At 46.5% G+C, this 70,058-nt stretch overlaps 4 protein-coding genes across 10 annotated transcripts; 2 read left to right on the top strand and 2 right to left on the bottom strand.

Moving 5' to 3' along the window:
• Positions 1 to 14,330: 14,330 nt before the first annotated feature.
• Positions 14,331 to 16,554, bottom strand: LOC101608389 (GTPase IMAP family member 5). Its single transcript, XM_012952103.2, has 2 exons — positions 16,512 to 16,554; positions 14,331 to 15,202 (listed from the first exon to the last, which is right to left on the bottom strand). The coding sequence occupies exons 1-2, from the start codon at positions 16,552 to 16,554 to the stop codon at positions 14,331 to 14,333; spliced, it is 915 nt and encodes a 304-aa protein (XP_012807557.2).
• A 6,927-nt stretch (positions 16,555 to 23,481) lies between these two features.
• LOC123463939 (GTPase IMAP family member 1-like) lies at positions 23,482 to 28,389 on the bottom strand. Of its 5 annotated transcripts, none has more exons than XM_045159959.1 (3): positions 28,302 to 28,389; positions 25,603 to 25,651; positions 23,482 to 24,745 (listed from the first exon to the last, which is right to left on the bottom strand). In XM_045159959.1, exons 1-3 carry the CDS (start codon positions 28,365 to 28,367, stop codon positions 23,850 to 23,852), a joined length of 1,011 nt encoding a protein of 336 aa, XP_045015894.1. In that variant the 5' UTR covers positions 28,368 to 28,389; the 3' UTR covers positions 23,482 to 23,849. The 5 variants fall into 5 exon arrangements, with proteins under 5 accessions (XP_045015894.1, XP_045015895.1, XP_045015896.1 ...); XM_045159960.1 differs by having other exon boundaries at positions 25,603 to 26,986; positions 28,302 to 28,383; XM_045159961.1 differs by having other exon boundaries at positions 25,603 to 25,694; positions 28,302 to 28,381.
• A 10,219-nt stretch (positions 28,390 to 38,608) lies between these two features.
• Positions 38,609 to 43,015, top strand: LOC123464043 (GTPase IMAP family member 4-like). 2 transcript variants are annotated; one of them, XM_045160562.1, is made up of 4 exons: positions 38,609 to 38,728; positions 38,822 to 38,870; positions 39,950 to 40,021; positions 41,317 to 43,015. In XM_045160562.1, exons 3-4 carry the CDS (start codon positions 39,964 to 39,966, stop codon positions 42,243 to 42,245), a joined length of 987 nt encoding a protein of 328 aa, XP_045016497.1. In that variant the 5' UTR covers positions 38,609 to 38,728; positions 38,822 to 38,870; positions 39,950 to 39,963; the 3' UTR covers positions 42,246 to 43,015. The 2 variants fall into 2 exon arrangements, with proteins under 2 accessions (XP_045016497.1, XP_045016498.1); XM_045160563.1 differs by having other exon boundaries at positions 38,609 to 38,870.
• Positions 43,016 to 48,986: 5,971 nt separating this feature from the next.
• Positions 48,987 to 55,599, top strand: LOC123453241 (GTPase IMAP family member 9-like). 2 transcript variants are annotated; one of them, XM_045160854.1, is made up of 3 exons: positions 49,006 to 49,034; positions 53,825 to 53,946; positions 54,562 to 55,599. In XM_045160854.1, the coding sequence occupies exon 3, from the start codon at positions 54,629 to 54,631 to the stop codon at positions 55,505 to 55,507; it is 879 nt and encodes a 292-aa protein (XP_045016789.1). In that variant the 5' UTR covers positions 49,006 to 49,034; positions 53,825 to 53,946; positions 54,562 to 54,628; the 3' UTR covers positions 55,508 to 55,599. The 2 variants fall into 2 exon arrangements, with proteins under 2 accessions (XP_045016790.1, XP_045016789.1); XM_045160855.1 differs by lacking the exon at positions 53,825 to 53,946 and having other exon boundaries at positions 48,987 to 49,034.
• The last annotated feature ends 14,459 nt before the right edge of the window (positions 55,600 to 70,058 follow it).

Below are 70,058 nucleotides of genomic sequence, written 5' to 3'. Positions count from 1 at the left end.
TACCATAATGACCAAGCTAGAGAAAATCAAGACTGAATTCTGGAACTTAAAATCTGAGGAGTAAGAGTATAGTTCATAGTCTGGTCTCAGCATCCAGTAAACACATACCAGTGACGCAGTGGTAAAGAACATCCTAGAATGTAGCAGAACGGCTGACAGAGGGCCCCTGATATGATGCACTTAGAAGACTCACTATCACTTTAATGATGTCCATGAGAACAGTGATGATTTGAAATTTAACCAAAAGATGATATATAATAAGTTCTACACATTCTATAAAATACGTGGCCAGTAGATTAAAAATGAAAAATAAAGAATAGTGACTAAGGAGATAAAACAACTGAATGCATTTTATGACTTTGTATTTTCCATAAATGACATAATGTAGAAAATAAGGTCTAACTGAGGTTGTATATTAGAGGAGATCAGCAAACATGGCATACTCCACATCACCTACTTTCAAAATCAGTATGCACTGAACATGGCTACATCCTCATTTACACCAGACTCTGAACTTAATGTTGTAACAAAGACATGAAAAGCCTAAAGTAATTAGTATCACTCTTCACAGAATAAGTCAATCACAAAGGTAAAAGATAAAGTTATATAGAGATTAAATTTTTACACTGATCATTGTACTATGATTCCATACAGTTATTTCCTGTTTATAGGAAATTTATGCTACAATTTAGTTGGATTAGGGGTTAAGAAATATCCTATAGGGCTGGTGAGATGGCTTAGCAGTTAAGCGCTTGCCTGTGAAGCCTAAGGACCCCAGTCGAGGCTTGATTCCCCAGGATCCACGTTAGCCAGATGCACAAGGGGGCGCACGCGTCTGGAGTTCGTTTGCAGTGGCTGGAAGCCCTGGCGCGCCCATTCAACCCCCCCCCCACCGCTCTCTCTCTCTGCCTCTCTGTGTCTGTCACTCTCAAATAAATAATAAAATTAAAATAAAAAAAAAGAAATATCCTATAGGGACATATACTATATATGTGATATATATATATATATATATATAGCAAATATGAACCCATATTATATATATATTTAAGGTATTTCTCTCTATATAGATATATTTTACATGCATATTTACCTCTAAGAAAGCAAGTAGCAAAATGGAAAGATTAGAAAAATGAAAAGGAAAATTAAGTAGACAGTTTTTGTAAAAGCCATGGTCTAGCATAAATATTTTGGCAATCTGAAAAATGCATGTCTGAGAGTTCTTTGTATTATTTTTTTCCATATTTTCATAGTTTTCTAAAATATGAAAGCTGTCAAAATATGCACAATGGAAAGTGAAGGGGGAAAATTTAGCTGGCTTCTTTTTTAAAAACTATTTTATTTATTTACTTATTTGACAGAGAAAGAGGGAGATAGAGCGAGAATATGCATGCCAGGTCCTCCAGCAAATGAACTCACTCCAGTGTTGCAGGTTAAGAGAAGAGAAGTGGAGAAAGTATAGAGAGCTCCTGCCATATGGAAGATGTTTGGGGTAAAGCCTGCCCTGAGACCCAAATTGGGGTAACATGGATTGGCAATGGGGCCTGATCTAACCTGTCATGATGCAAAGTTTTACCAATATCAGATTCAAACCTTCCAGAAATCTTAATTCTAGGAAAAGGGAACAGGGAGGAATTCAGGTTGTTTATGGAAAAACAGATCGAGATAACTTTTGGGGGCACAGTCATCCTAAACTGCCTCAGTAGTACTAAAAGGTTTTTTTTTTTTATTTTTCCACACAAAACAAGAACTTGCCTAATTTTCCAATTGGCATTAGAAGGGGCAGGGACACATTTGAATATTGTTCTCCCTTCATGTCTCTCCCAATCCTTTAGTTACTTTGTTCGTTTGTTTTTGAGTTAGGGACTTATTCTAGCCCAGGCAGACTTGTCACTCACTCGGTGGTCCCAGGCTGGCCTCAGACTGTGAGTCTGAGTACCTGCGCCCTCCCTATTGCTGGAATCAGAAGTGTGCACCATCATATCTGCGCCCCCTTAGTTATCCTTAGAAGTCTTGGTAAGAATGAATGTTAGGCAACCACCGTGATGAAATACATGTTTCTATCTACTAGGAATGAAAAACCATGTGTTTGTAGAACCTCCCTCCTGGCTGTGCAGAGCATCAGGGCTTTCCCTGAGGGACTTGGTCCTGTAAGCCTTGATATCTCCCCAGACACCTTCTAAAACCACTGGCTTTCCTGGAGACAATAAACCATGATAATTCCCTCCTCCACTTTCCCCTTCACAAATCCACACTCTATCATAGCCCCTCCCTCTCTCCATTAATAGTGGTATTTCTTTATTTTTCTATTATTATTTGAGGCAGGACTTTACTGTGTGGCTTAGGCTGGCTTTGAATAAAACAATCCTCTTCTCTCAGTTCATCCTCCTGAGTGCTGAATTTTATACGTGCTCACCACTTGTAAGTGATGGGGTGAACCCGAAAAAATTGCTCAATTTGAACAAGAATGACTCGGGTTAGCACATGGCCACACATCAGCCATCTTTGTGGATTGGATACATCTGACCCTTTTTCTGAAAAGAGCCGATCCTCTAACCTAGGGTGATAACTTCGCTCAGTGACGCAGTGGGTAAAGTATTCTCACCCACGCATGAGGACCTGAGTTTGGGTCCCCAGCAGAATTGTGAGCTCTAGATACAGTGAGAGACCCTGGCTTAATAAACAAGGCGGAGAGGCACTGAGGAAGGCACCTGATGTCGACTATGACCTCCTCACAAGTGCACACCCTCACACACAGACACACTGTCACACACCCTCACACACAGACACACTTTCACACACACACTCCCCCCACCCCAGAGCTACGTGTGAACTTTGTACATGTGGATATAAAAATGCACATTCTGATTCTGGAGAATGCACGCTGTGGACAGAATCCAGCTTCTAGAGGAGCAGGACTAAGTCTACATGGGACCCATGTTCATCCCTCTTCAGCTGTCAAGAAAGCAAGCGACTTTTCAGTAATTACTTTGTGTTCAGAAATGAAAGTATAATTTTGTTTATCAAAAGCTGGAGTAAAAGCTGGCATGGTGGCACATGCCTTTAATCCTGGCACTCGGGAGGCAGAGATAAGAGGATCGCCATGAATTCGAGGCCACCCTGAGACTACATAGTGAGTTCCAGGTCAGCTTGGGATAGAGTGAGACCCTACTTCAAAAACTAAAAAAAAAAAAAAAAAAAAAAAAAATTAACCCGAACAACGTCTGTATTTTAAACATTTTTTTGCATTTGGAGAACATTTTTTTTAATTTAATTTATTAGTTTTCATTTCAGTGAATACAGGCAGTTTGGTACCATTATTTAGGCTCATCTGTGATCTACCCCCTCCCATTAGACCCTCCTTGTTAATGAAAATGGGTCGTGCATTGTGGAGATAGCCCCCAGTTATTAGTATGATAAATGTCTCTGCAAATCATGACCCAACATGTAACTCTGACATTCTTTCCGCCCCCTCTTCCGCAAGATTTCCCTGAGCCATGTTGGGTTCATTTCTGGTCTGCTTCAGTGCTGAGGTGTTGGGGACCTCTGAGGCTTTGGCTCTCTGATTTGGTAGGAGTTGATTTTTTTCTGCGTTGATCTCCTTCCCCTTTGTGCTGGTATCCAGTTCACAGGAAAACATCACCCTTGCTTATTTCACCTTAGTTTCAGTTGGGCCCCTTTTGAGGTATGTTGGGGCAGCTCTCTTCTTAGGATCTGCATCTATCTGGAAAAGAGAAGCAGATTCTCCAACGGAGAGTAAGTTAGCACCCGGAAAATTGAGATAACACTTACTTTTTTGATAGACAGTTTGATAGGTGTAGGCCCTCTTATACCCCGTGATTGATGGTAGCTTGATATTGTAGAGTGGGCTTGTGTTTGAGTATGGTTCTGACTTGTTTCCCAGCTCCAGCTAAGGGTCTAGTACCACTGAGTGGATCAGTTAGCCAAATCAAGAGCAATTGATTCCTCACCATGGCTGCGTACCACTATTGCACTTGTGTGGGCATCACATCCGGTTATTTGTTGCTAATTAGGTTAAACAATGTGTTGCTTGGACAGATCTTGGTCATTTCCCCCAGTCGCCTATGTAGCGCCTTCTGGCACTAGACACGCTGACTGTCTGGGGACTGACTCTCTCCTGGCTTCCAGCCATGTCATTCCATTTTACGCGTCAGCTGTGTATGGAGTCTTCAGCAATAGGGTCTTATCACTGGCCTTTGGTGGGTCATCAAGTACTCTGACAGAAGTCTGTCATTGTTTTGGGAAACCTTGTAGGTTTCTCTGATCAAAAGCTCATTGTGGATGGTAGGCCCAAGCTGAAAGTGGGGGTTACAGGTCAGTGTCCACTAGAAATTGAGGAAAAGGATAACTAATATACAAGAGTTAGAGAGGAGAGAGATAGAGGGGAGAGGAGGAGAGGGAGGGAGGGAAGATGTAGGAGATTTAGGTCAGTCTTGATCCTACCCTCTTCAGTGTCTTGTGGTTCAGGTGTTTCCTGTAAGGGTCTAGTGAAGGTTCAGCCATTTGGTCTGTCTTTTAGGAAGTAGAATTTTATGGTACCTCTCAGCACTTTGCTGAGTTCTGAATACCCAAACAGTTACCACCATCTGAAAAGAGAAATTTCTCTGACCAAAAGTGAGAGTGGCATTAACATATGGGCATAAACATAAGCATTTGGGGGGGCAGCTTGGTGAGTATAACACATCCATGTAGCCAGACGACAGTAGTAGTTTCCTCCTAGGGCTTGTGACTTCGCCAGCCGCAGGCTTCTGATTAAGTTTTCAGTATCAGGCATGTTTTTTTTTATTAATTAGAAATTTTATTGTATGGACAAATCGTGTGTTGGTCCCATTTCCTTCCTTCCCACCCCTATTCCGCTGAGGGCCCCCCTCTGTGGGTTTCTGTATTGACCATGGGGTTGTGGGCTCTGAGTTAGGAGAGCGACTGTCATTGTGCATGGGGCAATGCTTCTGGATGCGCCTTTGTACCCTGGGGCTCTACAATCTTATGCCCTCCCCACTTCCTCAATGTTCCTTGAGCCTTGGAGGGTGTATTATATATCTGCTTATGTGTTAAGCTCTCAGCAGCTTCTGTATTTCTGCTTTACTACATTTTGAGGGTCCACAGTGTCTATCATCATCTCCCTGGTGCAGAAAGGAGGGCTTTCTTTTTCTTTTCTTTTCTTTTCTTTTTTTTTCAGAATAGAAGACATGAAGAAAATGGGTAAAACTTTCCAGACTGAGCATAAAACTCAACATGACAAACTCAAAGGTAACCGGTTGAGGGTGGTATTCGCAAGACATTTGATAGCACCTCAGGTAATTTGCTTAGCGCAGTATGAGCTTCAGTGAAATAAAATGAAGCAGCCCCAATTCTTCGACTATTGCAGCCATGTCTGTGTCAAAAAAGGGACACGTGACCATTTCCTGTAGGATTTGTCCAAGAAATCTCACAGATAGTCAGACCTGTAAGAAATTATATCTTAGTATTAGAAAACACATTATGAAATAAACAACCATAATCCTGTAGACTTTTAGAGAGGACAGGTCATTTTCATGGGACAGAACTATAATATTTGAATGCTAGATGTCTCTAGACTCTTGAAGGAATGATGTTTGCTGTTTTTATCCATCACTATGGGAGACAGTTTTCTCTTTCCTCATGCTAATAATAGTCTGCCCTCCAGCAATTAAATGCACCTACCTTTTGAAGAACGACACCAGAGCTCTACAATGGACGTTGAACAAGAAAAGAGGCGCCGGCCGAAGTAGCCAGACTCTGCACATGGAGAGTAAAAAGCACAAGAAACAATTTAGTTCAAATGACAGTTTGCACCTATAGCACACAGGGCTGGGCTTTCTTGCATCAATGAGAAAATAAACAGTGCTTAATGTAGAGGCCAGTTACGTGTGTGGTCAGGCAGGTTAGAGGAGCTCAAGGACGTGGACATCCACCCAAGCCTGTGGAGCAGCAGAGGCCAGGACTGAAGACGGAATCAAGATGCATGGCAATGAGCAACCTGTTTTTTTTTTAATTATTTATTTATTTGTTTGAGAGAGAGAGAGAGAGAATGGGCACACCAGGGTTTTCAGCTGCTGTAGACGAACTCCAGACACATGCACCACCTTGCACATCTGGCTTATGTGGAACCTGGAGAATCGAACATGGGTCCTTAGACTTTGCAGGCAAGCACCTTAACCACTAAGCAATCTCTCTAGCCTGCAATCTGTGTTTTCTCAGGGAACAGCAGGTCAAGACCCACGGGCTTCCCTCTGTGCTGAGGACTCATGAGGATCAGCCTGCAAGTCTGGAAGTCACCAAGCCCCCAAGTGTACCTTCTCCATGAAGACTCAGTAAGGTCCGAGTGGACCTATCTGATACTTTGACCAACTCCCTTTTGTGTAGCAAGGACTAAATAGACATCCTGAGAGAGATTCATGACTTTGTCCAAGATGTAAATATATTCATGATAAGCCCTGTTAGAGTTGATAAATGTCTATGTAAAATAACTGTTCTTTGTTTTAGAGTTGATCTTTACTAATGGGCAAAAATGAGAGACCACAGCATTTTTTTAAGGGAGAGCAACAGAGAGAGTGAGAGAGAATTGGTGCCCCAGGGCCTCAGCCACTGTAATTGAACGCAAGATGTTTGTACCACCTAGTACGCATGTGCAACCTTGTGCTTGCATCACCTTTCTGCCCATGGCTTATGTGGGATCTGGAAAGCGACTGAACATGGGGGCTTCGCAGGCAAGCACCTGAGCAGCTAAGCCGTCTCTCCAGCCCCACAGCATTTTTTTTTGAACAGCAAAAAATAGCATCTCCTATTGGTTCACAACCTCCACCTCCCTCAGTATTATAGCTACTATTTGAAAAGTTCAACTTTTGGCATTATTACAGGAGGCTACTGTGGAAGTTCTGCCTGGCTCGTATGGCAAAATGTGCTTTGTGTGTGTTATTGCATCATCAAACCCGCACTTCTCTCTACACTGTGCTGGGATTCAAGGAATTATCCATACCCCGCTCCTCTGGCTATAGTTCACATATATATTTGAATTAAGTTGAAACTTTGTGTGGACACATCAAGTGTTGGCACCATTATTCCCCTTCTCCCTGGCCCCACTCCACTGAGGACCCTCCTTAGTGGGATTGCTGGCATTTGCCATGGAGCTGTGGGTTATGAGTTATGAGAAGGGTAGTCGGTAATTGTGTGTGTCAGGGGGCCGGGGAGCAATGCCTCTGGCTATTCCCTCCTGCCCTGTGGCTGTTTCATCCTTTCTGCCCCTTATTCCACAACATTGTTTGAGCCTTGGTGGGTGTGTTTAAGTCTACGAGAGTGTGGAGCTCTCAGCAGCTTCTGTATTTCTGCTTTGGCATATTTTGAGTGTCCTCAGTGTCTCTCTCCAACATTCTGCTTCAGGGTGCCAGGCTCGCCACGGAAGCAGCATTTTTGCTCATCTTGCCAATTTCTTTGCATCGTAACCTGGGCCCTGGCTGCTGTGCTAGCATGACAGCTAGGCTGCAAAACTTCAAGGCCCTCCCGCAGAGACCCATTTCCTCCAGCAAGGATCCACCCACCTCTTAAAGGTTCCCAAACAGTGCCATATGAGACTAAAGGAGAGATGTCACATTCATACCTTATAGGCTATGTAGTTTCTTCCCAGTAATAAAGCGAATAAGTCATTTTTCAGAGGAGTCTGGATGGACCCCAAATTGGGTACAGAAAGTAAGAACGGGGGGGGGCAGAATAAAGATTAAGAGAAAGGTGTATGAGGGACATGCCAGGCAGGAGTGGACTGGAAATGAGATACTCCAAGGCTCATCCTGGGAACAGGGAAGCTCTGACTTTCTCAGGAGCACAGCACACTGATTAGCAGTTTGAGGGTAACACTTAAAGCAGGATAGAGAGATGGGACAAAAGCAAGATCCCGAATCTCTCAGCCCTAAAACCTACCCATTTCTGCATTTCCACTTACATTACACAGTATGTTTTCTGCTTGTGTAAGCAATTTGAGTTTCAAGTGTCATCGTCTTCACTTGAAGGTATTTGAAGTAATGAAGAGGGAGGCAGCTCCGTTCTCACTGTCAGGACAAAATGCTTGGCCAGAAGTAGTTTATGGAAACAAAGAGTTTATTTCCAGTTTACAGATTTGAGGGGAAGTTGCATCATGGTGCAGAAAGCAAGGCAGGAGCCAACAGCCAAACACTGCATGCTGCCAGCAGCAGAGAGGAAGTAGAGCGTGAACTTGCCAGCAATGGCAAGCAGGGCTGCATGCCACCTCCCAAAGGGCCCACCAGCTGGGGGTTAAGTATGAGGCTCAGTCAGAAACCCATGACGCTATGGGACATTCTACATCCAATCACAACAAAGGGGTCTTTGCATTCCTTTTATTTTAGCCAAGTTGTTTTTTTCTTAAATTTTAAAAATTTATTTATTTATCTAAAGAGAGAGAAAGATAGAATAGGTGTGCTAGGGTCTCTTGCCTCTGCAAACAAACTCCATATGCATATTCTACTTTGTGCATCTAGCTTTACATGGGTATTGGGGAATCAAACCCAGACCGCCAAGCGTTGCAAGCAAGCTGAGTCATCTCTCCAGCCCCCTAGTTTTTAAATAGTACTTTTAATTGGCATATATGCATTATATGGATTTCTTAAGTGTTGTAGTCAGATTTGTATTGTTGGTAGACATCACCCAACCAAGAGCAGATTGTGGGGAAAAAAAGAGGTTTATTTTGGCTTATAGGCATGAGGGGGAAGCTCCATGATGGCAGGGAAAATGATGGCATGAGCAGAGGGTGGACATCACTCCCTGGCCAACATTGGTGGACAATAGCAACAGGACACTGTGCCAAACACTAGCAAGGGGACACTGGCTATAACACCCATAAGCCCACTCCCAACAATACACTCCCTCCAGGAGGCATTAATTCCCAAATCCTTGTCAGCTGGGAACCTAACATTCAGAACACCTAAGTTTATGGGGGACACTTGAATCAAACCACCAATTTCCACCCTGGCCCCTATAAACTGATAACCATACATGATGTGAAATGTATACATTCATCCAACTTTAAAAGTCCCCATAGTTTTTATCAGTTCCAATGATATTCATACATCCCCATAATCTGAGGTCTTTTAACTGAGCCATAATACCAAAAAAATAACCAAAAAAAACCCATAATGGCACAGAATAAATGTTCACAATGCAAAAGATGGCATTATGCATAGCAAAAAAAAAAAAATTCAACCAATACAAGATTTAAAACAACCAGGGCAAATATCAAACTCTGTAGCTTCAAGTCCAACAACTCTAGTAAATGACAAATCTCCAAATCCAGTAATTCTAACCAGCAACAAGTCTCTGGAGTTCCAGTTCTGCCCCTCCAGCTAGGTTACTCACTGTCCTGGAAAACTTCATCCAGGGCTGGCATCTCTCCTTGGCAGCTATCTCATGGTCCCAGAATTTCCACTGTGGGTCTCCAGTGCAACCCACGGTTCATCCTCATGGCCCCATGGGGTCTCCTTGCAGGCAACCAGCAAACCTGTTTCACACTGGCCATGGCCATTTCCAAATCACAAGACCATGTTGCAAACTCAATGACCCTCTCTTTCCTACATTTCTTATACTCCACAATACAAGGTATGGTGCTAATTTGTTAATCAAGGGGGGGAATAAAGCAGACTTTGAAGAACAAGACACTCCTTCAGCACTCAGACCCCTTCAAAAGAGTCTACATTCTTCCTGATGCCCTAGTTCAGGTCAGCTGGCCCAATCTCAAAGGTTTTAACCTCTCACTTGCAGCTGAACAGGCAGCAGTTCATCCAATGTTTTTTTTTTTTCCCCTGTGCCATATATCTCTGCTCACACCAGTTCATTTCTATGTAAAGCAACCCTGCACAACTTCTCATGACACAGGAATAACAGCAAGCTTTTCACACAAACTGCCTCTAGCCCATATATATATGAATTTTTCTAGAGTTCAGAAGAGACTTTGGATACTGAGAAAGTATTAGGAATGCTAATGACTAAGGGATATTTCAAAAATTGATTGAATGCATTGTGCATTGTGAGTGAAAATGACAGTTATAGGGCAGAGGTAGAATGTTACATACAGTGATATACGTCAGTGTCCTTAGGGGGCAAGGGAAGAACATTATTATATATAGTGATATATGTGGGTGTCTTTTGAGGACAGGGTTAGACTGTTATTATATAAAGTGATATATGTGGGTGTCAAGAGGACAAGAAATATTGTTGGGATGATTCATCTTCATTGCAAATTTGGCTGGATTTAGAATCACCAGGTGGGGTGGTTTGATTCAAGTGACCCCATAAACTTAGGTATTCTGAATGCTAGTCTCCCCAGCTGATGGCAATTGGAAATTAAACCCTCCTGGAGGGGGTGTATTGTTGGGGGTGGGCTTATAGGTGTTATAGTCAGTTTCCTTATGCCAGTGTTTGGCACACTCTCCTGTTGCTATGGTCCACCTTATATTGGTTAGGGGATGATGTCCACCCTCTGATAATGCCATTGTTTTCCCTGCCATCATGGAGCACCTCTTGAGCCTATAAGCCAAAATAAACCTCTTTTTTTCCCCACAATCTTCTCTTGGTTGGGTGATTTCTACCAGAAATGTGAACCTGACTGCAACACCAGAGAAACACGCCTCTGGATGCCACCACAAAGGTATTTCAAGAGGTCTAAACGAGAAGGGAAGAACCACCCTAACTGCGGGTGACATGGTTCCATGGCCTGGGGTTTGTTAGGACTGAATAAAAAGGTAAAAATGAACTGAACACAAGCATTCATCTGTCTCTCTCTCTGCTTCCTGACTATGGATGCAACATAACCATTTGTTTCTTTCCTCCTTCACCATCATGAGCCAAAACAAACCTTTCCTTCCTGAAGTTGCTTTAGCAGACATGTTGTCATGGCAGCAAGAAAACTGACTAAGACAGAAGGGGTTCTTTTAAATGGTAAAGGAAATCAGAAGGAAAATAATGTTCTATGGTTACACATAAAAATCACATGTAATTCAAAATTCGGTGCTCATCAAGTTTAAGAGAGGCATAGTCTTTTCTTTTGTGGTAGAATTTGCTTGCATGGGTATTTGAATGGCCATGGTGTCCATTATACATCTGGATGAACCCAAAATACCTACTCTCTGGCCCTTTGCTTGACCAGGTTTAAGAATTTCTGGTTCCTGTGTTTTCCAACTGCCTCCCGCTGCACTCCTGTGGTGGCTTCCGTACTGCTGCTGTAGTCTCTTGCTCCACTCACAGTCCATATCCAGCCCTTCCCCTCCCTCTTCTTTAAGTGCAGACTTTCATATGTTTCACCTGAGAGTCTGGCTTGATGCTGCTTCTCTCAGCACTTTAAATTGGCTCATTTTCTGGCTGAACCAATTTTTCAAACTTTCTACTGTGGTTTTTGTCCTGATTTTCTTAACAAATTGGCTTAAAAGCATCCAACAACTTCCATGGCACTGCCCAAGTGCTGTGCCTGCATTTTACCATGAGATACATCACTTCTAAACTCAGCTTCCCACAATGCCTCAGGGCTGACACGTAATGCATTTTAGCTCTTCAGTAAGAAATGTACCTTCTACTTCTAATTATAGTTGGGCCCATGTAGAAGTTCCTCTCTCATTACTAGACAAAACACCCAACTAGAAGCAGCTTCTGGAAGGAAACGGTTTATTTCTGGCTTAAAGTTTTGAGGAAAAGTTTCATCATGGTGGGAAAACGTGGCAGGAGCAGACATGTGGCATCACAACTTCACATCAGCATAAAAAAAGAAAGACACCTCTCCTATTATCCCAATGCAGGTCATCTGACGTATCCTTACTGGTGGCGATCTTAATGATTGCAGATGAAGGAACTTCAGTACATGTTTCTGAGACCTGACACTTCCTATGCCATACTTTATATTTTTCATATTGTTTTGATGTCTATTTTCCTCCCCCACAAACATACCAGTCTATTACTTTTAAACTTACCATTCTAATGTCCTCAGAACATAGGAAGAATTCAGCTATCCTCCACCAGAATATCATACAGACTGCCTCTAGCCCAATTCCTGACCTAGTCCCATTTCCCTTGCTGAATCTAATAAGCCAAGTCTCCATTGGCTACACTTCCCTCTGCATTCCCATCTTCCAAACTCTTCCAAGGATGGTTTATTAAGTGATGTCTACTGTGCTGTAAATATTCTCTAGTCCAATGTTACAAACCTTCCATATCCCGTACCCAGACCACTTAAAAAAGACTAAGAAACACATGGTCGGGTTTACAAAATTACAACCTCACTTTTTGGTACCAATTTTCTGTAGCAGTAACTTTCTTCCTGCTGGAAAGAAACTACCCAATCAGTTAGACTTGCTCACCAGGAAGTGCCAGCAATCCTCTTGACCCCAACCCCCTCTGCCCTGGGATGCTAGGCAGGCACAGACCCACCTGGCTTTCTATGAGGGTGCTGGGGATTGAACTCAGGTCCTCATGCTTGTGCAGCAACTGCTCTTACCCACTGAACCACCTACGCAGCCTCCTCACCTTGACTCCTGATCCAAACAAATTGACAAATGAGATTAACTATCACTGTGGGTTGGCTTCCAGAAGAACTAGGAAAATCCATTTGCTTCAAAAAAAAAAAAATGCTTTCAATTGATCCACCATAGACCTGGGACTCCATAATTAGACAAGATTATCCCTCCAGATCCAGAGGCTAACTTATTCTAGGCAATTCCTCTCACTTGACTCTAGGGGTTGGCAAATTGTCAATCAATAGAAACCATCACACACAGAGAGAAAGGGGCTGAAGTATTAAGGAGACAGGATCAAATCAAGACCAAAATGTTGCAGGGCAAACACAACCTCATAGCTGCAGATCCAGTGTCTAGAGCCTGTGATGGAATCATGTGGGATTCAACAGCCTGGCATCCTGTGCCCACATCAAGAGGCTTCACAAGGCCCCACAGCAACAGATCTACCTCCTGCAGCCCATGTATCCTCTCTTAGGCTAGACCCCCAAAGCGTGAGCTAAAATAAATCCTGCTTTCTTTTTTATTAGTTATTTATTTAGACACACAGAGAGAATGGGAGTGCCAGGGCTTACAGCTGCTGTGAACTAACTCCAGATGCATGCACCCCCTTGTGCCCATGTGCAATATTGTGTGCTTGCATCACTGTACGTGTGGTTATGTGGGACCTGGATTCTTGGGCTTTGCAGGCAAGTGCATTAGCCACTAACCCATCTCTCCTCTCTTGCTTCTTTAAGTTGCTTTAGTCAGGTGTTTTGTCACAGCAACAAGAAAAGTAACTGAAACAGAAGGGTTTTCATTTTACATGGTTGAAGAAATTGGAAGAAAGGCAATGCTTTCCCTCCACACAGGAAAATTACAGGTAATTAAACATTCAGTGTTTGTCCAGTTTAAAGGGGACATGGCCTATTGTTCATGATGGTATTTGCCTACATGGGCAGCTGAGTGGCCATGATGTTCCCTGCCCAGTCAGTGAGTATTAAGATATCTCCTCCTGCCTTTTGAACTTCTGATAGAAGACCTTCTGGTCTCAGCATTTCCTGACTGGTGATCCTACTTTCCGTGGGCATCACCCACTCTGCTGCATTGACATCCTCCTCTGACCCATCATGTCCAAGCCCCCGACGTCATTGTCTTCTATACGTCCAGAGTCCTTGGTGTCATGCCCACTGTCCTCGTCCCCTCCTCTCATAGGCTGAAAGGTGATGGGGTTCTGTCTTGTAGAGCCATGCACAGATTCAGGGTATATTCATGAATAAACAAGATTCTACTAAGAGCAATGCATGCACATTTCTCCTCTCACCTCTGTAGGAAGCGTGGTCCAGGGTGAGACATGCCTACTGCCTCACAGTTGATGCAGTTTCTTCCTTGGAGGTCCACAGAGGGAGGATGAGCGTGACTAGTGCGTTTATTATGTCTTCACACTTCTTTTTTTTTTTTTTTTTTTTTAATTAGGGTCTCACTCTAGCCCAGGCTGACCTGGAATTCACTGTGTAGTATCAGGTGGCCTCGAACTAACGATGATCCTCCTACGACTCCCTCCAAGTGCTGGGTTTAAAGGCGTGTGCCACCACTCATAGCCCTTCACATTTTTTTTTTTTTTACAAAAAAAAGAGCTAAATATATTTTATTCAGGTTTTATTTATTAAAGGCATTACAGGACATGTCTGATTCCAGGAAGCCAAACTGAGTGTGAAATTATGTGAGAAGGGATGTGACCCATAGAGACAAAGATGATGAATCAGGGGAAACGTTGACTGTAGACATCACCTGAAATGTTCAGTTTCCCTAAAAAATACACACATTAATTATGAGGGCAAGAAGAATCAAACCACAGATAATGAGACCAGCAGAGAGCGCGACGTGGGAAGCCATCCACCGTCTGACTGTGAGGAGCGCCTTGAGTGCACAGTTCCTCTCCTGCTCCTTCAGCTCCTGCTTCTGCTTGTCCAGCTGCTGCCTCACCTCAGCCAGGAAGTGCCTGTAGTCTTGCTGGTAGGCACCAGCCCCACCTCGCTGCAGACTCTGGGCATGAAAGAAGAGCTCATTGCTGTGGAAGGAGCCACCACACTCCCACTCCAGCCTCTCCACCAGGGCCATGAACTCGTCCAGCTGCCTCCTCTGCTCCTGGCCCGTGGCCCGGTTGTTGAAGGCACAGTATCTCCTGCCGCACTCCTGGATCAGGCGCTGCAGGCTGTGGTTCTCCGTGTGGGCCACGTAGTCGTCCAAGCACTCGTCCGCCAGGTCTTCCTTGTGGGTGAAGAGGACGACCATGTATCTTGTGGCCCCTGACCCAAACACCTCCTTCGCCCTCCTCACAGCCATGGCATCTTGGGCCGTGAAGCGCCCCAGCTGGGTGACCAGCAGCAGCACGTGGGGCCCTGGGGCACACAGCAGGTAACAGTCTGCAATGTCCTTGTCCATCTCTTGGGTCTGGGCCTTTGACTCGAAGATATTGGGCGTGTCCACCACCAGGATGCTTCTCCCATTCCACGTGCTCATCTCCCGCTGGCATGTCCTGGTCACTGACTGGGCCCCCAGCTTGGACTCGAACGCTGGCCTGCAGAGGATGCTGTTCCCTGTGGCGCTTTTCCCACTGCCTGACCTGCCCACCAGGAGGATCCTCAGTGCGGAACATGCTGCAAGCCAGTCATCGTCTCCTGTCCCTGCAAAGAAAGACATTTGAGCCTCTCTTGGTGGTTCTCGTGACTTGCAGGTCACGAGTCCTCTTGGGTGACTCATCAAAACTATAGACCTTCTTCCCATGAAAGGAAACAAGTATTATTCAAACACACCCAAATGTTGGCATACAAGCTTGGGTGGTCTTGGGTTGAACTAGCCTAAGTGCCCAACTTGGACCCACAGCTAAGGTCAGAACCACTGTGGTCAGGAGAGGCCCTCTGCCCTTCATCCGGATCATGGCACGTGTGTAACTTCTGAAGAAAAGGGGACCCTGTGCTCCTCCCGGGAGGGTGCTCAGGCCAGTCCCACAGAGAACCAGTTGCCTAATAAATGAAGTTGGAAGGAGGCTGGAGAGAGAACTTGGGAATGGGAATGAGGAAACAATCACCTCCTTCACACACAAGTCCCAGGCACTCTATGTAGATGCTCTCCACAAGCATCCCAGCCCTGAAGGTTTTAAAGGAGACCAGGAGGTGGCGCTGTGGTGACCCCAGCCAGGACCAGCTGAACGTCCTGGGAAGGAAAGGGATGGACTGAGTTGGAGATGAGGGAATGAGGGAGGGTGACAGTGAACGTTAGGACAATATGTAGAGAATGACAGCTGGGTGGGCAGCAGAAGAAGAGTGACCGAGAAATCCCTGAGAAGCGTCAGTGGGAAGACTGTCTGCTTGGCTGCTTGCAGCACAGGGAACCGAAACAGAGATGATATTAGAGCTAAGAGCTTAAATCTTCAGTACTGATGGGGTGACAGGACTGGGATTTCTTATGGACCCACATGAATTCCAAGGGCATTTTAGGCTCCTAAAAGTCTTATATTATTCCTCTTACACTGTGTTGGCTCTTGTTTTCCTTAAATATTCAGTGTTGAGGGTTTGTAGCAAGTAATCACTAAGTCTCTATGGGAAACGTTTCTTTTTGGCAAGGAAGACAAGGGGATGGGAAACATGTCAATTAGTTTTAGAACCTCTCACTTCTGAGTAGTAATTCATATCTACACTTCCCCACATGGTGTGCAGGGACAGCATCATACTATGGTGTGTGTGCAAGTGTGTGTGCATGTGTATGTGTGCACGCGTGTGCATGAACATGTGTGTGTGAGTGTGTATATACTAACATGCTAACAACAGTGAGGGTGGCACAAGTGGGTTGGGGAGACCAGAAAGAAATGGCAGTTGCCATTTTCTTCTTCAGTATGAACTGGGTGTCTGCCTGTACTGCGCCTGGGGCACAGGGAGGGGAAGTGACTCTCCCAGCCTCAAGCTCTTCAGAGCTTCAAGGCTCTCTTACCTTCAGCCATAGTTCCATATGTGCTCTTCTGCATTCCCTCCATTCTCTGCTGGAACGGAAACAGGAAAGGAGTGAAAGGCAGTGTCCATGTGGGAGCTGGTGGTGCACCTTGATTCCGATAGTTAAGAATATTGGCCTTGGGCTGGAGAGATGGCTTAGCGGTTAAGCACTTGCCTGTGAAGCCTAAGGACCCCGGTTCAAGGCTCAAGTCCCCAGGACCCACGTTAGCCAGATGCACAAGGGAGCGCACGCGTCTGGAGTTCGTTTGCAGTGGATGGAGGCCCTGGCACGCCCATTCTGTCTCTCTCTCTCTGCCTCTCTCTCTACTTGTCTCTTCCTCTCTCTGTCTGTCACTCTCAAATAACTAAAATAAACCAAAAATAATAATAATATCAGTCCTTAGAAGGGCCTCTCCCATTGGCCATTCCTCACTCCATTCTGCTTCCATGCACCTGCCAATCACTAGCTGCAGTGCGGCAGTGCTGGGTTTGATAACAAAATGTGGGGCTGTTTTCCTCTCTCCAGCAAAGTGGTAATTATTTGAAACAATAATCATCTCCCCCAAGCTGAAGATTGTGAAATGAAGCAAGCATTTCCCATGCATGAGGAGTGAGACATTTTATTTAATTGGCTCCAAAGCAGATGAACTTGATAGAATAGTGGAGAAATGACCTGTAAATAGCAAACCTTGGTTTGTCCAAAGCACTGGGAATTTCCATTCCAGGAAACTGCCAGCCAAAACTAAAGATGTCATGAGGGGGAAAAAAAAACACAGAAGGTTCCAATAAAAAAAAAAATACAATTAAAATGAGGGAGGGAGAGAGAGAACTTGTGCAAAATTTCCAGTGGAGGTGGACACAGCTGCTCTCTAAAGACCTAGGTTGTTGCAAGAAAAGCCCAGTATCAGGGATGGGCTTGCTCCCTGAGCAATGTTGGTCATGGAGGTCTCCCAAGTCTTTATTATAATATAGGCTACTGCCAGTGGTTTTTATTGCCCACCAGAACTAGATGGCAAGACCCCAGTGCTGAAGACACCACAGGAATCAGTTTCAAGACACTGAGCAATCAAACTGGAATGGAGCTGGAAACCTCTCTTCTGGCAAACTGTCATGGTGTGGGAAAGTGCTGTGAAGGTAGTTGGGAGATAAAAGTCATCAATAGTCATACCCAGTGGTAGACCCTTTTAGCACAATGGACCAGCCAGGCAAGATGCACCTACTGGTGAAATAGTAGCATAATTGTTATGGGAGTAACCAGCTTCTCCTTTGACTGGACCTGAAGCTCACTCCACAGGAGGGAGTCCATATTTGGTACTGAGAAACGTAGTGAAAAGACCATGGCTGGAACTTTCATAGACCTTAGTGGTAGAAGTTCCTTCTGTTGTTTGACTAGGTGAATATAATATGCTCATCAAATTGTCCTCTCAAAGTTTATATAATATTTTGCCTGCTTATATAATGTAATGCTTTTATGTAAAGTTAGCACTGCTCTTAGTGTTGGCCAAAGAAAATTCTTTTTGCAAAAGGTGGTGGATTCTTGGGAGACTAAACACACAAAAGTGCTGAGAACAAGTTGGCTATTGAGTGTTAAATGAGACATTTCTAATGCTGAGAACAAGTTGGCTATTGAGTGATAAATGAGACATTTCTAAGGCTCAGAGAACATTATGGGAGAGAGGGCAGAAAGAATATAAGAGAAGGAGGTGAGGAGGAGTACTTTGGACTGCTGTTCTCCATACATGAAAGGAGCCCTGCATTCATGACTTCATAGGATCTGCTGGCTATAGTTACCACCATGAGACCTGTACAGTACTGTGCCCATCAAGACTTCAACACAGGAGATGGAGGGGGGAGCAAAAGAAGACACCAACATTGAAGGACTACTTGGAAAGAAGAAGGGGTTCTGTGGAATGGAAGTGGGGGGGGGTAAAAGAAAGTAATGGGAGAGATTATGATCAAATTATAGTATGTTCATGTACAAAAATTCTCAAAGAAAAATTGAGGCTGTGACTCCGTGGAGTCTTTCTGAGAGTTGTGGTAGAGTTCTGTCTTCAAGTGGTTTATACACATTTTTCACTATCCAAATAAATTCTTCTTCAAACAAACAACAAACGTGCCAGGGACAAAGAGGCAAGAACAATGCACTCTCCAATGGGAGGGTAGGTGGAGGGTCGGGAACTCCTTCAAGGACGGACGTGATAGCAAGTAGTATAGGAGAAAATAGCATGGTTGTCTTCACAGACCAGCAGTTGATGGACAGACTGTGACCCCGTGACAAAAAGAGAGTCAACATTCAGGACAAGTTCAAGCTAAACCTCGCATTTTATCTTTAGTCAGTTCTCCTTCCTGCTTGGCTCTGTGTCCTGGTCTCCCAGTCAATACCACTGTTACAAACCAGTGGATCTAGCCAAACACTGGAGTAAGTGCTTGTGTAGATGAATTGTTCAAAGGAGTCCTAACACTGTGTCGTTCTTTCTGGTGTTGGGGAAAAAAAGCATGCCTCGTTAGGAAAGGCGAGTGCTGGCATCAACACCACCAAGATCAACTCCTAGCACGTGCTTTATTTCACCAGTTTTAAAAGTTTTGTAGCTATGAAACAAGATTTTTTAAGAGGAGATGTAACATAAGTCATTAATCATAATGATAAACATCCTCATTTTAAATGAACAAAAAAGTACTTTTAGTGTTTTTTTTTTCAGCTATTCTGTTTAATTAAAAATTAAAACATTTCAAGCTGGGAGTGGTGGTGCATGCCTGTAATACCAGCACACTGGGAGGCAGAGGTAAGAGAATAGCTGTTAATCGAGGCCACCCTGAAAATACAGAGTGAATTCCAGGCCAGCCTAGACTAGAAAGAAACCCTACCTCGAAAAACAAAAACAAACAAAAAAAACAAAACAAAGTTAAAATATTTCAGGAATTTTTCAGTTTTCTCTTTCCTAGTCTTAGGTTTCACTTTCCCACTAGCCTTCACAGGAAATCGGTATTCTGAGGATTTTATTGGTGGTATGTATTTGTGTATTTACACACTCCTCCCCAACTCTCCCTTTTACCTAGAGAACAGCATTCCCCTCACCACATTTGCCTACACACAGTTCTTTTACTAAAATCTCCAAATTATAGCCATTTCTACTTTAGTTGACATTTTAGAGGCTTAGGATTGACAGGCTAATGAGGTGAAGCCACCAAGACAGTGGTGACATGAACTTCATGGTCTTAGCCGTCCTCTGGGCAGCCACTGGTGACGTGTGGCTCTTTCATGTCCACTGTTTGACAGTTCTCCTACCTCCCCGCGATGGTATTGCCATCGGCCTGGAGATTTCTATGAAAATCAAACGACCTTCACTAAGCCCACATTTGCCCTAGAACTAACTTCCTCAAAACCTCCTTTTGCCGGTATCTTCTCCTGGGTTTCACAGGCAGCCTGCAGTGTGGGGAGATTATTCCCAGTAAGTCATCCATCCCCTAGAACACCACGTGAAACCATCCCATGCTGTGGGCACAAACTGACTGCTGGAAGTCTCTCCAGATCCAGCACAGAGGATTGTGCAAGTTGACTCTGTCCACCACCTCTCCAGGCACCCACCTCGCTCACCTCTATCCACTGGTCAGGGGACCCAGAAGTTTGGAAGCTTATGCCAGGACCTGTCAGAGATCAGCAGCAGAGACTCCCTGGTTGTCCGTAGGCCCCCAGAGGCTGTGAGAATAGAGGGTTCCTCCTTACCAGGGGTTGGACCAAGGTCCCCTTGTGAGCAGCTTTCAGAGAGCAGAGTGTCTTGCACCAGAGCGATGCATGCACCCAGCAGATACTTCAGATCCTTGCTGAGCTGAATTAAGGTCCAGAATCCAGGGCAGGAAAGAGAAAAGGGGGGCAACTCACCACACCTGTTCCCGCACCCCAGGTCCTCCCTGGTCTGGCGGAAGCACAGGAATGGAGACCCTGACACCAGGGGCCAGAGCACTGCACGCTGCTGCCTCCAGTCAGGGTGCTTCCTACTGGAAGATATTCATGACAGTGCTTACCAATTCTTCTAGAAGGTTCTAGTGCACAGCAATGGGAGCAAAAGTCCAGGAAGGGAGGGACAGTCCCCAGGGTCATGAAAGCTTCCTTGTGGTTGTCAAGTGCCACTCCTCTCATTACACAAGGCCAGCACCTGTGCCTCCCTAATCCCCTGCACCCCAAGTTACAGGCTCTGCTTCTAGGGTGTTCCCCTAACCAGGGATAGAATGGGTAATTCTCTCCTCACCCTCATCTTTTCCCCATCCATTTTTTTCTTGTTTTTGAGTTTTATTTTCTCCACTTCTTTTTAATTTTTCAAGGACTTTCAACCCTGTGGACAGTGATAATCCATGTGCATTGGGCTTGGCAGGGCAGGGCAGGGCAGGGGAGCAGGTGGAACCCCAGAAGGCTGTGATCAGACCCTACTGTAACCCTTCAAACAGAGACAACCAGAACCTTTCAGAAACATAACTGACAAAGAGTTCATCTCAAATTCCCCCCTCAGTACTTGGGATTGAACCTATATACTTGGACATTTTAGGCAGGTTTTCTACTACTGAGCTACACTTCCCCCACAAAAGAATTAGAAGTAGATGAAGGGAACTGCTGCCCATGGTTTAGAGCAATATAATGAACGCAAGTTTCTCCATTCAAGAAGGGAAGTTACTTCTTTTGTGTCCCTTGGTTTAACCTGTATGAAAACCAAACTTGAAGCACAGTGTCTTTTCCTTGTCTATGTTCACTCTGAGGAAGGTCCTTTGCACAAGTTTAGGAAGATCTCTGCCCATCCCCAAAACACTGCCAGGCACTTGGAGACAGCCACAGAGTGAAAATTATGTGGATAAGTATGGATCAATCATTTTATCTTAATTTAGCACATCTAAGTGCTATGGTGGCACCAACCCATGCTTGGTCTGTACCTCCTGTCTATATACCTGACTTCCTTCCTCTTGTGATCAGAGAAGAGCTTGATCCATACATACCTCACTCACACCCACAATGTATATTACATTCCATTTATACATACATACATTCCATTTATACATACATACATTCATTCATCCATGATACAATGTCTTGCTATATAACCCAGGCTGGCCCAGGACTAGTGATCTTCCTGATTCTGCCTCTTGAGTGCTGGGAAAACACTTCTCACTGTAGAAGAAAAGAGGCTGAAAGCTGACCTGATGTGCTAAGTCACTGTAGGAGTTAATTGCTGAGGAGCTGAACTTATCTTTGTTAGCAGATGAAAGAAAAAAAAATCCCAGGGTGAACTGTCTAGAAAGGGCCCAGAGGGGGGGATAAGAAAAAGACAATTTCTACTAAAATAGAGCTCATGGTTATGGTGACCCAACTACTGAAATGATTGATGTGCATGTTTTGAAAAAGGTTTTGAATCATATAGACTACACAAGCCACCTCAGCTACTTGCCGTGCCCTGCCTCCCTATGCCAGCTGCCTGCTACTCCCCTCCCTCTGCTATAAACACCATCTGAAAAATGAAAATAAAGTCTCAGCTCGGCGCCAACGTCACTTTTTCAGGCCCCTGGGTAAATAAACTGCTCTACTTTCACTCATACTGGTGTTGGGGTGATCTTTTCAGGGAAGTTCCTCAACACCACCAAGCCCAAACAGATGCCCCAAACAGGACGTGTCACACACCAACGTCAAACCTTCCTTTGACCTAGCGATATTTCTGTATGCCACAGGCCACAGAAGAAATTAAACATGATAATACACATTTAAAAACACATTTCTGTTCACTGGAGGGCATATGTGGGCATGTATGCTACAAAGAATAACAGGATCTTAGCCCAGATGGTAGCAATCCTTGGCATTCAAGTAGAACAAGCTTGGGACCAAGCACCCTGGTGCTCATAGCCCGGGACATCCTCCTCCCTCACCATCACCCCATTGCTGACCCCTTCCTGCTGCCCCCTCAGGTCATCCAAGACAAGCCCCTGGCTCAGGCCCCTGTGTGGGCCCTTAGGTTTACTAAAGAAGCTAAGGCCAGAATTCACAGTGGAGTTTTCTCCAACCACACTTTGTAGAACTCAACTCACTGCAACGGTCACATGGGTCTTAACCTACCACAGGGCAATTCACTCCAGCGTGCACTTCGAGCCTCGCTTAACTCTGCACCCAGTCACCGTCCTTCCTCAAGTGATACTGACAGGACAATTCCTTCTTCTCCTCCCTGACTGAGGACAGCTGCTGATGTTCACATCTGCGTGTGCTGATGGCAGTTGGGCTGACTGGAGCCCAAGACTAGTGAAACCCAGGGCTTCTTTTTCACCACTGGTCAGCATCTCATCTCCTAATGACATGGCATTCAAGAACTGGCCCATCCTGATAAAACCCAGTGATATGGTGGCACCAACCCATGCTTGGTCTGTATGTCCACTCTATATACCTGACTTCCTTCCTCTTGTGATCAGAGAAGAGCTTGATCCATACATACCTCACTCACACCTACAATGTATATTACATTCCATCCACACCTGAACAACCACTTTGAATATACATGCTATTTTCTCAGCATTTAACTTCATTTTGAAAAGAAAGAAACACAATACTTGCTGAAGGACTGCAAACCATTACTTTCAGCATAATTGCATTTATTTGTTGGATAGTAACTCATCCCTCTAGGAACTAAAGAGGTGCAGAAGTGAACGGGAGCAGAGAGAGCCTTGACATCTCTTTCATTGATGATCAGAAATGTCCATGGGGCAAGTGAAGAGATTTATTTACTCATGTATTAGAAGGATATAACTATAAGAGTGTCAACCTAAACTAAGAGGAAATGTTCAAACTAAAAATGCCTGTTTTTACCAACCGTTTCATTGTTTTTCAAGAGACAAATGACCAACCCATGAAGAGTTGATGAAAATGCCTTTAAATGTTTTAAAACCTTTTCAGTGTTTTTCAAGAGATGACCAACCCATACACAAAGTACATGAAGTCTTTAATATGTCTCAAATTAGACAATTTTATTTTAAAAACATTGTATACATAGTTAGAAGCTGAGATATTAAAACTTAAATTTCTTTAATGGCTTGCAAACAGAGAGGGAGGGAGACACGCCAGGGCCCCTTGCCACTACAAAGGAACTCCACATAGATGTGGCTTTACGTGGGTACTGGGAAATCGAACCCAGGCCGTCAGGCTTTGCAGGCAAGCACCTTCAAACACAGACAATTTCTCTAGCACAAGATTTAAATTTTGAGCATTTGCAAAGTTGATGTTCTGCTTAAAACTACCAGGTGGCCCAAGCTCTGACAGGATTCCTTTGGAAGGAAGGCATCGCCTGTCCCTCTCCTTCCCCCATGACCCGTGTATTCAGTACTTTTCTTCCCAAGGTACAGCACCTTTTAAGCCACCATCACTCAGGTCACCCCCGGCCAGGGGCTCAGCTCTGCGGTAGAGCAGCCAGAGGACCAGCAGCGCCGCCCCCAGCACGACGGCCCCGCCCCGCCTCCAGCCCAGCCAATGGGGCCTCGGCCACGCCCACCGCCCCCGGGGCCTGCGCATGCGCGCCGCCAGCTGCCGCGCCACCCCGCGCAGCCGCTCCTGGGGCTCTTGGGCCCGCAGCGCGTGCGCCAGCGCGTACACGTCGTTGGTGAGGGGCGCGTCCCCGTGCTCCCGCGCCAGGCGCGCCACCAGGCCGAGCAGCTGCTGCGCCTGCGCCTCCTGCTCGGCGCCGCCCGCGCGGTTGTCCAGTGCGCACGCGCGGCCGCCGCACTCGGCCAGCAGCTCGGCGAGCGCGCGGTTGTCGGCGGCGCGCACGTACTCCTGCAGCGAGCCGCCGGCCAGGTCCTCCTTGCGCGTGAAGACCACGACGGTGCGCGCCGCCGCGTCGTCGCCGAACAGCTCCTTGACCTGGGCGAAGGCCTGGCGGTCATGGGCGGTGTAGCGGCCCAGCTGCGTGACCAGGAGCAGCGCGTGCGGCCCGGGCGCCGACAGCACGTAGCAGCGGGCTCGCTCGGCGCACGCGGGGTCCGTGCGCTGCACGTGGGCGCTGAAGATGTCCGGGGTGTCCACGACCTCCACGTGCCACCCGGCCCAGCGGCGGCTGCCGGCGGCGCACGTCCTGGTCACCGAGGTGGCGCCGAGCCTGGACTCGAAGCAGCGCCGGCCCAGGATGCTGTTCCCCGTGGCGCTCTTGCCCGTCCCGCTCCTGCCCACCAGGACCAGCCGCAGCTGCGCTTCGGGAGCCCGCGCGGCCCCTTCCGCACCTGCGGGCGAGAGAGGGCCGTGGGCTCGGGACGCCGGCGTGCCCTGGGCCCCGGGGGGCTCGGGAGCAAAGTGAAGGGCCCGCCCTCCATGCCCCTGGTTAGCCAGATCTTGCCCTGTGCCCTGGTTCTGCTGGGCTCCTGGCTCCTCCCATCTTCCCTCCCGCGTCTGGATGCTCCGCGCTCTGGCAGGGCTCCCTCTCTGCGGAGCGTCTGGCGGTAGCGCCCTCTGCTCCTGGGCGCACAGGCCAACCTGTGCCTTCTTCAGTTCTGACTACAGATGCCAGCAGAGAGGAGCCAGGGATCAGTCCTTCAGGGGCAGGATTCTCTGCAGTCCCAGACCCTGGGCTTGAATCGTAGCCCCCTCGGTTCTCCTGCTTAACCCTGGGGACGTGCTCAATGTAACCTCGCTGCAAAAGTGGGCACAGTATGGGATCCTGCCTCCCAACGTGGTCGAGGGGCTTGATTAAAGCTCTTCCCTTCTGTGCTCTGCCCCGCCCCGCCCCACTACCGTGGGAAACCTGCTCCCCAAAGAGACTGCCGCCTTTAGCCTGTACCCTTGTTCCCCCACAGGGCTGGGGACTGGTAATGCTCACTGTAGTCGGACCTGCCGCCCTCTGCTTTTATTTTTGTGGAGACCAGAGCAGGTTTAAGAGCCTCATTTTATGCCACGGGGATCAAGTGATAGGCTGGCCAAAGCGCAGAGCTTCTCACAGCAGGGTGGGGGCAGAGACCCGGCCAAAATGCAGGTTCCAGCTCCTGCTCATCCTCAGGCGCTTCCCTCTGGACTGCTGAGCAAGCCCCAGCCCCTGTGATCCTGAGCGCAAGCTGGAGGGAGCGTGGCGGGGACGGGCTCTTACCATCGGCGCTCTCCTCATCTCTCGCCATTTTCCGTCCTCCCATGCTTCCCTGGAAGAGTTGTAGACACGAGTCTTCATTCATGCATTCATTCCTGCACGTAGGCACAACCCCCTGCAAAGTCAGGCAAAGTCCAAAGAGCAGGGGATACCACAGTGCCAAGGCGGGGCTGCCTTCAAGGAGCCCAAAGAGGGCCTATGAGCTCAGGGAACCAGGTGGCTGAGGCACGTATTTTTCTTCAGGTTTGTGCTGATCCAGCTTAAGGCCAGTGTCTGGATGTCCGTGCGTAACACCCGAAGGACCAGCAGCGTCCTTTGCTTTGCTTAGAACCATGCTGTGAGGCCACTGAGTGCCCTAGGTTGTCTTTTCAGGGTCTCTCAAGTGAAAAACAAAACCCCAAGGGAATATCTTATTTATTTCATGCAGTTGATAGCTAACCATGTCTATTTCCCCTGGGAAATTTCAGGTCTGACATAAGTTACAGACAGGACATTTTCCCAAGGGCACTCTTGAGTCCATGCCTCTGCTCTTCAGTCACAGCTCTTGGCTCGTCAGGAGACACCTGGGTGCGTCTGTTCCGGAGGGAAGATGCTTCCCTTCAACTGCTGATGCTCTTGCCCCGAAATCGGAGGCTTTTCCTAAGGAATGTGACTGTGCCCTATTGTTACATTGTTCGGTACAACCAAACACTGTCACACCAGGTGTGCTGCTCCTGTGAGTCCCCGAGCACAAAGCACAGTGTCCCCTCAGTCTGCTTCTCTTGCCTCACGTGCAGCTAATCCCTCTCTGCCCTCTAGTGCACTAGAAGCAGATTCAGGGTCTTCCTTGGACTTTCTCTCTTGTGACTATTGGTTCTGTTCCACGTGTTTGAGTTTTCTCTGCATTTCCCCATCGTTCCAGATTCTACCTCTTTATGTCCCACCCAGGCTACTCCAGGCGATGCGTTTGTTCCCTTGTGTGGGCACCGCGCAGAAAGAAAGGAGGAAGCTGTCTGAACAGCTTGTCTCTGGCTGAGGGCCTTTGGGAACGGGTTTAGTCAGTGTTCATCCCAAAGGTGTTTCTCTGCCACCTTCCAAAGTCTTCACTAGAGCTCTTCCCAGGCTTCCATGTCATTGCCTGTTGTGTGTACAAATCATCAAACAACCACAATGGACACCAGAGCAGAAGTGAAGAAACAGCCACAAGATCCAAAGAGCAAGATGTTATCAGGGTCTCCAAGTTCTTGTCCAAGATGAAAATGAGAGGGTGTGCTGCGGGGAATCATGGGAGAATGTGGAAGGGGCAGGGGGAAATTGGAAGCAAGAGCATCAGCTGCAGAAGGGAAGTGTCCAGGTCCCTCCAGCACAGGCTGCATGCAGATGCCTTTAGTCAAGCCAGGAGCTTTGCCTAAAGAGAGCAGAGATAATTTCCAAGGTTTCAGGACCTTAGTGAGGGTGGATATCTGCCAGAAAAAGTAAAATAAATGTGATCTTCAAATCTACCCACTAGTGTACAGTATTCCGAAGCTGGCACATTTGGGACTAGTTTACATACTCTTTAAAGTGAATTTCATAGGCCTGGAGAGATGGCTTAGCAGTTAAGTGCTTGCCTGTGAAGTCTAAGGACCCGGGTTTGAGGTTCAATTCCCCAGGACCCACATAACCAGATGCACAAGGGGGCGCACTCGTCTGGAGTTCCTTTGCAGTGGCTGGAGGCCCTGGCACGCCCATTCTCTCTCCTTCTCTCTCTCTCTGCCTCTTCTCTCTCTCTTTCTCTGCATCTTTCTCTCTGTTGCTCTCAAATAAATAAATAAATAAAATAAAAATTAAAAAATGAATTTCACAGAGGTCTGATTCATAAGCCACCACTTTTCCAGCTATCTTCTGTGGATGGTTGGTGGTTTTGTTTGCTTGGCTTTGAGATGTGCTCTCATATGTAGCCCGTGTTGGAACCGCTACCTCTCCCTCTCCAGCGCGTGTTTGCAGGTGTCCATCCCCATGCTCAGACACATTTGTGTTCGGTAAACATCTCCCTTTCTCCAGCTGCTTCAGTGCAGCCCCTCGACGGATCTGAGATCAGGGAGTCAGTTGACTAAGCAGACCCCCACCCTGACACTCTACAGATGAGAAAATGTGAATAGGCCAGCACCCAGATGCACCTGGGAAACTTGAATTGTGGAGAATTTTTAAGTGCTTGAGGACAACCTCAGCACCCTTCATTGTGTCCTGAGCAGCCTCAGGGTGACTGGTGGTGAGGCGCCCTGAGGCATGCTGAGCTCTGTAGCCTACAGCTGTAGGAAATGCTCTCTCTAGCTTGTTCTGAGGTCAGGCTGGCTCACGCCTCCTCAGAACAAGTTATAAAGTTACACCTTTCACTTTTTGCTAGATTTCCATTTGAGGAGTATTGGCTGCCTTGAGAACGTGTTTTTCTCTCCACTGTTTGTAGCAAGCACTTTTCTTACTGGGGAACAAAGAGAAGGAGCCCAATCCTCCTAGGGATTCTGGCAACACACGATGACAGGGATATTGCCGTCGTCACTCCTCACCTGACGCTTTGAAACCCAGAGCACCCTTCAGATCCTGGGAGTATGAAGCTACTCCACCTCAGCCCTCCCCTGTCTTGGGCTCCTCAGCAAGCTTCACTCTCTCAGCACAGGCTGGTGCAGAGCTTCCTGACATCAAATCTCTCTCCCCTGCTACTCCCCTCCCTGGCTTAGACTCACCTTTCCTGGGGAGAGACTCTGGAGGGGATTGGAGAGCCCTGGACCTCCCGCTTTTCCTTCTGCCATGAGCTCAGGCTCCTACCCCCACCACACAGAGGAAGTCATCTAGCCTTGAGCGCTGAGTTCAGGAAGCTCAGGCATGGCCTGATGGTGACGATTTAAAGGTACAGAAACACTCACTGGTGGGCTGGTGAACAGGATGCCTCCACCACAAAACTCAGTCCTGCTTAGGACTAAGTGACACTGACTTCTCTCCATTTAAAGCTGGGGGGGGGGGGGAGGAGAAAGAGACAGAGGGAGAGAACATTTATGCCTTTAAGGTATGTCTTAGTTCTAGCCTTTAGCCACCGGTAGTTAATTTCCTATAAAATGGATCTCCTGAGTGTCACCCTTCTTTCTTAATTTTTAAAAATATTTTTATTTATTTATTTGTTGACAGAGAAAGAGGGGGAGAGTGAGACAGAGAGAGGGAAGGAGAGAATGGGTGCTCCAGGGCCTCCAGCCACTGTAAATGAACTCTAGACACATGTGTCCCCTTGTGTATCTGGCTAACATGGGTCCTGGGGAATCGAACCTGGGTCCTTTGGCTGTGCAGCAAACTTTGGACTTGGTCTAGCAGTCTATCTTGGCACCAGTTTCTCCCCTCAGGAGCATCATGAGGAAGGTGCATGAGATCGCTCATCACCACGTGAGAGGAGCTGATACAGAATAGGGTGACAAGTGCCCTGGACCCTGTTAGACCACTCACCAGCTATGTGGCCTTGCCTCACTCAGTGGGACTTTTGGAGTTGACTAATGCTGTACATTGTGCAGGGGTTTATTGAACCAGCAACCTAATTCTCATGCATTCTTTGTTGCTGTTTACTTTTAAAATTGTGACACAAGGTAATAGATTTCATTTTTCTGTTACCAATATAATTTGCTTTTGTTCATTTTATTCCCCCTTCTCCCCATTCCCTGCCCCCTCATAACCTTCTAGCCCCTTTCCTGATTGCTTGTTGCATGTGTTTTATTGCTCTCCCAAACTTCCTCACAACCAGGTTTCTTCTCTTGTGTTCCTTTTTCTAGTTTCAATCACACGTGCACACACACAGAGATTATATATATATATATACATACACACACACACACACACACACACACACACACACACACACACACACACATATATATATATATATATATATATATATATATATATATATATATTCCAGTGTCTTTCTGAGTCTGAGTTATCTTACTTAATATGATGATTCATCGATCCATCCATTTTGCATAAAATTCCGTAGGTTTGGGGTCTGACCAAGTTTCCATTTTGCTGAATCCTGCATGGTTCTGCCTCACAGCCTGGATCTGGGCAGCATTCAGCCCTCCACCCGTGACCAGGGGCCAGCACCCAGCCCTGGAGCAGGGATTCGGGCCCGGCGCTCTTTCTTGCACTAGTTACCAGGCCCCAGCCCTCTTTCCTGTACTAGTTTTCAGGCTCTAGTACACAGCCCTGTACGAGGTACCAGGTTCGGCATACAACCCCATACCAGTGACCAGGGTCCAGTATACTGCCCTGCACTGGTTACTTTCTTATTGTTGTGACCAAATGCCTGGCAAGAAGTAACTTAAAGAAGGAAGGGTATACTCTGGCTCACAGTTCAAGGTCACAGTCCACCCTGACAGGGCAGGCAGGGTGCAGGTGCTCCAGGCAGCTGATCACGTCAATCCATAGGCAAGAAGTAGAAAGCAATGGATGCATGAGCTCAGCTCACTTTCTTCAAGTTTTTTGTTGTTGTTGTTTAAAAGCAGGGTTTCGCTCAAGTCCAGGCTGGCCTAGAACTCACTCTGTGGCCCAGGTTAGCTTGGAACTCATTGCTATCCTCCTACTGCAGCCTCCAGAGTGCTGAGATTAAAGGTGTGCACCATTACACCCAGATAACTTGCTCACATTTTTTAAAAATTAATTTACTCATTTAAAAATGATCTTAAAACTTTTTTTTTTTTTTTGAGGCAAGCCCAACAAACTGCCTTTTTAAAAAATACGAGAGTGTGAGGGAGTGTGTGTGTGAGAGAGAATTGGTGTGCTAGGGTCTCCAGCCACTGCAATCTCTCCCTTGTGCACACTTGTGACCTTGCACATTTGTATTACTGTGTCTGGCTTATGTGGGACCCGGAGAGTTGAATATGAGTCCTTAGGCTTTGCAGGCAAGCATCTTACTCACTAAACCATCTCTTCAGCCCTATTTTTAAACTTTTTAGTGACGATTTTCACACATGTACATAATGAATTTTGATTGTAATCCCCTATCACTACTTTCTTTTGTTCCCTTCCCCCGTGTCCATTCCACCATTGAACCCCTCTTCTATTTTAATGTCATTTTAAAAATTATTTATTTTCAAGCAGAGAGATAGAAGAGAAGAGAGAGAGAGAGAATGGGCATGCCAGCCACTGCAAATTAACTTTAGATGCACGCACCACTTTGGGCATCTGGCTATATGTGGGTACTGACGATACAAACCTGAGTCATTATGTTTTGTAGGCAGATGCCTTAACTGCTGAGCCATCCTGCAGACATTAATGTCTTTTTTGTCTTCCTCCACCATCCCTGATGACATGGTGACAGTTGTGTAACAACACAGCAGCCCTGTGAGGTCCTGAGGGCAGCAGACACTTCAGGGCCAGTAGACAGCACCCCACAGGCTCCGCCCCATCCTCTGGCTCTCACATTTTCTTTTCTGTCAACTCTTCTGCAACGTTCCCTGGCCTTGGTGGGTGTGATGGAGATGTCTCAGTTAGTGCTGAACACTTAACTTGCACCCTTGTCAGCACTCTGATAAGTTCTGAATCTCCCAAGTGGTCACTACCATCTGTGATAAGCTTTTCTGGCCAAAACTTTACACCTACTCTATAGGCATAACCATTAGTATTCAGAATGCAGTTTTTCTCTTTGGTATTTCGACGTAGGGTTTCACTCTAGTCCAGGCTAACCTGGAATTCACTATGGAGTCTCAGGGTGGCCTCCAACTCACAGCAATACTCCTACCTCTGCCTCCTGAGTGCTGGGATTAAAGGCGTGTGCCACCATGCCCGGCTTCAGAGGGCAGTTTCATGGGCAAAGCCTATCCATCTAGCCAAACCATGGTAGTAACTTCCCTTCTAGAACCTATGACATTCCCAGCCATAGGCTTTTGACTATTTTTTCAGTTTCAGGCATGAATTCCCTCCTGTGGACCAGGCCTCAAGTCTAACAGACAGCACTTGGTCACCTCTGTAACGGACATGCCACTCTTGCCTTGGTGTCCGCGTCGTCCTTGTCTGGCCAGCTGTGTAATTTGCGGGCCCAATGCTGATAAAACTGCCAATGACTGTTCTTCCCCAGCAGCCCTCACAGGACTCTCCAGCCAGCAGGGAAGCGTGATCCAGCTCAGTTCCATTTTGATTTCTCAGTGCCCTGAAGCAGAAGCACGTGGTGTCATCAACAATAGGGTCTTACAATCTAGTCCTGGTGGGCAGCCAAGTACATTGGTAGTAGTCCGCATTGTTTTGGGAGGCCTCACAGGCCTCTGTGGTCAACAATTCACTAGTCCGTTTCCCACCCCTGCCTTGGGGATTTTCCTGTAGAAACCTAGGGCTTCTAGGTGCACATTCTCCACCCCACAGGGAAGCTCTGTTCAAACCCTCTCCCTTCTGTTTATTATATATTTGATTAACTAACAAAGAATCAGTTTTCTATGTAATTTGTTCATGTTGTCTCGAGTTTTGGTTAGCCCTTCCCTCTGCTTTCACTTTCTCTTCAGTCAGAGACCCACGGAATGGTCCTCCCACTTCAAATAATTTAATCTAGAAAACTCCTGACAGACATTCCCAGAGAATTTTTTTTTTTTCATGACGATTTTAAAACCTGTCAATTTAACAACCCAAGATTAACCATCACAAGTTTCATGCTGCTTGGTATGGGTACCCAGAGAGTACAGTTCATGGACGGTCTAGGCCATGGAATAAATCTTAACAAATGCGATATATTTTATACTCATCATGGCATAGAGCGAGAATAAATTAAAAAAAAAAACAAACATGAAGAGGGCTGGAGCAATGGCTGAGTAATTGGGACATTTTCCAGCAAAAACAAAGGACCCAAGTTCAATTCCTTACTGCCCATGTAAAGCCAGATACACAAGGCTGTACATGCATCTGAAGTTCATTTGTAGTGGCTGGAGGCCCTAGTATGCCCATTCTATCTCAATCTGTCTCTAAGTTAAAAACTAAAATGTCTTAAAAATGAGGAAAATTGACAAATATATAGAAAATGTTTAAATTTCTCAAAAGTGAAACCTAAAAGTATCTTCAGAAAATGAAAATGGAAACATTACATTCAGAAACTCATGGAACACATCAACAACCTTTTTAAGATAATGTCTACCAATATATAAGCATCCATCATGGACATTTTTCAACTAACCTAAGTTTACGCACTGAGAATTAGAAAACACCAAACTGGTTGAAATTAGAATAGACATAATGAAGAAAGCAAAAGAAACAATGAAAATTGCAGCAGTGGCATTTATGATAGGTAATGCCTTGTGGGGGGTCCCAAGACTGACCCCCTCCATTTTCTGTTACTTCCTGTCTTGGCACGTGATTCCTCCCTCACACATAGGTTGTCAATTCCATCGCTTATTTAATTTAAAATATTTTAATTTATTGTTTGTTTGGAGAGAGAAGGGGAGTGGGAAATAGACATGCCAAAGCTTCTTGCCACTGAAAACTGAAAACTAACTCCAGATGCAGGTGCCGCTCACACTTTGCATCTGGCTTTATGTGGACAATGGGAATTGAACCACAGAGCCATCTCTCCAGCCCGTTCCAATAATTAATGCTACATTTACTTATCGCAGTTATTTAAATACATACATGATTGTCGAGATCTATGCTATGGGCATGATGCAATTTCTCACCCAGCAGGTGATGTGCTGGAAGACAGTCTCTGGTGTGGTACTGGGAACTTTCAGAAATAGACCAGGCAGAAGGTCGGCAAACGCATGTTGTCTTGCAGGAGTCGGTCCATCTGACAGAAGTGGGAAATCCCCACGTGTGTGGACTGCCATGAAACAGCACGAATGGCCTCTGCTCATTCTCTTGTTCCCAGGGTTGCCCTGTAGCCCCACTCTCGCACTTGCACATGCTCCCACAATTATGCATCCATATTAATCACTTTTCTCACCACTGTGACAAAACGTCAGAGAGAAGCAACTTGAGACAGGAAGGAGTTTTTTGATTCATAGTTTGAGAGGGTAGAGTCCATCATGGACGTGAAGGCACGGCAGCTGAAGTACGAGGCCAGGGCTCCTCACATCATAACAATACACAGGAAGCAGAAAGCACTAGACTGGACCCGAGGCAGGTCAAACCTTTAAGATAAGCACTGTGTCAACCGAGCTGTGCCCCAAGACCAGGCCTTGGTTTTTAAAAAGGAAGCTGTGGTGGTTTGAGTTAGGGGTCTCCCCTTCAACTCATGTTTCTGAATGTTAGGTCCCCAGCTGGTGGCAATTTGGGAGGCAGAGACTTGCTGGAGGAGGTGTTTTGCTGGTTTATTAGCCCTAGCTTGCCAGTGTTAGCTTGGCTCACTCTCCCTCTGCTGTTATCCACTTGATGCTGTCCAGGAATTAATGTCCAGCCTCTGCTCATGCCAAGATTTACTTGCCATCATGGAGTTTCCCCTTGATTCTATATGCCAACATTAACCCTTTTCTCCCACCAGCTGTGTTTGGTCAGGTGGTTTGTGCCAGCGTCACCAAGCTAACTGCTAATAGTTACATAGCCAATTTGACAAACTTCTACCTGGGTGGCCTTCAAACAGTGTCTTATGTCCTCACTCAAATATGATTTTGTCCCTTATCCCTCTGTCCTTTGAATTACAATGTCTGTTTCCCCTCTGAATTTGTGTGGAAATTTGTAATTATCCTGAAAGTTCTAGAATGGCTGCAGCAGCACCACATGCCTTCAAGTGAAGACCCAAAGATGCCATTCACGCTCCCTTGCCTCGTTGAGTGCTTGTCCTTAGAATGTGACCAATACAGTGTGCAAAACGCCAACATTCAATGTTTGGAGACAACAACTATTTCCTTTTGATGAAATCTGCCATTTAGACAGGATTCAGTGATGATGGCTCACGTTGGCTACTTGAAGCTTCACCTGAAAGGGCTCCGGGAGCAGCCGAGAAGCGGTCCTTCATCACTTCACTGGTCAACTGAAATTCAGTCAGGGCAGCAGAGAAGAGTCACAGCTCTGTGGTACAATCAAGATGTTTGTTCTTGTTTACAGTTCTTTTTTTTTTTAAAACTTTTTAAAATTTATTTATTTGAGAGCGACAGACACAGAAAGACAGATAGAGGGAGAGAGAGAGAATGGGCGCGCCTGGGCTTCCAGCCTCTGCAAACGAACTCCAGATGCATGCGCCCCCTTGTGCATCTGGCTAACGTGGGACCTGGGGAACTGAGCCTCGAACCAGGGTCCTTAGGCTTCACAGGCAAGCGCTTAACCGCTAAGCCAACTCTCCAGCCCTTGTTTACAGTTCTTGATACAAAGTTCATTCGGAATTGCATGAGTTATATCTTTTATTATTGTAGGAGAGCCATTTTTTTAAAATTATTTTAGAGAGAGCAAGACAGAGGGAATTGGTTCACCAGGGCCTCAACCACTGCAATCAAACCCCAGATGCTTATGCTAGCTAGAGGGCATGTGCGACCTTGCTCTTGCCTCACCTTTGCACATCTGGCTTACGTGGGATCTGGAAAGCCAAACATGGGTTCTTAGGCTTCACAGGCAAGCTCCTTAACCACTAAGCCATCTCTCCAGCCTAACAGCTATTTTTGATTAGACATGAGTCTATGAGCATGAATAAAGGTTATAAAAGTGGGGTTCCTATTTAGCTTCAGGGTAGAGCTGGTAACCAGAAAAGATGATGAGATTGGCACTTTCTGTCTCTCCCATCAATGTCTAAGAAAGCAGGAGAGACTGCATACTGAAGTGGATACAAACTCTTAAACAAGATTTCATGAATGTATAGGTTGGTAAAAACTTCTGCTTGGGGCTAGAGAGATGGCTTAGTGGTTAAGTGTTTGCTTGTGAAGCCTACGGACCCCAGTTCAAGGGGTCCACAGGACCCGTGTAAGCAAGGTGCACAAGGTGGCGTATGCATCTGGAGTTCATTTGCAGTGGCTGGAAGCCCTGGCATGCCAATTCTTTTTCTGTCTGCCTCTTTCTCTCTGTCTGTCACTCTCAAATAAATAAATAATAAACAACAACAAAATTCTGTTTTCTCAGCTAGTGGGTGGTGCACTTGGAAGAGCATGGAAGCTTACTGTAGCATATGTCTTGCCCCGTTCATCTTTTCAATCTCATTCTTGAAAATAAATGATTAAACTTGTATGAAGTGTTTTTCTAAGTTGTGTGAGCCCATTGCATAAAATTATACACTAATTGAGGGTTACAGGAACTCTCAGTTTTTACTCAGTTAGTGAACAGTACTGGAGGCAGACTTGACATTGACCTGAACAGTCTTGTGGGGCTTACCTTGTGGAATCCGACACTAACCACAGGTTTATAGTGTGAGAATTGTATTGACTTGGAGGACACCAAGCCAGGGTTGGAGAATTGGACATTGTAGGGAAAACTTTCACACATCTGCTTTCAAAAGTGAAGGGTTGAGGTTCACAAGACTGCTCCCTCTTCAGAGGCCAATTTCAAATTCAGGCCTCTGGTACTGTTGAATACCTAGTTACCATGACACCCAATTAGACTCTGATGCTCTAGGCTGGCTCACAGAACTCAGGAAAACTCTTCATCTATGTTTATTTGTTTATTATAAGAACTCGAGCAATAGGAAGGGCCATATGGAAATGATTGATATTGCAAGATATTTGTGGGGACAGGGCTTCTGTGCTTAATTAAGATGGATCAATTTCCTACTATGGGGCAGAGGTGCTTACCAACCCAGAAAGTCATGATAAGTTTTATTTGTTTTCTGTGGTGTTGGGGACTGAACGCAGGGTCTCATGCATGCTAGGCAAGTGCTCTATCCCTGAGCTTTACCCCAGCCTCAGAAAGTCATAACATCTTGTTCAAGAGTTTTTATAGACCTGAAACTGCAGCCTTGGTTCCTTTCCCAGAGGTTAGCAGGTGAGGTTAGAATTTTCGATCTCCCAGTCTTTTCTGGGAAATCAGTCTTTTCTGGGAAGTGTATGTAGGGCACCACCTTAATGAACAATGAACTTTGCTCCGGTGCAATGATACATCATTCAAAGCAATTTCCTATCTATAGTAAAAGATATCACTATCACTCAGTGCATTCCAAGGCTTTCGGAACCCTTGACGTAAACTATGTGTGGATAGTAATGACCCAGGATAGTGACTATACCACTGCATCTTTTTCCTTCTTCTATTTTATTATTCTTTTCTGCTTTCTTAATATATATGTTTTCTTTCTTTGTTTCTAATATATTCACTTAAACATGACTTAATATGTAATTGTTGAGCTGAATCTTATAAGATTTGAGGTATAATTTTTAATTTTACTTTAGTTTTATATATTTATTAATTTCTATACAATTGTCCTACTTAATTGCTGAAGATTTGCCATGAATTTTAAATGTAGACTCACCAACTCCCAAATAAATGGTATTTTCCAGTCGGGTGTGGTGGCACACACCTTTAATCCCAACACTCTGGAGGCAGAGGTAGGAAGATTGCCATGAGTTCAAAGCCACTTTGAGACTTTGTAGTGAATTCCAGGTCAGACTGGGCTAGAGAGAGACCCTACCTCGAAAAACCAAAACAAACAAAAACAATAAATGGTATTTTCTTCATCTTTATTTACATTGTGCTAAAAAGATTATCTGTGCTATTTCGATCCTTTATATTTCCTTATGGACAAATATAAGACTAATATTCATATGTGGTTCCTATTTCTTGAAAGCACTGATTACACATTTTTGTCTTTCTTTTGAGGAGAGAAAGAGAGGAGAGAGAGAGAGAGGTAGAAAGAAAATGGGTATTCTAGGACCTGTTGCCATTGCAAACAGACTCCAGATGCACGTGGGACATTATGCATGTGGCTTTATGTGGGTGTTGGGGAATTGGAGCCAAGAAAAAGGCTTTGCAACTAAACGCCTGTAACCACTCAGCCATCTTAGCTCTGATTCTAACTTTGTGTTACATATTATATATGCTGATACCCCCTCTCACGGTTGTTTTTACCTACGGTTTCAGTCATGTGTGTCAATTCTAGGGAAGATGAGGATGAGCACAAAAGGTCAGAAGAGGGTGGTGAACAGGAGGAAGACTGAGAGTAAGCCTCAGAAGCGGCAACAAGATTTAGAGAAAGTGAGAGGTTACACTCAAATAAGTTTTGTTATAATATACTGTTACAATCGGTCTCTTTACATTATTATTATTACTATTTTGTGACTCTGTTGCTATACCTGATTTAAGAATTACACTTTATCTTATGTTATATATGTATATGAAAGAGCACAGGAAAACAGGCATATATATTACTGATAGACACCCTGTAGGCAACAAGCAGCCGCAGTTAATGTCAAAACCCTTGAGTAACACAAAGTGGGTGCTCTGGCAACAATTAACTTGTAAGAAATCCACAACAGAAATATATCTGAAAATCCTATAGTATTGAGAAACTGAGGTCCCTGCTTCTAAATAACATAGATCAAAGAGGAAATGCACAGGTAGGGAAATCGGAGAACTGTTCTTAGAGAAACTTGTGTCTTATTTCTCTCCGTACGTGTCAGCAGGTTGTACGAGGACCAGTGTGATGCAACAGCGAGTCGGCGGCCCGGCTGAAGTGTCAGCCCTGGGAGCCCTTTTCTAAAGGAAGCATCGTGGGCATGGTGCAGAACTGGGCGCCCATCACAATGCTCACTGCTTCCATTTCGATGGCAGGTCCTCTCCCATGCCAGCGGTGGACTATTTGAGATGGGTGAGCTTGGGCGCAGCCCATTCAGTTGAGGGTCATTTACCCTGTCTGCTTCTGGCAAAGAACTCAGGACGTGCCCCGGATTAAGCCCTCTGTGGCGTCCCAGGAGAGGAGAGGAGCTGCGCACACTAACCCAGACCCGAGGCGCGGGGAGCGCATGTCAGCTGGGAGGCGGCTGTGCTGAGCCATGGTCCCTTCAGCTGGGAGGCGGTGGTGCTGAGCCTTGGTCCCTTCAGAATAGCTCAGGGCTCCACTCAGCGGTTTTCACGACTGCGGGGCCGAGCATGCAGCCACTCGGCACCTGTGGCTGGTGAACTTTAAACTAATTACAATGAGATACCAGGAGACTTTCACTTCTGCAATCGTCTGTCACATCCAAGGGCTCAGTAGCTCCAGTGGCGTTTGGGAACCGCTTCGGAGGCCCAGGACTCCCAGCGCTGCGCAAAGGTCCGCAGGGCTCCAGCTAGCAAGGCGGGAGGTCCCTCAGGGCAAGTGTTTGGTCGCCCCGCCCCTTACTTCTGAGCTATCCTTTCTCCACAGTTTACCTTTGCCTGCAAGCCAAGGGGAGACTCAGGACCCCGAGTTCCAGGTAAGGGAGTGGGGTGCGCGCGCGTGTGGCTGGGGCTTATGCTGGATTTGTGGGGAGGAGCCCTCTGTGCTGGCTCCATGAGCTAAACCAAGCAGACTTGCGCTCTCCTGGGTTACTTGCAGCTTCCTATTTCCTGTTTGCTAATTTTAGGCTGTGATTGTTTGAAGGTGGAGCCCTACAAATTAATACTGCTTAGAAGACACTTGTTTCATAAACAACATCTTCCGTCATGGTTATAAACTCTGAAAGGTGACTCCTGGAGGATGCCAGGGTGTTTCAACAAGAAAAATGAAATGAAATTTTAATTTTGAAATCATATATGACTGGGTGTGGCTGGGCATGCCTTCATACCACACTCAGAGGCAGAGTTAGGAGGATCACTGTGACTGTGAGGTCCACCTAGGACTGTAGAGTGAGTTCCAGGTCAGCCTGACTAGAGTGAGACTCTACCGCAAAAAAAAAAAAAAATAATAATAATATTTGGAGGGAGAGTGGGAAGGGGATTCAAGGTGAGATCATGAGTTACAGACCTGCTGCATTGCAAACAAATGGTGGGTTGGATGAGTGCGTCGGTGGAGAGAATGGGGAACTGAGATTGTTGACAGCAGCATCGTTAGGATTTGGTGATGCACTGATGCAGGTCAGGAAGGAAGATCTGCTGAGGACCCCAGGGTCTGGCAGGACACACTGGCTGCGTGGTGATGCCATTTACTGAGACAAAGAATCCTGGCTTGAGGTCAAGGGTTCTATTCTGGCCAACATCTGTAGAGCTGCCCATAAAATGGCTAAAAGAGAGGCTGAGTGTCTCCGATGTCTGGAGCTCTGAGGAAGGTGCAGACCACAGGTGACTTGGAAAAGTCCTCACATTGCGTGTGTGTCTGTGTGTGTATGTATATATGTGTGTGTATAGAAAAAGGAACAACTGGACAGTGAAGAGTTGGGGGTGAGGTTTTGGAACTGGAGTAAGAGAAATCAAAGAAGCAAGTTTATGGTCAAAGTTGTGTATTCACTGTAGGAGGTCAGAGGTTCTAGTTACTCTCATTTTCCTAAAATGCCATGGTGTGTTCCTTTGCCTACAGGGATTCAAGCTACAATGGCAACCCAGTACCATGGTGTGAGTTCCTACCAGGGCAACCCAGAAACCAGCCACGGTGAGAGGTTCTGGGAAACGGGGGTAGACAGAATCTAGGGTACAAGGTGGGCAGGGAGGATGGGATCCTTCCTCTCTTGACAGCCAGTCTTCAACCAAACAAAAGAAAACCATTTCTAGCAGCTGTCTTCCTCTCTCATGTTCCCTGATCTCTCACTTCTCTAGACTCACCACCCTTGTTCCTTTTTCTCATGACATGTCCATGAGGCTGAGTGGGAGAAATGAATGACTTGTTAGTGATTCAGGCCCCTCACGCTCTGTCTGTCTGTCTCTCTATCTGTCGGTATCTCTCTCTCTCTTCCTGCACTTCGGAGGCAGGACCTCACGCGGTGACAATTAATGTGTCTCTGCCTCCCAAGTGCTGGTATTACAGGCGTGAGCCACATGCCAGGCTTCGGCATAACTCCTCACTTCCTGCTTCCTCCAACGAGTCCCGCTGCTGACGCGGCCTCTCCGTGGTTCTCCCGCCCTCTCGTCAGCATGAGAAGGATCGCAGAGGTGTGACTGGATCCCTCACAGAGCTTTTCAAGTTCTCTGCTCCAGATCCACATGCTCTCAAGACTATCTTTCTGTGGACATAGCAGAACTGATGTTTGCTTTGCTGTCCTCTCCGTTCACTGGCCATGTTTCTCCCCCAACTTCCTATGGCCATGAGACCAGTGTCTTCAGGAGACCCTTAGCTTCCACTGTGATGCCAAACAAACATGACATGAAGTCCCAGCCACACTTTTCCTTAAGTGTCCTTAGTCTACCTGTACCCAGAGTTCTCAGACATACTCCTTGATCCCATGATTCTGATTCTCAAACATGGAAAACTGTGTTAAGGATGTCAGAGGCTGGTCTAACATCCCCGTGTAGCTTTTAGTGGGAGAAAAGAAACTTCCTTTTGTGATACAAGTTAGGAGAGCACATCTTTCCCTGTGCCTGCCCCAAGTTCAAGCTCTGTGTCACTTTCTGCATTATCTTAGAGGGACAGCCATCAGCAGCAGCCCACAGTTCTCTTCTGAAACCGTTTTATCTCCTCCCCTGAGGGCTTTGAAGCTTCAAATGGGCAGAAGCTCAATCGAATCCTGAAAGGAGGGACTGAAGGCGTGAGAACAAGGAAGGTTCTAGAGGCCTGAGTCATGTATGATGGACACTAGGCCCAGGGGCTGCCTGAGGCCCTGGGAGGGCGGAGGGGACAGCAAGGGGAAGCCAGAAGCAGCAGCAGAGAAGGGCACAGGGCGGCTGGGCTCTGCATGGGGAGCTGTGGGAGGTAGAGTCTCACACTTGGCTTTTGTTTCCTTCACGTCGCAGAGCCTGGAAGCCAAGATGACACAAATTCCCAGCTGAGAATTGTGTTAGTGGGTAAAACTGGAGCAGGAAAGAGTGCAACAGGGAACAGCATCCTGGGAGAGAAAGCGTTTTATTCTGGAATTTCAGCAAAATCCATCACCAAGGTGTGTGAGGACCGGAGGACCGTGTGGAACACAAGAGACGTTGTGGTCGTGGACACGCCTGGAGTCTTTGACACTGAGGTACAGGATAGCGACACGCGCAAGGAGATCGTTCGCTGCATCCTCCTGACCTCCCCAGGGCCTCACGCTCTGCTGCTGGTCGTGTCCCTGGGCCGCTACACCGCGGAGGAAGAGAAGGCCACAGAGAAGATCCTGAGAATGTTTGGAGACAGGGCGAGAAGATACATGATTCTCTTATTCACCAGAAAAGATGACCTGGGCGACACTGACTTCCCTGAGTACTTGAAGGAGGCGCCAAGTGGCATTCGGGGGCTGATGCAGAAGTTCGGGGATCGCTACTGTGTGTTCAACAACAGGGCAACAGGAGCCGAGCAGGAGGCGCAGAGGACACGGCTGCTGACCCTGGTGGAGCGCATGGTGCAGGAGAATGGGGGAGGATGCTACACCAACCAGATGTACCAGAGGGCCGAGAAGGAGATTCAGAGACAAACCCATGAGATGCAAGAACGTTACGGAGCAATGCTGGAGCAAGAGCGAGCACGGATAAGAGAGGAGTATGAAGAGCAAATTAGACACCTGACCGACCAACTGGAACGGGAAAGGAGAAGGGCGCAGATGGAGAGGGAATGCTCCAGAACAGAGGCTTTCTATACTAAGAGACAACAAGGTGCCAGAAGGGAAGTCATGAATCAGAATAAAATAGTTGAAATCATCTTTCAAGTATTGGATATTGCTTCTCTTATCTTTAGCCAGCTTTTCAGACAGTAGACCTAGTGAACTCTCGCCTGTGTTTCCTGCATTTTCTCTGATGACCTGCCCTACAGGACTCCTCCATCCAAAGCCTCTACTTCCTGTCTTTTAGCACTAAGGGATGCAGCAAATTTCACCCCGGCAGTCTGCAGGCGATTGAGCTGTGAAACCCCAAAGCAGCCCCTGTGAGAGCTTGCTTCCTGTGCGCTCTTCCTCAGGGGCACAGAGGACATCCCCGGAGAGCACAGGAGACGCCGTGGGCCGGACCAGCACTTCTCTAGATTCTCGGTACATCGGAACCTCGTCTCCACCTGCAGCTTCTGCCCTTACTTTTGGCTCTAGGACAGCAATGATCGCGTTATCATATGCTTTGTTAGAAAGCTCAATGCTTTGCAGCATATAATCTTTATTGACATAGATGGTGGAATAATTCTCCTCCTATGAGTGTCCAATTTGCTTATTTACACTGTCCCTGAAGAACTAAATTGCTTCTTTTCATCAGCAGTTTGAAAGAAATGATTTGTCAGCAAAGCCTCTCAGAATTCAAATAAGCTTGAAGGAGCAAAAATCATTAATTCAAAGAGAAGGGAAGACAACAGTGTTTGGCATGTTGAGCTGTATTGACAGAATGTCAGTTTATCCAATCTGATGGACAATCAGTTCTCGCCTCTCCTGAGAAGTGAGCTGGCTGCTGGAATTCCCACCACCCGATCCCTTATTGCTTGTTTCTCCTAACCCACCTGCTTGGTCTGCTTAACAGTAAAATAAAGCTATTTCCTTCTCTCATATTTTTCCAGAATTGGAGGCTGTTTCTTCTTGGAAGATGCCAGTGCCGCTTATAACACTACAGTGGTGAAATTTCATTTTTGGTGAAAGTTTAAGGTGATTTTGGAGCTGTTTGCTCTATCCCCATGACACATCCCTTCTTCCTTTCTCTGATCCACATTCTCAACCCATCAGTAACCAAGGACCAGAGTCCCCTTGGCTGTTCATTTTTGTGGCGGTGGACATTTCTGACTAAGGTATCTGAGATCTGGTAGCCTTTTCTGGTACAAAGTTCCCTTTGATATAGAGATATCAAGAGTTATATCCCTATTCCGTCTCTACTTTTCTCCAGGCTTGTTCTCACCTAGGAGTTCCTAGGATCCCCCAATCCTGTTCCTATCCTCACCGTCGTGTGGTGGGTGTGTCTGTGACAGTGCTCCTTGCTCTTCCATCTTGACATTGGCTGCCCTGGGCCCTTAACTGTGGTGTAATAGAACTTATACCTGCCCATGATTTCCCACAGCATGGGTGAGCTTGGGTGGCACAGGGAATAGATGTGAGCAAAGGTCCAATGGCAAGAGAAACACCGCACGAACAGCATGTGATCTCTTCAGAGGTGGTCGCTGCAGGGAATGCATTCTGTTTCACCCTGCAGACATTGTTGGCATTTCAGCCACAATTCTGACATATCAATTTGCCATCTTATTGTAACCCGCTTCTACAAGCATGTACTTAAACAATAGCTCAAACATACCAACCAAGATAAAATAAATGTAGAATTAGTATTAAAAGAAATCTTTCCCATCACAATCATTGTACTTACATATATACAACATCCAATATCAACCTATTAAGTACCCTCCTATGATGGAGAATGGAATTTCAAAGGGGAAAGTGTGGGGGGTGGGGAGGGAGGGAATTACCATGGGATCTTTTTAATAATCATTGAAAATGCTAATAAAAACTTTTTTATTTAAAAAAGAAATCTTTAACTGCACTGGTTTTGTTTGGTATAAAATAGAGCCATTTAATTCTGCCCGTTCATTAGGGGTTTCTTCTTCAACACTCTTTTGCCATGCATAAGGATGAAGTCACAGGGAATTCGTGCACTGGATTGAAAACCTTGTGAGTAGTGTGAGCTGTCATGTGCCCTGGCCTGACCGTCAGTGGTCAGTCCAGCTCTCTGGTGAATCGTGGCACTGTGGCTCCCCACCTCTCACACTCACACAGCCACAGCGAACCCGTCAGAGCCTTCCTACTGTTCTTTGCATCTCCTTCCTTTCATGATGTGCCTTTGAGGCTCCTGCCTGCCCTGCCTGATTCCAGAAGCTCTTCCTCCCCTAGGAATATCATGTCTCTGATGTTACCTTGACTACTCTCACTCACAGAACAAACTAGAAAGATACCATCAAACCCAGAAACCCACTCAGCCATATGTTAGTAGGAGAGATGTTAAACATATATTACTTTGGTTGTGGGAAGTGTGGATGAGATGTAGGGGAAAGGCCAAATGATTTTTACAAACCATCAAAGATCTCACAGTGAGACACAAAATAATTGTCCATTAAAAGACCCTTTGTGTTCTATAACACAACAGTTAAGGGCCCAGAGCAGCCAATGTCAAGACGGAAGAGCAAGGAGAGCTGTCACAGACACACCCACCACACTATGGTTGTGGATAGGAACATGCTTGGGGGATCCTAGAAACATTAAAAGATTGAATTTTGTTTTTTCCATTTGTGTGTGTTCTCATGTCTGTGGACTCAGAACATAAATAGAGGTGAAAATGATATTGCCAAATGAGTGTCTGATCTTAGATGATGAGTCTTAGATCACAGAGCACTCTCCCTCTTGCAGAATCATTTAACTGATCTGTAAGTGTCCAGTACAGGTTCAAGCATTGTAATCCAGGCTGTATTTGTAATCTGAAGTTATTGGGGGTGGTAAAAGGGAAGAATAGCTGAATGTTAGGATATCTATATATAAAACTTATGGTTTACCTTTAACTTGACTATCTGCTTGGATGCTGCCATAGTTTTGATGCATTTTAAATGTGCCCCCAAGTTTAATGCATTGGAATTCTGATCTTTACTGTGATGAAAAGTTGTAGGTGAATCCACAGACGTGGAACCCATGGATCTATAGGCGAACAATGTAGATTGTAGAGACAGATGCAGATGATACAGATACGATAGACATGGCATATAAAGCAGATGTCTAGAAACACACGTACAGTGTATAGATCTAGATAGACATACAGGTGCTATTGGTTCTGCTATTGCTTCCCTTGGCTGTTCATTTTTGTGGCGGTGGACATTTCTGACTAAGGTATCTGAGATCTGGTAGCCTTTTCTGGTACAAAGTTCCCTTTGATATAGTTATATCAAGAGTTATATCCCTATTCTGTCTCTATTTTCTCCAGACTTGTCCTCACCTAGGAGTTCCTAGGATCCCCCAATCCTGTTCCTATCCTCACCGTCGTGTGGTGGGTGTGTCTGTGACAGCGCTCCTTGCTCTTCCATCTTGACATTGGCTGCCCTGGGCCCTTAACTGTGGTGTAATAGAACTTATACCTGCCCATGATTTCCCACAGCATGGGTGAGCTTGGGTGGCACAGGCAATAGACGTGAGCAAAGGTCCAATGGCAAGAGAAACACCGCAAGAACAGCATGTGATCTCTTCAGAGGTGGTCGCTGCAGGGAATGCATCTTCTGTCTCACCCGGCAGGATGGGGGTGTACTTGTGCCTACTTTCATTGTTGGCATTTCAGCCACCATTCCAAAACATGAATTTAGCATCCTACTGGTGCAGGAATTGGGGATTAAAGGTTGGTCTGTGAACCCCAACTTATGGTCCTTATCCAATTTCAGCAAAGAATTGATAAAATGGACTCCAAGAAGGGTAAATGAAGAATTATAAAGTTTGTTGTGGGTGATTAAGATCCAGGGAGGAATTGGGAGAAAGACCAAATATTCAATTTATTGTAATCATTACAAAAGCTTCCTGTAAGGTACAGACTATTGTCCACAGGAATAAAACCATTTTCACTAATGCCAAAGACTGACTGAACATTGCACAATGCTCAAGTACTTTCCTTCAGTGATGGGTGAGCAGTGCCATGTAAGAGACACTTCCAGGGCTGGAGGGATGGCTCAGCAGTTAAGGTGTTTGCCTGTGAAGCCAAAGGACCCAGTTTCAATTCCCCAGGACCCACATTAGCCAGATGCACAAGGGGGCGCACATGTCTGGAGTGCGTTTGCAGTGGCTGGAAGAACTGGCTCGCCCATCCTCTCTTTCTCCCCCCTTTCTCTGTCGAATAAATAAATATAATATTTTTTTACCAAATGAGATGCTTCTAGAGAGAGAAGATCAGAGGTGAAAACAGCACAAATGAGCCTCTGAGGAAGGGCAGGATTCTGGGTGTGCTTTGGAATGTTGGCAGGCCTGGTCACCATGGTACCACTTCCCACTAGTAGCTTGACTTTTCAGCAGTAGGGAACAGACGGTCTTTTCTCCACTTGGGTCCATGGAGACAAGGTATAGCCTGTGGCTTAGCTTTGTCTTTGCACGATGCACTTTGGTCAGCTATACTGAAGTTCGTTCTCCTCCCATCACGTGCAGGGAGTCTTCCTGTGTTGGTCTCGTTATGGGCCCACAATGTAGAACTAGCTCCTTCCATTCAGGTAGAAGGATTAGACACTTAATGCCACTTTGGGATCTGGTCTGTGCTGTGCACTCCCAATATGGGCCAGGGAGTACCATTCTAGCCATTCTGTAGGCTAGGTAAAATAAATAACATTTTGCCTTATTTGAGCAAGTCCTATATTTTATTTCTTTCTGATGTCTGGGGAAAGGAGGGTCTTATACATTCTGTTTGATGTTAGCAACATTTGAAATAGGATATACCTGGAGCAATTTTTGAATGATTTTTATTTTGTCTTTTACAGCGTAAGATCTTTGGTTTAGTGCTAGGTGAGAATGACCCAAGGTGGTCATTCTAAAGTGTGATCTCAGAAGTCCCATGTCCGCCATGTGTGGGGATGGTCTGGAATGCACGTTCTCAGGCCTTAGCCATCCTTTGTATTTCATGTTTTCCTGGTAGTTCCTCTAACGTGGATGAAACTACTTGAATATTTAAAAATTGTTAATTATAACATTTGCTTTGTAAATATATGGAGGGGGCTGTGGCAATGGGTTGGTGGATAAAAGCACTCACTGGGCAAGGCTGAGGAGGTGAGCTCAGATACTCAGAACCCACAGTAAGCCAGACACAGTGGTGAGCATGTGTAATCCCAGGAAGAGAGGAGGTCGAATCAGGAGCATACCCAGAGGCTCACAGGATGATCAGCTTTGTAACACACACACACACCATAAAGGACAGTTGTACCATTCAGCTAACAACTGATGTAGATTCTTTGTCATAAACACTTCCAGTTCTAACTTCCTTGAAACCATCTTTATGAGACTCACAAATCGCAGCATCAGTCATGCCACAGTCAAGTTCATGACCGCGTGCCCATGAGGGGCCTGTCTGTTACAATCAGATTGTGCTGACAATTGCTTCTTAAATCCCTGAATTTGATATAAAAACATTTAATGGGTTTCCCAAGGGTGACAGTTGAGGAACAAGTTTCTGTTAAACCTTACTGAAGTCCTCAAGTACAAGTCAAATGAAAGCTAAGATGAACATTGTCTAGCCAAGCATCTTCAAGGTCATCATTAGTCCTTTGATGAACACCCCTCCATGTTTCTGTTTGGTGGCCATCAGACAGACCAGCAGTGTTGTAGGTAAAAACCTCCACTTCACGTCTGGGTCAGCTCCGTGGGCTTGAGAAGTGGCAGTGTGATGCTGGTGAGGCGTCGACGTACTTATCATGGCCTCAGTGACATACTTCAATGCTCCTGTTTCTCTGGAGATTATCTCCTAGTCAAATGTTGAGTAAAAAGTTCATTTGCAGGCTAGAGAGATAGCTCAGTGGTCAGGGTGTTGCCTGCAAAGCCTAACAACCAGGGTTCGATTCTCAAGTACCCGCATAAGCCAGATGCACAAAGTGACGCATGCATCTGCAGTTTGTTTGCAATGGCTAGAAGCCCTGCTGTGCCCATTCTCTCTCTCTCTCTCTCTCTCTCTCTCTCTCTTTCTCTCTCTTCTTGCAAAAACAAACAAAATATTCTTTTAAAGTTCATTTTCTCAGGAAAACCCAATCTGAATTTCATAGAGGAGCTACTAGGAGTGTCATCTTTATAAATCTTGTTGGAACTTTTCAAAACAGGGTGTCATTGGGTGACATCTTATGAAACACCACCTTTTGGATGGAGGACTTGCTGCTGGTCTTCAGCCCTACAGGTGGGAACGCCAAGGATCACAAACTTTGAACTCATGAGAAGAAAACAGAGAAAATACTTTAAGGACCTATCGGAAAGCAAAACAGAAATCCACCAGAGTAAAACATGGTTCTGAAGTCAGCTGTGGGGGCTCATGTCTGCCTTCTCAGCATTTGGGAGGCAGGGGCAGGAGGAACAGAGTTCAAGATCACCCTTGGCTACATAGTGAGTTTGAGACCAGCCTGGACTACATGAGAACTGTTTCAAAAAAATAAAATACAAAACAGATCAAGACAACCAAAAATATAGCTTTGAGCCGGGTGTGGTGGTGCACGCCTTTAATCCCAGCACTTGGGAGGCAGAGGTAGGAGGATCGTCATGACTTCAAAGCCACCCTGAGACTACATAGTGAATTCCAGGTCAGCCTGGGCTAGAGTGAGACCCTACCTCGAAAATCCAAATATATATATATATACAGCTTTGAAAATTTAACATTCTAGCAGGCACAGAGGAAAAGGTTTTAACTTGGCAAAGCATGAGCTAAACTATAGAGGGGTATTTCTGTTTCTTTAAAGGCAAGTCCTGTCTGCACCAGCTCCACCCACGGAACTTCCTGACTGGGGACTGGGTGGAGGGGGACAGGCAAGCACTTTTAAGTCATAGTTAAGAGTTGACACTGGCTCCCTGTATCCTGAGAACTCACCAACTCTTTGGAAAGTAGGTGAACCCTGGCTGCTAAGGGGAAGCAGAGGGAGGGAGCTGTGAGGGGCGGGGGACAAACCAACTGTGTGAGTTGAATTCAGATGGAGAAGCAGGGGTGTGCTGGCAGGGCCCCAGGGAGGGTGCTGGTGCCACCTGGGTGGCAGCGGAGGGGCTGGGGCACAAGGACATGGGTCATCACCTTGTCCTCCTCCCCCAGCTAACAGGCTGAGCTCTCGCTGCTGAGCGCACCTACTGCCTCAGCCACTGCTCAGGACACACAGCATCGCCTAACAACCTTTACAGGGAAATCCACTGCCCTCAAGGCAGGGTCTTTAGAGCTGGACAGTAATGTAGAGACCATCTGTCTAAGTCCCTCTTTTTATTGAAAGAATGAGAGCCCCCCCCCCCACCAAGAAGTGCAGTAACTTTCCAGACCACCCAGGACAGGACTGTGCTTGAATTCAGAGCACTGATTCATGGCCACTGCCGGAGACAAATCTGTGTCTCTGTGGTGTGAGTTGCGGGGGGAGTCTGCTTGCGGGCACAGTCGTTGCTCTGTGGGGCCAGCATGGTCCCGGGAGGGCACGCCTTGCATGCATGTGCTCACAGCGTCTTCATTGCTTCAAGTGTGGGGTTCTCCTTCCCACCCGTGGCTTTGCCCAGCAAGTGCTCCGGTCCTGAGTTGCAGTCACACTCTGAACTGCCAAAATCAAAATGCAGTTTGACCCAAGAAGGAGAGCATTTTAAGTTGCAAACAAACCAGGGCGAGTTGTAAAAGGGATTGGCACCATTAAAATAGGCTACATGCCTTGCACTGGGACAAAAGGAAACATACCTTGAGGGCCAGACCCCATCCATCAAAAACTTAAGGGCATAAAACTGAAAATTCATTTGAAAGACATTCATTTGAAAGTACTGTTACTAGGGTACCTTGCTGGAAAAGGGCGTTCTAGAGAAATGTGGTTTTTTCCTCTGGGTTCCTCTGCGCTGGCTCTCAGAGGTCATTGCTAGTTGGGGTGGGGGTGCAGCAGGAGCGATTACTTCCCAAGAAATTGCAGAACTTGGCAGTCAATCCGGTGCTGACTTTCAGGCAGGCTGTATTTAAGAGTTATGAAGTCATGGAGGCTTGGGTCCAGACTTTTGAGGAAAGCAAGGGAAGCTGAGCGATGCATAGGAGGGTAAGGGTCCCTGTGGGAGCCTTAGAGCAGGCTCCGGGAAGCTTTGAGAGTAATGCCTAACTAAGTTACAATGGAGATGACAAGATGCGGGAGATGTCAGGAACCCGGGGTGTCTGCTGCAGAGAGCGGCATGCACAGAGTGTAGCCAGGCGAAGAGAAAGGCTGTGTGTGCTGCAGGCTGTGTGTGCTGCAGTGTGTGTGCTGCAGTGTGTGTGAGCTGCAGGCTGTGTGTGCTGCAGTGTGTGTGCTGCAGTGTGTGTGCTGCAGTGTGTGTGCTGCAGTGTGTGTGCTGCAGGATGTGTGTGCTGCAGGCTGTGTGTGCTGCAGGCTGTGTGTGCTGCAGGCTGTGTGTGCTGCAGGCTGTGTGTGCTGCAGTGTGTGTGTGCTGCAGTGTGTGTGCTGCAGTGTGTGTGCTGCAGGCTGTGTGTGCTGCAGTGTGTGTGCTGCAGGCTGTGTGTGCTGCAGGATGTGTGTGCTGCAGTGTGTGTGCTGCAGTGTGTGTGTGCTGCAGTGTGTGTGCTGCAGTGTGTGTGCTGCAGTGTGTGTGCTGCAGGCTGTGTGTGCTGCAGTGTGTTGCTGCAGTGTGTTGCTGCAGTGTGTTGCTGCAGTGTGTGTGAGCTGCAGTGTGTTGCTGCAGTGTGTGTGTGCTGCAGTGTGTGTGAGCTGCAGGATGTGTTGCTGCAGGATGTGTTGCTGCAGTGTGTGTGTGCTGCAGTGTGTGTGCTGCTGTGTGTGTGCTGCAGGCTGTGTGTGCTGCAGTGTGTGTGCTGCAGTGTGTTGCTGCAGTGTGTGTGCTGCAGTGTGTGTGTGCTGCAGTGTGTTGCTGCAGTGTGTGTGAGCTGCAGGATGTGTGTGTGCTGCAGTGTGTGTGTGCTGCAGTGTGTGTGTGCTGCAGGATGTGTGAGCTGCAGGCTGTGTGTGTGCTGCAGTGTGTGTGTGCTGCAGTGTGTGTGTGCTGCAGTGTGTGTGTGCTGCAGTGTGTGTGCTGCAGTGTGTGTGCTGCAGTGTGTGTGCTGCAGTGTGTGTGTGCTGCAGTGTGTGTGTGCTGCAGGATGTGTGTGTGCTGCAGTTTGTGTGCTGCAGTGTGTGCGCTGCAGTGTGTGTGTGCTGCAGTGTGTGTGCGCTGCAGTGTGTGTGTGCTGCAGTGTGTGTGCTGCAGTGTGTGTGCTGCAGTGTGTGAGCTGCAGTGTGTGAGCTGCAGTGTGTGTGCTGCAGTGTGTGTACTGCAGTGTGTGAGCTGCACTGTGTGTGCTGCAGTGTGTGAGCTGCAGGCTGTGTGTGCTGCAGTGTGTGTGTGCTGCAGGCTGTGTGTGCTGCAGGCTGTGTGTGCTGCAGTGTGTGTGCTGCAGTGTGTGTGAGCTGCAGGATGTGTGTGCTGCAGGATGTGTGTGCTGCAGGATGTGTGAGCTGCAGGATGTGTGTGCTGCAGGCTGTGTGTGCTGCAGGATGTGTGAGCTGCAGGATGTGTGTGCTGCAGGATGTGTGTGCTGCAGGCTGTGTGTGCTGCAGGATGTGTGAGCTGCAGGATGTGTGTGCTGCAGGATGTGTGTGCTGCAGTGTGTGTGAGCTGCAGGCTGTGTGTGCTGCAGTATGTGTGTGCTGCAGGTGTGTGTGCTGCAGTGTGTGTGCTGCATGATGTGTTTTCTGCAGGCTGTGTGTGCTGCAGTGTGTGTGCTGCATGATGTGTTTTCTGCAGTGTGTGTGCTGCAGTGTGTGTGCTGCATGATGTGTTTTCTGCAGTGTGTGTGCTGCAGGCTGTGTGTGCTGCAGGCTGTGTTGCTGCAGGCAAGGTGTGTGTGCTGCTATATTAGTGTTTGTCCTACTGTATTTCAGTCTTGCTTCCATCTTAATTTTTCCTTCTTCTTTTCTTTGATCCTCCATTTTGGAAGAGAAATGTTTCCTCTGTGCCATTGCATATTGGAAGCATGTAAATTGTTTTCTATTTTGCAGAGACTTATGGTTAAAAGATATCCTTGAGTCTCAAAAGAGACTCTGGAGTTTGATTCTTGAATGGTGTTGGAAATATATGTCAATGGGGACCCTTAAAGCTGGGTAGAGTTCTTTTTTCTTTCTTTCCATCTTTCTTCCCTTCCCTCTATCCTACTTTCTTGCTTGTTTTTTCTCTTTTCTTTCTTTCTTCCTTCCTTCCTCTCTTTCTTTCTTTCTCTCTCGTCTTCCTTCTCTCCCTCCCTTCCTCCCTTAATCCCTCTTTCTCTCTCTTTCTCTCCTTCCTTCATTTTTTTTTTTAAAGGTTGGATCTGACTGTAGCCCAGGCTAACTTAGAACTCACTTTGCAGGGCCAGGATGGCCTCATACTCACACTGATGCTTCTACGTTTGCCTCCCAAGTGCTGGGATTAAAGGTCTGCACCACCACGTCTGGTTACATTTCTTATTATGAGCTGGCCATGAGCGTTTGGAGGTTTCTGGTAAAATGTTATTGTTGGAGTCATAAATGTTCCCAAGGGCTTGAGCCCTCTTCTCAGCCTGTGGCACTATTTTGAGAGGCTGCAGAGACTTTGAGAATAGGTCCAAGCTGTCTAAGAGCAGATCTTTGAAGATCATAGTCTGTGCCCTGACCCCAAGTGCTGTGTGCTTCCAAACTGTCATGATGTAAAGAGTCTCTGTTCTGCCACCATGACGGGAGAAGGCTGTGCCCAGCACTCCTGCCAACATGAGCTTTGCCAGGGCCTTCCCCACCACAACAGACTGAAGCCCTGAGCCAAAAGAAACCTTCCCTCCCCTGCCTTGTTTCTATGAGGTATTTTTGTTGCAAGTATAAAGTAGCTAATACAATTTGATAATACACTTTTTATTTTGGGGAGAGACAAAGAGAATTGGCATACCAGGCTTCAGCCATTACAGTCAAACCCCAGATGCTTGCCTAGTGGGCACGTGTGACCTTGCACTTGCCTCACCTTTGTGCATCTGCTTTCGTGGGATCTGGAGAGTTGAACATGGGCCCTTAGGCTTACAATTTTCCTCCTCTTTTTATTTGCTTAACATATGATAATTGAGCACATTTACGTGTTCAATATGATACTTCAAGACAGGTACAAAGTGTTAAGTAGTCAAATCAGGGAACTAGACACTCCATCTTATCACTTATGTTTGGAACCTTGGAACTCCTGTCCTTGTTCATGAAAAATATGAATAACAACTTATTAGGAACAACCATCCTTCCACTGTGCTGCAGAATCGCAGAATTTATTCCTTATATAAGCGTGTGTTTGTCATTTTAGTATTATTGTTGGTTTAATTTTTAATTTTTTTATGAGGCAGGGTCTCACACTAGCCCAGGCTGACCTTCAATTCACTGTGTAGTCTCAGGGTGGCCTCGAACTCACGCAATCCTCCTACCTCTGCCTCCCGAGTGCTGGGATTATAGGTGTGTGCCACCATGCCTGGCTAGTTTTTAATTTTTTGACCTCTCCCTGATCCTCCTCCCTCAGCCTTCTGATTCCTTTTCTTTTCTCTGTGTTTGTTTCATGCTGAATTTACTTGTGTGCCATAAGTGTTTGCATATTCAGCTTCTTCTCTGATATCATCGTCTCTGCTGGTCATATTTGCATGCACAATGTATGTGTTATATCCATCAATTAAAATACTTTATTTATCTATTTGACAGGAGAGAACATGGGCATGTCAGGGCCTCTTCCCATTGCAAACAAACTCCAGACACATGTGCCACTTGTGCATGTGGCTTTTCATCATCAGTCCTAAGGAATTAGATCCCAGCCAGCAGGCATTGTAAGCAAGCACCCTTAACTACTGAGCCATCTCTTTCAGCCCTCTCTCAATGTTAGAAGATTGCTTTCATAGTAAAATACTTCTCCATGAAGATATATTTTGAGGTGTCAGTTTGAGGGGTGCTTTGGTTTTGAGTCTAGCTGGACACTGTCGCATAGTGTTCTCGTAGTTTCTTTGGCAGTGGGTGAAGGGGTCTGAGAGTCTCACCACAGTCATGGCTGGGAATTCAGGCAGGGGGCAAGGGAAGGAATATGGGCACCTTTTTCATCAGTTCTAACCTTGAGCCTGGGTCAGTGGCGGGGGAAGTGGTATATGAGCAGCAACCCAATATTATCAGGTAGGCAAGCAGCGGAGGTGTGGCATCCTTCTGTGGAACCAGGAACAGTCTCAGCAACACTGCGATGACCAGAGCTTTAAAAATATACTTGGGCTGCACTGTGAAATCATGTGGACCAGCATTCTTTTGTGGGGAAACTCATTACTTTCTGTTCATCTGTCCTGTCTCACCCTTCTGTCTTTACTGGGATGCATACAGGTAATGGGATACTGTGAATTTTCAGGGAGGGAAAGAAAAAAAAAGGAAAGACCATTAAGAATGTTACCATTTCTTTATAGGCATTTCCCCCTCCTTCCATTCTTTAAGGCGGCGTGTTCCTGAGTTCCAGAGTTGGCTTCTGTGAACATGGCTGATCATGGAAGCTCTGCTCTGAGAATTGTTCTAGTAGGGAAAACTGGAAGTGGAAAAAGTGCTTCAGGAAACACCATCCTTGGGAGGCAAGAGTTTGTGTCTAAGGTTTCTGCCCAAGCCATTACCAAGTCCTGCCAGAAAGCATCCCGGACATGGCAGGGGAGAGACATTCTTGTAGTTGACACCCCTGGGCTCTTCGACACCAAGGAGACTCTGAAGACCACATGCACACAAATTTGCCAGTGCGTCATCTTCTCCTGCCCGGGACCCCACGCCATCATCCTGGTCCTGCAGCTGGGCCGCTACACTGAGGAGGAGCAGAAGACCGTGGCTCTGGTCAAGGGACTCTTTGGGACAGCGGCCATGGAGTACATGATAGTCTTGTTCACTCGCAAAGATGACCTTGAACAGCAGAGCCTTGCTGACTTTTTAGACGACGCAGATGAAAACCTGAGGAGCCTCATCCGGGAGTGCGGGGGCCGCTGCCTGGCCTTTAACAACCGAGCAGCTGAGGTCGAGAAGGAAGCTCAAGTGCAGGAGCTGGTGGGGCTCATCGAGAAGATGCAGCAGGCCAACGGGGGGGCTTACTTTTCTGACAACATCTACAGGGTCACACAGCAAAGGCTGAACGACTGTCTATGCAACTTGAAGAAAACTTACACTGATCAGTTCAATAACAAAATCCAGCGGATAGAAAAGAAATATGCTGAGAAATCAGAACAAGAGAGGAGGGAACTCATACTGCGTATAATGGAAGATCATGAGGCCAGAATAAGCAATATCATGGAAGAAGTGGAGAAAAATATGTTTCAAAGAATTTTCAAAATGATTTTGAATATGCTTGTAAAAATATGGAGTACATTTTGGTCATGATATAAATTTCATCTTTCCTTTTAATTTACTATGATTTGTTTATGTAGTATATTTTCAGAGACGTTTACAACCTTGTATTTTAATTTCCTGATTTATTGAGGCTTGATTGAGAAATAAAAATGACTTGCTTTCAATGTAACAATGATGCTTTGGTGCCTGTGTTCACTATGCAACAAGTAAATCAAATCATGAATATATCCATTGCCTCACATAGACTGGAGTGAGATAGAATCTCAATATAGATTTAATTTGAATTTCCTTGTTGACTAAGGATGTTGAATCTTTAAAAAATATTTATTGGCCATTTTTATTTATTTAAGGTTTGCTTAATCAGGGGCTGGAGGGATGGCTTAGTGGTTAAGGCATTTGCCTGCAAAGCCAAAGGACCCAGGCTTGATTCCCCAGGACCCATGTAAGCCAGATGTCCAAGGGGGCGCATGTGTCTGGAGTTTGTTTGCAGTGGCTGGAGGCCCTGGTGTGCCCATTCTATCTCTCTCTCTCCCCCTTTCTCTGTCAAATAAATAAATAAAAATAAATTTAAAAAGAATTGTTTATTCAAGCCCAGCACTCAGAGGTAGGAGGATCACCATGAGTTTGAGGTCACCCTAAGAATGCATAGTGAATTCCAGGTCGGCCTGCTTAGAGCAAGACGCTGCCTTGGGAAAAAAAAAAAAAAAAATTGTTTATTCTAGTCATGAGCCCACTTACTGATTGGATTTTTTTGGTGTTTAATTTCTGGAGTACTTTATAGATCCTAGAAATTAATACTCTATTTGATGTATAGTAGGCAAAAATTTCCATCCATTCTGCAGTCTTTCCTTTTACTTTGTGTGGTTTTCCCTTCATCCTGCCCCATCCTATACAGAAGCTAAATAATTCCTTGACCCACCACTGGCCAACACTTTGGACAATATTCTGTGTCCTTCGAATTCCTTTAAGACAGTCCTCACTCATGCCTACATCTTTAAAAAAACTTTTAAAAATATTTTACTTATTTATTTGAGAGAGCGAGAAAGAGGCAGTAAAGATCAAAATTCCAATGCATTAACCTTGGGGGCACAATTAAACTGAATCCAAACTATGGCAACATCCAAGCAGATGGTCAAGTTATAGATCTTGGTTGGATAGGACACCATCATAAGTTTTATATATAGATACCCTAATATTCAGCTATTCTTCCCTTTTACCACCCCCAATAACTTCAGATTAAAACTACACTCTGGATCACAATGTTTGAACGTGTACTGGACAAATACAGATCAGTTAAATGATTCTGCAGGAGGGAGGGTGCTCTGTGATCTGAGACTCATCAGGGTCTTAAACAGACACTCATTTGGCAATATCATTTTCACCTCCGTTTATGTTCTGAGTCCACAGACATGAGAACACACACAAATGGAAAAAACAAAATTCAATCTTAACATTAGATTAACCCATGTTTGGTTGGCACCTCCAGATCTCCTCCCTCAGCTGATGGTGCTAATGTACCATTGGCTAGTAACGTTCAGCTCCAGTTTCAAGGACATGGGCTAAGAATGTGAGCCGAGGGCAGGTATCAAGAAAGATGGTTTTTCTCTCCTGCCCCATCCTGCAACAGTCTGCCTCTCACATAATGCAGGGTGCTCACAGGAGACTTCAGATAAATGGAGAAGATGAACTTTAAGCCCAGTCCCCTGGTGTTGGTATTGTGGTTGCTTTGTTCTGTTTTAAAATTCTTTGGGATCTGAAGGAGAACTCAACCCCAAGAATCTATGGCTCATTCTGGTGGAGAAAACAGGAAGTGGGAAAAGTACAACAGGAAACAGCACCCTTGGCAGCCAAGTTTTGAGTCCAGACTGAGACTAGACCAGTGACTGCTGTGGTCCATAGAGGGAGCTGAGAATGGTCCTGGAAAGAGCGTGAGATGATCTGTACCCACAGGCAACAGCTGAGATCTGTCAGGCCATAGACTTGTTCTCACATGGGCACCAGGCATGGCTCCTGGTGACCAGCTGGGTGATTTCACAGAAGAGGATCAGAAGGCTGCCATGCGACTCAATGGGATCTTTGGAGCAAGCATCCTGCATCACCCCATCCTTCACCAGGAAGGAAGAGCTAGCCAGAGGTTCCTTGGCTGAATTTGTTTGGGAGACCTGGATGTGCTATTTTTTTATTTTTTTATTTTTTATTTTTATTTTTTGGTTTTTCAAGGTAGGGTCTCACTCTGGCCCAGGCTGATCTGGAATTAACTCTGTAGTCTCAGGGTGACCTCGAACTCATGGCGATCCTCCTACCTCTGCCTCCCGAATGCTGGGATTAAAGGCGTGCGCCACCACGCCCGTCTTGGATGTGCTATTTTAACAGTGCCATTGTGTCTTCCATAATGGGACACAGGGTGCTGAGGAGGATGTCCAGCTGAAGAAAAATGAAGGCCAGTGTTACATCACCAGGGTTTATCAATGCTCCTAGAAGAACATTTTGTCCAAAGAAGCACAGAAAAGTCAGATATCCCAAAACCAAGGTTCCAGGAAGGCATCCTCAATGGAGTCTTGACTGCAAGGGTTGTTCCCACATGGAAGGACTCTGAGAAGACTTTTAGCCACCTGTTGTGGGGAGGGCGTCAATCTGAGTCCAGGCTGGACCAGAGCAGGAGATTGCCTTGGTGGCAGCACCCAGTGTCCAGTTCCTTTTTTTTTTTTTAATATTTCTTTTTATTTATTTGAGAGAGACAGAGAGAGAAGGAGGCAGATAGAGAGGAGGAAGAATGGACACACCAGGGCCTCAGACCACTGCAAACAAACTCCAGATTGCTTGCTCCACCTTGTGCATCTGGCTTATGTGCGTACTGAGGAATAGAGCTTTGAATCGGGGTCTTAGGCTTCACAGCAAGTGCTCAACCACTAATCCATCTCTTCAGCCTTTGTTTTTTGTTTGTTTGTTTTGTGTTTTGCTCTTTTCTCCACAGACCATAATCCAGTCCACAGTTCAGAGTACTAGGTGTGGCCAAGGAGGGGGTGGGTGCCGTGCAAACATGTAAAATCCTCATGGCTTCTCCTGAAATACTTGGGCTTTCCATCTGCTCACCTCCAAGCCACACTGCCTTCTGGGAGAGCTTCCTCTCCACAAGCATCACATTTCTTGAGGACCCTATCTGCTCCCAAGCTTCTAGATGCACCTGAGATGCAGCTCAGTGCTGCACAGTTGCAAGAAGCTTCTGGGGAGCGTGAGCAGCTGATGGGATGATGGGAAGAGACAGGAAAGACTGCCAGCTCCTTCTTCACCTCCTTCCTCGGGTGGTGTGGTTAGACGGTCTCTAGCTCTCGTCCCCAGAGCGGGCTGAAGTAGAGGCGGTGGTGACTGTATGGGGACTGTCTGGAGTCGGGACGCAGCCTCAGGTCCATCTGCTTGCTCTCCTGCTGCTCAGAGCACAATCCCTTCCCTGTGCCTGGACAGAGGAACTGCTGACCTTCCACACAGAGGGAGACACGCTCGGGGAGGCGGGCGACACGAAGAGCATATTGTGGGAATGCGGGGATCGACTTCAGAGCCGTGAGCTCGTTGGATGTAGGTTGAACCACTTGCTCTTATTATTTTTACTTTCCTAAACCAGGAAGTACTTGTTTTTCTCCCCTGGCCTCTGGTGGCCAGAGATGACCTGCACTTTTGCTTCCTCTTTCCATTCTATCTGCTCCAAAGAAGGTTTCCTTCTATACAGCATTGAAGGCTGGGCATAACCAGCCAGTCATCCTGAGATAGGCCTATCCTACATGCGACAGACACAGAGAGAAAGACAGATAGAGGGAGAGAGAGAGAATGGGCGTGCCAGGGCTTCCAGCCTCTGCAAACGAACTCCAGACACGTGTGCCCTCTGTGCATCTGGCTAACGTGGGACCTGGGAACCTGAGCCTCGAACCGGGGTACTTAGGCTTCACAGGTAAGCGCTTAACCGCTAAGCCATCTCTCCAGCCCTCCTATAGTAATTGTGAACAAATATATGGGTTTATCTGTGATGGAGTTTCTAGATTAGGTTTAATGATGGGAGAAGACCCTAACTGTGGGCGGCACCACCCCGTGGGCTGAGGACTTGGTGGGCTGAGTTACACAGGAGAACGAATACTGAGCACCAGCACTCGTCCCCCTCTGCTTCCTGACCCTGCACTGAACATGGTTATTCTCGCTCCTGTTACCATGCCTCCTCCACCAGGAGGGACTGTGTCTCCTTGAACTGTGAGAAGTGAACTCTTCCACCTTGACTTGCTTTGGTCGGGTGTTTCATAGCAGCAATGAGAAAGACGAGCATTCCACTAAATAAGAGGGAAGATGGAAATTCAGGCAAACCAACTAGAAGTCATGCTAGTTTAAACGCATTAACAAGATAGAGAAATTGTGTAATTTCCTTCCTAGAAATAATGCTTGAAGCTGCTTGTCAAAGCACTCACGTGAGGCTTTAAGCCCGTGGGTTCCTGGGAAGGGATTTGGCATTCAATGGCAACATCTTGATGATAAACACTTTACTATTAGGACACAAAGAGAAGTTTGAATTTTTTTCTTTTCTGAAGTTTTTTTTCTTTTTTACTATTTATTTATTTATTTGACAGAGAAAGGAGGAGATAAAGAGAGAATTGGTGCACCATGGACTCCAGCCACTGCAAACAAACTCCAGGAGCCCCCTTGTGCATCTGGCTAGTTGGCTAATGTGGGTCCTGGGGAATCCATCCAGGATCCTTTGGCTTTGCAGGCAAACACCTTAACTGCTAAACCATCCCTCCAGGCCTTAAAGTGATTTGTTTTTCTGGTAGACTTCCAGTTAAGGTGCCAAAATAGTAAACACGCCAAAGAAACCCAGGCTAAAAGGAGACACGATTGCACACACACACTCTTCCAAAAAGCAAGTTTGTGTAAGGGATTATTAACCTAGGGGAGGTCCTGGCAGAGAAGCGGGAGGGCACAAGAAACTTCCAGCAATACGAAATCAGCCAAGATTTGACCTATCCTGTGGCTGCTGGGAAGAACTTCTGGTCTCACAGCCGCGGCCCTGCCTTGGTCTGCTGCGGGAGCGCTTCGGGGAAGGGCCTCTCCCACCCACATCGGCCGTGAGAAATCAAAAATCAAACAGCAGCAACAACAAAAGACAACCGAAGAGGGTGGAAGAGGAGGGTGGTGGTGACCCAGTTCTAGCACCCAGGAGGGACCCCAGAACAGATCTCAGCTGAAAGTCCCGAACATGGCTACAGGAGCGTCCTGGGGCTGTGCGACGGGCCGGCGAGTACCGCTGGGATTCCAAGCCCAGGAGAGCTTCGGCAGCCCGTGCTTACCCAGCCCACGAACGCGGGGCTGAGCGAGCCCGCAAGCACAGCTCTCCCTCCCACCCGGCAGGGCCAGCAGCCAGCGCAGCGCACAGGAGGGTCCGGGGGCTGGCCCGAGTGCAGAGCCGCAGAAGCACAGTGGGAAGCGCCCCGGGTAAGGAGGCCCTGCCTGTGCGCTGAGCGGTCAGGTCTCCCAGGGTCTTACTTGGACCTGCCTGGAGGTTGTACTCACAAGAAGGGGCCCCCTCCTCAGAATTAAGTGTACCCAATCCAAATCAGTGGATGGGCAGCCATCCCACTCCCACTTTGATCAAAGCTGACCAGGCTACATAGCACTGGCTCCTCAAAAGTACCATCACTGCATTCTTAACAAAGTAAGAGGACCATCTCGAGATGGGCAAACCCCAACACAACACAAATAAAGCAAGATGCTAAGCCAAGGGATCTCCCCAGAGAATCCCATACTGGAAGCCTCCAGTGAAAACTTGGCGGGAACTCCAGATATAAATTCCCAAAATGAAATTAAGATAAACACACAAAACAAATTTCATGAGGCCTGGAACAAATGACCGGAAGAAATGGAAGAGAAGTGACAAGAAGAATCCAGAGGACAGCTGACGTCAACAAGGTGGTCACAGAGGAGATAACTCAGGGTCAGTTTCTTGGCTCAGGCAGTGTCCCTTGAAGTGTATCCGGGTGATTTCGCCACATCACCACCACAGATGGTCTAAAATTCCCTGGGGTACGAGGAGGTGGTGCTTCTTTAGCCCCAGACCATCAGATTGAGGCTGTGTTTGGTTGCATGTTGGAGGACATTCACTACAGTGGCTTGGCACTCAAGACTGATTATGGGTAAGACGAACGGGGCAGCTAAGTGTGACCACAAGGCTAGCCATGGTCCCTGCGCCATCATTCTTTGAAAGTACCTTCTATCCTCGGAATTGCAATAGGAAAGATGACATTAGCATCAGGATGACAGACTGTGTGGCCTTCCATTAAAAAAAAAAAAAAAAAAGCAATGCAGAAATCCCGCAGTGCTTCATCGTGGTGTTCATGTGAGTTCTTAGCTGGCTAAGCACAGATGTGGTTTTGTGGGTAAGGAAGTGTAGGAAAAAACCCCCGCAGGGGGTCCCCATGCTCTGCCCGGATAAGGCGACACCCCAAATCACTCACTCACGAGAAGCGGTCTTGATGCAAACTGCAAGAGGATTTTATTCCAAGCGCGCTGGGGCCCACAGTCGTACACCGCACAGGGGTAGAGGACTGCAGAGCCCCGAATGCAGGAATGCGGTAGTTTTTATAGGGTTTCTAACAAAGCCTGTGTATTAGACCAATCATTATTTAATATCAGGAGCCCCTGCAGGGTGTTAGCCGGTCAGTTTGTGCCACCCCACAGTTTCTAAGCCAATTAGTTTACTTTGCTCAAGCCCCTCATGGACCAATCACTCTCTTATGACTATGACCTTGGTGGTCAGCGTTTGTGCAGGTCCTTGGGTGGGAGTAGCAGAGGGTGGTTCCAGTCTCCTGTGACCTTGGAGGTCAGCACTTGTGCAATTCCTTAGGTGGGGGTAACAGAGTATGGTATCAGCCTCCTATGACCTTGGTGGTCTGAGGCAGGCTGCTACAGCCTATGGTGCGAGTTACTAAGGCTTACAGTGTGGGCTATTAAGGCTTATGGTGCAGGCTATTTACAGAAACTAAATAAGTGGTCTACTTTATTACTCATTTCCCATCCCTGAGGGCTATCTCATGCCCTTTTTACCTAGTTTTATATTAGGAGTGGGCTCTGATACAATGAGAAGAGGGATTCTTTACTTGCTTCTAAGAGAGAGTAAAACCTGGAGTTTGAGGTATGCAGGTGGCCCGCTTAAGCTCCCTTTGGAGCGTGATAGTATTTCTGAGCTTCTGAATTCTTGGGCCTTCCAGAAGAAAGAATGAATGGTGGTGCAGCACAGGTGACTCGGCTCTGCGCCCCACTCTGGGGCCACCTCAGTCTCGCCCTCTGTGCAGACTTCTGGTGATAACCTCCAATCAAAAGAAAGTCTAGCTGCTCCTACACATAAGCTTGCCTGTGGTTCAAAACCACCCGCTTGCGATGGACTAAACACCTACAGAAAAACTAAATTATTCAAAAGGAAACAGAAAGCACTAGAGATCAGCTGAAACCAGACAAAAACTGCAGGCGCTTCGATCCTTGAAACAAGGAACTGAACGTGGCTACGTTCTCCACAAGGAGGCTTCGCCCCAGCCAAAGTTCAAGCGATGACTGGAAGATAAGTCTCCTGCAAGCCTTGTTTCCTGAGTCAGCCCCGGACAGATCAGCTTTGGACACACGTTTCTTCGCCTTGTTCTTCTGCCTTATATTTTGCAGCTTTCACCCAGAGAGAAGCAGGTATGTTCCGATGCCAGTCACCTACACCTCCACTGAGTCAGATGCTGCTGCCTGCCAAGGGAAATGGCCTCATTCCTGACATCACAAACATACAGCCCGTTCATGGTGAACAAAGCGCCGACTCAGGGGTATCTACCTACCATCTCCGGCAAAGTTCCATTAATATTTTTGGAAGCTAGAAATTGCCAGTTGCTGTACGTTTTTCTCTGCATTTAAAGAAGTACAGAATGCACTTAACCACAGAGATCAGTGTTTCTAGTGCACCTTTGTAGAGGTGCCCAGAAGGCTTATTCAAACTCAAAATGTGGGCTGGGGCCCAAGAACATGCCTTCCACACCTATCCCCACATGTGGCTGGTGGTGGCAGTTTGGGGACCCCACTTTAGAACGACCACCCTGGGTCCAACATCCTGTGCTGGAAAACAGGAAAGTCACATCAATATGGCTCGAGGCATTTTCCCCCCATTTCTAGCATTGTTGGCCAATAACAGGATGTTCAAGGTCTCCTACAGGAAACGCGGTGCAAAGAAGGGAACCAAATAAGGAAAAGTGTCACTAAAACAAATTAAACCTGAAGCGAAGAACTCCCGGGTAGATGACTGCAGGGTGTGGCGAGAGCCCACGGCGGGACGACACGGCGGGGAGGGGTCTCAGCTCCTGCCTGCACGGCGGGCGAGCAGTTGCACGGAGTGAGACCCCCCAGGGAAGACGCCCTGCACCTGCTCAGAACCAGGCGTCACTGGGACCACACACTGCAGAGGGAAGGCAAAACGACAGGTCACACCTGGTCACCATGGGCTCAAAGGGAGGGAGGGCATTTGCTTCCTGTGTTTGAAAAGTAAAGCTCCTAGTGGGATGTGGTGTGATGGTGACCTGGCCTGCCAACCTCTCACAGCGGACCCCGTACCCCGCACTTCCTGAAGAGCTCATTTATGAGGTTTTCACCTCAGAGCTGCTCCCTCTGGAATGTCTCTTCTATCACATTGCTCATCTAACACTGCCAAATGGTAGTTGTGTGTTTTATAATCAAGGGAGAGAGAGAGAGTATTTGAGTCTGAGCTCCGCAAAGGTTGTGAAAACAAGGAACAATCACAAGTCAGAGATCTGGGGACACCTTCCCACAGTGTCTGCGTGGAAGATGACCACAAGAGGCATCGATGCAGATATGTGAACGCACACCACCTGGAAAAGGTCGCGGTGGGGCGCTTGGACTGCGCTGAGCACGGCAGCCAGGAGACCTGCTCTCTGGGCGAAGCCATCAACCCCCTGGCTTGCTCCAAGGACTGGAACCTCAGAGCCTGTGGCACCCTGGAGTGTTTGTGGTGCTGGCAGGGGGAATGGGGAGCCGAGTCCAGGTCCAGTGAGCTGCGTGATTCCTGCAGTGACCACTGCTGACCGCTGGACAGCGTGTCTGAAGGCACTGAGGCTGACATACAGAGTTGAGCTTTATGTGCCAGCCCAGAGCTATTTCTACTTGTCCTCCGTCCTTCCCAACACGTAAGGGGGAAAGCTCTCCTCATGGACGTTTACCTTTCCAAGTGTACGGACAAAGGGTCCCTGCGGTGGAAAAATGTTGAAACCTGTTGGGTTCACAGGCTGCAAACTCAATGGGGCTGGTTGAGGAATCCTATCACGCAAAGAATGGAAGCTTCTAGAGTAACGTAGCCTTGACTCTGTCAGCATATCCTTGATCAGCCTAGCCATCGACCTCCACATAGCACCACCATCCAGTGTGAGCAGTGAGGACCTGCAATACCTCCATATATGGCCCTACTGGACTCTGACCCCAACCTGGCAGCTCCCAATATTAGAGAACCTGGAAATTAGTCACTCCAGTTCTTGATCCTAAGCCTATGGGGTCTTAGGTTTTATCTGGAGCTCCTGGGGAAGCCAGGGACTGTCTGGCTAATGAATGTCCCAGAAAAGCTTATCACTGGGGAGAAGGGAGATTCATGCTTTGAATGTTCTCAGAGCCTCAATTAGCCTCTTGAGAATTAGGGTAAGGTTTTCCTCCGTTCCCTGATATCACAGTCAACAGGCTTCTTCTTTTTTTTTTTTAAGGCATAAACTTGCCTGGCAAGGGGCAAAGGGTTGCACATAATTCCTAAACCAGGAAGTATGCATGTTTTTTTTAATATTTTTTGTTCATTTATTTATTTATTTATTTGAGAGTGACAGACACAGGGAGAAAGACAGAGGGAGAGAGAGAGAATGGGCGTGCCAGGGTCTCCAGCCACTGCAAATGAACTCCAGATGCATGCACCCCCTTGTGCATCTGGCCTCGAACCGGGATCCTCATGCTTCACAGGCAAGCGCTTAACTGCTAAGCGATCTCTCCAGCCCAACAGGCTTCTTAATATAATTTCTTATCTCAGCAATGGGGATTTCTGTCAACATTCTATGCCTGTGGGTTGCTGCCAAGGTGTTATAATATCATCTGTGGGCTCCTAATCTGCAAGGACCAGCACCAGGAAGGTGGTCATTAGGACTTTGAGCAAATAGTTGCTACATGTGCATTTTAGTTTCCTCACATATCTCGGTGTTTCCCCAGTGGGACACCAAGTAGTCAGCACAGATCTTTCCATGTTAGACTAAAGGCTAACAGTAGAATCTCAAAGTTACTGGTAATTTGACATGGACCCTCTGAGAAACTTGGTGCTTTTCCTCATATTGTGATAGGTCTATAATCAAAAGCAGGACATGGATGGTGGTTGACTATCTTTAAGGGGAGTTCTGGGGTGACTAACAGGGGGCTCCACTCTTCTTATACCTCATAGGGCTAGGTTCCCTTTTCTCCTTATGGTAAATGGGAGAATATGGAGGTGGGTTGGAGCTCCATGGACCGGGAGAAGATATTCCAGCTAAGTCTCTTTTCTTGTTGTTTTCAATTATGAATGTGGAGATTGGGCACAGACAGGGGCCACCCAGGACATCAAAGACACCCTCTTTTGTCTTTCTTCTTAATATTTATTTATTTATGCATGTGGGCATGTACGGATGCACGAGGGCCTCCTGCCACCGCAAGGCAACACCAGATGCTTGCAACACTTTTTGCATCCAGATTACGTGGGTGGCTTGGGAATTGAACCCTGGTTAGCAGGCTCTGCAAGCAAGTGTCTTTAAACACTGAACCATTTTCCCAGCCTCACTGACATTCTGTTTGTTTGCTTCTTTGTTTTGAAGCAGGGTCTTACTCTAGCCGAGACTGACCTGGAACTCACTTTGTACCTCAGGGTGATCTTGAACTCATGATGATCCTCCTGCCTCTGTCTCCCAAGTTCTAGGATTAAAGCCATGCACCACCATGCCCATCTTTTCCTTTCTTTGAATACCGTCCTATCCTGGAGGAGAGCCTTGATGACTTGAATATAAGGCACTTCTGACCACTTCCCTGATGCTAATAAAACAGATCCAGATGCAGGATGGGTTTTTACATGAGCCTCTAATCCCCTAGCTGTTTCTCAAAGGAAGAACCTTTTCCTTCGACTCATGAAATGCTCCAACAAACCGGCAGAATTAATTGGGTCTATGTTATACCAAACAAAACCAGTGCAGTTAAAGATTTATTTTAATACTAATTCTACATTTATTTGTCTTGGATGGTATATGTAGCAGACAGCTTCAGGTTCACTGAGATGAGCTTCCAGACCAGGCACAGGTATGGAGGAAGGGATTTATTGAATCTTACGAACCAGGGGAAGTTCCAAAATGGCAGAAGAAGCTGGCCTGCCTTCACCCATCAAAGCAGAGAGAGAGAGAGGGAGAGAAAGAGAGAGAGAGAAGCACAAGCCAAAAGCCACACAACATAGCACACTTCAGGAGCTCCAGCTAGGCACACTTTGCATATCTTTAGATTGAAATCTAAAACCCACCAGCACACCTTAAGATCCACCCAGTGACACTGCCTCCAGCCAGGTGGCTGCAGAATGCAAACTACAAACAAATAAAAAACTGAATATACTGGGGGCCATCTATTCTATTCAAACCACCACATTTCTCCCCTGGCCCCCAATACATTTATAACCATCACACATTGTCAATTGTACTCAGTTCAATTTCAAAGGTCCTCACAGTCTTCATCAATTTAAGACATTAAGACCTGTAAAATCAAACAAATTAAACACTTCTAACATATAAAGGCACAGAGTAAACATTTTCAACTGGTATAATGCATAGCAAGGAGAGACTAAATCAATGCAAACTCAACCACCATCAAACAAACATCAAACTTCTGCAGTTTAAGTTCAAAACAACCAGACACTAACAGTGTCCAGATTTTCCAATTCCGCCCCTCCAGCTGGGCAGAGTAGCCAGGGAACACTTCCATCCTAGGCCAATGGTGTGCTCTATGGTAGCACTTGCATAGTCCTGGCATATCCAAAAATGTCTTCAGGTCTTCATGCAAACCATGGTCCACAGGCTCTTTCAGCCTATCAGGGCATCAGTCCCTGCTTCATGCTGCATCGCAGCAGTGACTCCTGGAACCGTGTGCAATTCACCACCACTCCTAGCATCTTCCATGCTTCTGAATCCAATACCAAGTGTGCAAGACACAGCCAGATTCTTAATTCAGGGACAAAATAAATCCTAACCTTGAAAGGCAGTTTCCTTCTCCAGTCAACTCTTTCCAAAAGAGTTTGTATTTCTATGATAGTCTTTCCTCAGGCATAGTTTTCATCGTTTTAATGTAAAGCTGTTGGACCAACTTCCTTAAGATTGCTAATGTATTTGACTATAGCAGGTTCAGTAACCTAAGATCTGTAATTTTAACTTGTTTTTGGTTTTCCAGCTTAAAAATCTTGAATCTCTCAGTCCAATATCTTTAGCCAAGCACATCAGTCCATAATAAATTTAACCAACCATGATCAAACTCTCTGGGCCTGTGCAGCAGAATGCAGCCAGCCCTTATGCCAGTAGCCCAGTTCCAACAAAGTCCTCTGCAGTCTTTCCTTCCCCTCAGAAAGCTCATAAGCCAAGCATCGAAGTTCAATGCTGTCTACACTTAGCACTCAGACTGTCATCAGAATTGTCCATTAAACTTGGCTTACCACTCCAGAAGGCATCTTCAGTTGCAATCACCAAATCCATGCCTATTCCTCCAAAACAAAGGTTCCAAAAGATCCACATCCCTATGGTCAGGTTCCTCTCAGCCCACTCCTTGGTACCAAGTTCTGTAAAGCTACAGTATATTTGTCCTATTAGTCAAGTACGTGCTTGTAGAAGAGGCTTACAATAAGATAGTAAATTTATATGTTGCAATTGTGGCTGAAATGCCAACAGTGAAAGTAGGCACAAGTAAACCCCCACCCCGCAGGGCGAGACAGCAGATGCGTTCCCTGCAGCAACCACTTCTGAAGGGATCGCGTGCTGTTCATGCGGCATGTCTCTTGCCATTGGGCCTTTGCTCACGTCTACCGACTGTGCAACCCAAGCTCACCCATGCTGTGGGGAAATCATGAGCAGGTATACATTCTATAACACAACAGTTAAGGGCCCAGAGCAGCCAATGTCAAGATGGAAGAGCAAGGAGAGCTGTCACAGACACACCCACCATACAATGGTAGAGGATAGCAACATGCTTGGGGGATCCTAGGAACTCCTAGGTGAGGACACGCCTTGAACATCAACTTAAGTAATGTGATCACACTCATAACAGGTACCAGCAGCCAAGGCAGCACCCCACAGGCAGGAAACACACAACTTCCAGAGAGAAGCCCCCATCGTTCTCTGGACACATCAAGAAAGTATCCTCATCAAAATATCTGTCCAAACTATACGCATAACCCCCTTAATCAAAGCTGCTCTCACTCTTGGCTAGAGAATATGCTTTATTTTACAGATGGCAGGGAATACCAGGAAGATCCAAGGGCCATGCATGCGACATGAGAAGACAGCTGGCTGTGCACTATGAGATGTGCCACCTCTACCACGGTCACCAAGGCCCAGAAAAATCTACAGAGAAGACAGTGACAAGTATTACTCCCAATGCTAGCTCAACTGCCTCCTGGGAAATAGCAACACGCACCATGGTGAACTAAAACATGTAGTAACAGAAATACAGTCAGCTGAGAACTCAACACTGAAACAAACTGCTAACACTCCCACCAAGACTCAGGGACTGCTGTGGAAGATGGGGTGTGAAGACTCTAGGAGCCACAGGATGGGTAGAAACACCCTAAGGCATGGCCCCCCAGAGATGGACAGAGGTCCTAATTAATTATTCCACAGTGACCACCAAAAAAAACCTATTGAGGAGGGTCCTCAGGGAAATGCTAATCTGTGGAAAAAACAGACTCTGGCTGTACTGGCTTGTGTCTGAAATAATGCTTTGAGACATGGATTCAAACACCATGAACAGTCACACTGATGAGACTCTTCATGTGGGGATATGCGGTGTATGAGGTACACAGACACAGTAAGGCTGCGACCCATGCTAGATGGCAAACAAGAACAGGAGGGTGACAGACCCCATGCCAAAGCCAGACACCCCGGAACTGGTGTGTTTGCTCAGTGTTTAGAGATATTTGCTAATGATTATTTCTACTTTACTGTAATGTAAATCATACTAATTGTGATATGCTATTTAAATTCATGGTAAGCTAGATTCTGAGAAATGGATTGCCTCCCACCCCCACCAACTCAGGCCCCAAGCACATTTAAGACCATGTGTCATCCACATCTTGTCTTTTGGCAAATTGGCCTATTGCCTCTGGACAAGAAAGGGAAAACAAAAAGCAATATGTAATTTGATTTTCCCTCAGTTTCTCTCTTGTGTAAGATTGCTGTGAATAGATAATCTTAATTTGTTACACCATAAATATAGTTCATATATTTGTCATTTGATTCTCTCTCAGTTTCTCTCTTGTATAAGTTCT

The sequence above is a fragment of the Jaculus jaculus genome, chromosome 10 (genome assembly GCF_020740685.1).
Source record: "Jaculus jaculus isolate mJacJac1 chromosome 10, mJacJac1.mat.Y.cur, whole genome shotgun sequence".
Taxonomy (NCBI): Eukaryota; Metazoa; Chordata; class Mammalia; order Rodentia; family Dipodidae; genus Jaculus; species Jaculus jaculus.
The sequence above is the reverse complement of the archived record's forward strand: the minus strand, read 5'-3'. Positions and strand labels throughout refer to the sequence as shown.

Excerpts from the sequence above, each read along its gene's own strand:
- LOC123453241 (XM_045160855.1), top strand. The coding sequence starts at position 54,629 with ATGGCTGATCATGGAAGCTCTGCTCTGAGAATTGTTCTAGTAGGGAAA.
- LOC123464043 (XM_045160562.1), top strand. The coding sequence starts at position 39,964 with ATGGCAACCCAGTACCATGGTGTGAGTTCCTACCAGGGCAACCCAGAA. Across the intron at positions 40,022-41,316 it reads CAACCCAGAAACCAGCCACG|AGCCTGGAAGCCAAGATGAC; the intron begins GTGAGAGGTTCT and ends TTCACGTCGCAG.
- LOC101608389 (XM_012952103.2), bottom strand. The coding sequence starts at position 16,554 with ATGGAGGGAATGCAGAAGAGCACATATGGAACTATGGCTGAAG. Across the intron at positions 15,203-16,511 it reads ATATGGAACTATGGCTGAAG|GAGACGATGACTGGCTTGCA; the intron begins GTAAGAGAGCCT and ends TTGCAGGGACAG.
- LOC123463939 (XM_045159959.1), bottom strand. The coding sequence starts at position 28,367 with ATGGCAGAAGGAAAAGCGGGAGGTCCAGGGCTCTCCAATCCCCTCCAG. Across the intron at positions 25,652-28,301 it reads AGAGTCTCTCCCCAGGAAAG|GGAAGCATGGGAGGACGGAA; the intron begins GTGAGTCTAAGC and ends CAACTCTTCCAG. Across the intron at positions 24,746-25,602 it reads AGATGAGGAGAGCGCCGATG|GTGCGGAAGGGGCCGCGCGG; the intron begins GTAAGAGCCCGT and ends TCTCGCCCGCAG.